General features: G+C 50.9%; 5 protein-coding genes across 17 annotated transcripts; 1 reads left to right on the top strand and 4 right to left on the bottom strand.

The window, feature by feature from the left end:
• Positions 1 to 19,262: 19,262 nt before the first annotated feature.
• Positions 19,263 to 36,927, bottom strand: Osbpl7 (oxysterol binding protein-like 7). 5 transcript variants are annotated; one of them, XM_006247299.5, is made up of 23 exons: positions 36,649 to 36,927; positions 35,266 to 35,417; positions 35,034 to 35,159; positions 34,825 to 34,878; positions 33,785 to 33,898; positions 33,363 to 33,458; positions 33,129 to 33,246; positions 32,385 to 32,488; positions 32,062 to 32,154; positions 31,846 to 31,978; positions 31,660 to 31,754; positions 31,385 to 31,480; positions 30,173 to 30,310; positions 29,645 to 29,738; positions 28,583 to 28,830; positions 28,269 to 28,406; positions 22,476 to 22,539; positions 22,273 to 22,351; positions 21,084 to 21,228; positions 20,811 to 20,955; positions 20,600 to 20,726; positions 20,362 to 20,484; positions 19,263 to 20,210 (listed from the first exon to the last, which is right to left on the bottom strand). In XM_006247299.5, exons 2-23 carry the CDS (start codon positions 35,338 to 35,340, stop codon positions 20,102 to 20,104), a joined length of 2,514 nt encoding a protein of 837 aa, XP_006247361.1. In that variant the 5' UTR covers positions 35,341 to 35,417; positions 36,649 to 36,927; the 3' UTR covers positions 19,263 to 20,101. The 5 variants fall into 5 exon arrangements, 3 of the variants coding, with proteins under 3 accessions (XP_006247361.1, XP_006247362.1, NP_001100514.1); XM_006247300.5 differs by having other exon boundaries at positions 35,266 to 35,357; positions 36,649 to 36,845; NM_001107044.1 differs by lacking the exon at positions 34,825 to 34,878 and having other exon boundaries at positions 19,272 to 20,210; positions 36,649 to 36,785.
• Positions 36,928 to 38,375: 1,448 nt separating this feature from the next.
• Mrpl10 (mitochondrial ribosomal protein L10) lies at positions 38,376 to 46,792 on the bottom strand. Of its 2 annotated transcripts, none has more exons than NM_001109620.1 (5): positions 46,696 to 46,792; positions 43,186 to 43,355; positions 40,591 to 40,755; positions 40,234 to 40,378; positions 38,376 to 39,497 (listed from the first exon to the last, which is right to left on the bottom strand). In NM_001109620.1, the coding sequence occupies exons 1-5, from the start codon at positions 46,745 to 46,747 to the stop codon at positions 39,241 to 39,243; spliced, it is 789 nt and encodes a 262-aa protein (NP_001103090.1). In that variant the 5' UTR covers positions 46,748 to 46,792; the 3' UTR covers positions 38,376 to 39,240. The 2 variants fall into 2 exon arrangements, with proteins under 2 accessions (NP_001103090.1, XP_038942817.1); XM_039086889.2 differs by lacking the exon at positions 46,696 to 46,792 and adding an exon at positions 46,393 to 46,412 and having other exon boundaries at positions 38,377 to 39,497.
• Positions 39,251 to 51,495, top strand: Lrrc46 (leucine rich repeat containing 46). Of its 3 annotated transcripts, XM_006247268.5 has the most exons (9): positions 39,251 to 39,390; positions 47,176 to 47,240; positions 47,329 to 47,434; positions 49,013 to 49,121; positions 49,592 to 49,638; positions 49,885 to 49,994; positions 50,154 to 50,223; positions 50,508 to 50,653; positions 51,067 to 51,495. In XM_006247268.5, the coding sequence occupies exons 2-9, from the start codon at positions 47,219 to 47,221 to the stop codon at positions 51,426 to 51,428; spliced, it is 972 nt and encodes a 323-aa protein (XP_006247330.1). In that variant the 5' UTR covers positions 39,251 to 39,390; positions 47,176 to 47,218; the 3' UTR covers positions 51,429 to 51,495.
• Positions 51,496 to 52,146: 651 nt separating this feature from the next.
• On the bottom strand, positions 52,147 to 56,219 carry Scrn2 (secernin 2). Of its 6 annotated transcripts, none has more exons than XM_017597394.2 (8): positions 56,068 to 56,219; positions 55,515 to 55,688; positions 54,885 to 55,097; positions 53,810 to 54,009; positions 53,128 to 53,343; positions 52,867 to 53,032; positions 52,607 to 52,784; positions 52,147 to 52,423 (listed from the first exon to the last, which is right to left on the bottom strand). In XM_017597394.2, exons 2-8 carry the CDS (start codon positions 55,574 to 55,576, stop codon positions 52,268 to 52,270), a joined length of 1,191 nt encoding a protein of 396 aa, XP_017452883.1. In that variant the 5' UTR covers positions 55,577 to 55,688; positions 56,068 to 56,219; the 3' UTR covers positions 52,147 to 52,267. The 6 variants fall into 6 exon arrangements, with proteins under 6 accessions (XP_017452883.1, XP_038942318.1, XP_006247404.1 ...); XM_039086390.2 differs by having other exon boundaries at positions 54,885 to 55,066; positions 56,011 to 56,200; XM_006247342.5 differs by having other exon boundaries at positions 54,885 to 55,066; positions 55,515 to 55,689; positions 56,067 to 56,200.
• A 6,904-nt stretch (positions 56,220 to 63,123) lies between these two features.
• Sp6 (Sp6 transcription factor) lies at positions 63,124 to 67,305 on the bottom strand. Its single transcript, NM_001108833.1, has 2 exons — positions 67,281 to 67,305; positions 63,124 to 65,093 (listed from the first exon to the last, which is right to left on the bottom strand). The coding sequence occupies exon 2, from the start codon at positions 65,034 to 65,036 to the stop codon at positions 63,906 to 63,908; it is 1,131 nt and encodes a 376-aa protein (NP_001102303.1). The 5' UTR covers positions 65,037 to 65,093; positions 67,281 to 67,305; the 3' UTR covers positions 63,124 to 63,905.
• Between the last annotated feature and the right edge of the window lie 399 nt (positions 67,306 to 67,704).

Here is a 67,704-nt window from a genome sequence, read left to right as displayed (position 1 = left end):
TGTCACCTTTGAAGATGGTCATGTTGAAAAGGGACCGTCGCTGTGGTATTGGTGGAAGATGGAGCCTTCAAGCAGGATTAAGAAGGACAAACGCCCTTCTCACAGGAAGAGTGGGTCCTCGGGAAACACGCCCAGCCCTTCTTGCTCTCTGTTTTATAGATATTCTCTCATAGTCCCACTTTCTGACACGTTATGGTGCCATAACCAGATGACACTGTTATGTCCTTGGACACCCGGCTTCCAGAACCAGAATTTAGGTAAGCTCTTCTCTATAGGTCACCCAGTCATAAATATTGGCACAACAGAAAGTGGTCTGAAAGCTGAGTGTCCATTTACATGAAAGCAAACCGCAGAAGGAAAGGGAGTAAAAACCTGTCCCCAGGTTCTGCCCCCACCATGTTCACCTCTATCTCCCCAAGATTCGTCTTCATTAGATATGGGTGGGTGTGGTGGCGCACACCTTTATCCCAGCATTCAGGAGGCAGAAGCAGGAGGATCTCTGTGAGTTCCAGGTTAGCTTGGTCTGCAGAGCAGACTCCAAGCAAGCCAGAGTTGCCTAGTAAAATCCTATCTCAAAAACAAAACAAAACCCACACAGGCAAAAAAAAAAAAAAAGTAGTTATGGATGGAGGTGGGCTGGAGAGATGGTTCAGCAGTAAATATGAGCACTGCTCTTGAAAAGGACCTGAGTTCGGTTCCCAGCACCCAAGTTAGATGGAAGGCATCTATATTGGACTGAACTCTGGGGGACTTGGAGGCTCCACAGGCATCTGCACTCATGTGCACATACGTAGTACACAGACATGTAATTTAAAACAATAAAAGATAGGGGCTGGAGAGAGAGAGCTCAGGGAATAAGAGCACTTGCTGCTTTTGTAGAGGACCCAGTTTCAGTTCCCAGCGCCCACTGGTGTTTCATCCATTGGTAGCTCCAGTTCTACAGGATGTAGGATCCTCCTTTGGCCTCCTTGAGAACTAAGCATGCATGCAGTACGCTTATTTAAGTGAAGACACAACTCGCTGTTCTCACAGGCCACGAAGACAGTCCCAGATTTCTAGTCAGTTAGATGAATGCCTGGAGGTGGTAGCCCACACCTTTAATCCCAGTACTTGGGAGGCAAAGGCAAGCAGATCTCTGTGAGTTCAAGGCCAGCCTGGTCTACAGATTGCATTCCAGAGGAGTCAGTGTATACAGAGAAACGCTATCTTGACCATTCTCCCTAAAAAGAGCCAATGAAAGGAAGAAGATGCCCAGAGGGACAGTTAGAACTAAATAACTTGACAGAGTATAGCTGCAAGAGAAGCGGGAGAGGTGAGCTGTCTTCCTTGTGGCCATTGCACCTAACTAACGACCAATGCAAGGTTTTCTTGCTAAGGACGAGCCAGAAGATGGACTCTGGGAACCCACGATCTGGATGTACCTTCTACCCTTAGAATGTTTTGTTCTGACTTCTTGCTTTGGGTGTCACAGCTGAGAAGTGTGTTGATCATGGAATCTTCATTCCATGGCAGGAAATCTTCTGGTAGGCTTGGAAGCTTTCACAAGGCAGCACAAGTCCCTGGCACTGTTCTCGCTAAGCTTCCTTCCTCATTCACCTAGGCAGCAAGCAGGGCTCTGCCTCGCCCAAGCCCCAGCTGCTTCTCAGGTCCTCCGCTGCCACTCTCTGGTGTGCATTCAAATCCACCACCATGACTTGTGCTTTTTCCTGAACTTCAAGATCCAACACAGTCTAGTCACTTTCTAGGTGACTCAACCTGACGGACCCACAGTCACCTCCCCAGCCCTCACTTGTCCTCTGCCAAGCTGGACTCTTTAGTTCCCCTCTCCTCGCTCTACTGTGGCCATCTCTTGGACAACTTTCCCAAACCAGAACCCTGTGGCTTCTAAGTGTGATCGCCTCTCTCTCTGAACTTTCTTCTCTTTGGCTAATTCCCCTTCATTTTCAATAGCTCAGTGGATGGACAACAGTCAAGGTTTAGACTGTTGCTACGTATAGTAATGCTAAATTCTGTACCCAAAGGCCCAGTTGCCTATGAGTGAATTCTCAGTTACCAGCGATTATTAACAGGGAAGTAGACGGAATAGCATAGAGGGTTGAGATCTGCCCAGCTCAAGTGCTTTAAGGCTTATTATAAATACAAAAGATTTGTGACTTTTATTTGGAAACTAAATGACCAAAGATGGGGTAGAAACCCCAAATAATATTTACAACAAAAAACAGTTTGGGCAGAGCAGACTCGGGTTTCTCTCGGGATCCTTCTAGATTAGGTGACTTTCTCTTGCTTTCCAATGTGTTTATCCAGCGCCTGTTTCCCACACTCACTCCGACCTTGTCTGGGCTGGACAGCATTTGAGGACAGGGACTGGGCTCCTGACACAGAGAGCGTGTGTCATGTAGAAATGACGCTCCCATTGCTAAGGGCCAGTTCATTGCTGTGCTATCCTATAGCTGTGTCCCCTTTCTGTAAAGACCCCTTTCAATCCACAGGAGGCTTTTGTTTGTTTAGTTTTTTTTTATTCATTTATTATATATAAGTACACTGTAGCTGTCTTCAGACACACCAGAAGAGGCATCAGATCCCATTACAGATAGTTGTGAGCACCATGTGGATGCTGGGACTTGAACTCAGGACCTCTGGAAGAGCAGCCAGAGCTCTAACCACTGAGCCATCTCTCCAGCCCGTTTGTTTAGTTTTTTTCATGACAAAGTCTTGTTCTTCACTCAGCCTCCAGAACACCGTACTCTGCCTCAGCCTTCCGAGTGCTGGGATTACAGGCCTGCATCAGCATACCCAGCTACTCCATGTGGTGTTTTTTTTTTTTTTTTTCTTTTTTTCGGAGCTGGGGACCGAACCCAGGGCCTTGCGCTTCTACCACTGAGCTAAATCCCCAACCCCCTCCATGTGGTTTTAAAGAGCTGTGAATTGTGGGCTGCCTTCTGCTTCTGCTTCCTCTACAAAACTGGACATGTGGGCAGCTAGGTTAATTACAGCCTCTCCCGTGGCCAGCCACAACACTTCGCACACCATCAGTTGGACTCTCGCAGTCTCCTCCAGTTAGGTGAACGAACACATCTCATTTCTGTTTGAGTTGGTCCCACTGGGTCCCGGCCACGTACAGTTCCAAGGGCCCTGACGGAAAGGGAACTCCAGAAAAGCTTAGTGGAGACATTAAGAAACTAGGTGGCCTATCTCCCATGCCGCCTGCCCTCAGAGTGTGGGGGGGCACTTCTGGCTGCTTAGAAGGGATTCCATCGTCTTAACGCACTCGTGGTTCTCCTAGGAACTCTGTATTCCCACAGACATGACCCCGGCGTCTCAGCAAACCTTCCGTCTGCTCCAGGCCGCTGCCATGCACTGTCCCCCGATCCCCTTGTATCCAGACTGCAGGTCTTTGCGTATGCCTCACTTGCTGCACTTCTCTCTGAGGGCTCATCCCGACCCACTCTGACTGATCCCATCTCCTCTAAATTCCCGCCCACCTCAGAGGAACTCAGCCTTCTCTTCTGGCGTTATTACAGTCACGCTGAATCACAGCCATGTTGACTCATCGCCCTTCCTCTACTGACAGGGTCCCGTGAGGCCATGCTCTGCTCGGTAGCCACCTTTGTTGCGGGGGTGCCGTACACCCACAGTGCTCTGTCAGCAGGCACGTGATGAGAAGGAGCTCTCCGGAAGCGGCTTCATTTCCTCCTCCTGGCCCCTCACACTCCCAGGTTTCAGGTTTCAGAAGAGAAGCTAGCCTCCTGACAGGACACTCTTGAAGAACAGAGTGTGGGCAAGAAGGTAGTGAGCGTGGTCGCTGTGTGTGCTGGCTTCTGGTTCCTCAGTGACGTGTCCCTATTCTGACATGAGCTCTGGGTACCTCTGGGAATCTTAAACATTGCAGTGCACATCTCTGGTTTCCCACTGGAAAAGATCTATCTAAAGACTCTATAAGCTGGTTGGGGATTTAGCTCAGTGGTAGAGCACTTGCCTAGCAAGCGCAAGGCCCTGGGTTCGGTCCCCGCTCCGAAAAAAAGAACCGGAGGGGGGGGAAAAAAAAGGACTCTATAAGCCTCTTGACCCCTCACCTGTGTGAGCATAGGCTGAGCATCAGGGCAGCCAGAGGAGAGGCCCGAGGAGACTATGTTGCACGCATGCAAGCATAGCAGGATCCTGGCCACATGAGCTTCCCACACCAGTGACAGGCAGGCCAGGGGAACGCTCAGTAGCAGAACATCTGGAATCTCCAGTAACTGTGTGGCCTTAAGCAACTCAGTTAATTTCTGTCTCTGATCCACTCTACTGGTATCATCGGTAAAATCAAATTGGTAGTAATAAACAGCCCAGGGAATAGGCAGATGACACAGAAAGCACACACCAACTGCTTCATAATTGCTTGTCTACATAACAGTAGGGCTTTGTATGCGGAAGTTCAATATGTAGATTCTTTAACAAAAGGAGCCCTGCTAAAGGCTTGTCAGTGGCGTGGAAGTGGGGGACAAATGTTTATGAAACTACTTGAGGGCACAAAGAAGATGATGAAGTTCCTTGTACTTCCACAAGGGGGCAGTCTAACCTCCCCAAAGCACCCATTTCATGATGGCACCCACTACACCATGTCATTTTGCTCTACGTGTGCATCTTCACCAAGCTGGATCCCGGTGCTTGACCATGTTTGAAAAGGCTGCTGGTTGAACATCAATGACTCCTAAGAAGACACCTCTAAACTCGGGCTGTGTGCATCCCAGAGTTCCGCCATCCCTTCCACCCCCTGAGGTTCGGTTGGCCAGCTTTGCTGATTGTTCCGGGATCTGCTACCTTGAGGGCTGTCAGTGAATGGGAGGGAGAGAAGGGCATCAAGTGCCTCCACATCCAGACCTGCTGGTTCTGGGTCTTCCCCGCTCTAAGTCAGAGTCCCTGCTGCCTTACCTCATAGGCCCTCAGAATTCCAATCCTTAGCATCACAGACTTGGCTCCTGTTCCCCAAATGCCTGACCCTGACTGCGGTCTGGGATGGGTGGTGTGAGTAGCACTTGTCCTCCCTCTGGCTTTCCTGAGAGAAGCTGTAAGACGGTGGTGGGAGGTTCGATGGGGGGGTGGGTGTGGGGGAGGGGGGGTTCGATAGGGGATGGAGCAGTTAGGCTCAGGCCTGGTGGAAGACATTCCTAACAAGGGACCTTGCTGTTGCCTGCTCCCTGCCCAGTGGGAGAGATAGTTCGAGATAAGGAAAGGAAATCACACAAATTCACCCCTTCCCACAGAACAAGTCCAGGGTCACTTCTCCGGGCTGCAGCCTGTGAGGGAGAAGAGGCAGAACTTCCCCTGCTCTCCTGTTCCCTCCACAGATCTGCAAACATAGAGGAATGAAGGGCAGAGGGAAGAGCCCAGGTCCCGTCACTGCTGTCAATGCCTCCCTGAGACTAGGTGTCCTTGGGGTCCCCATGCTAGGTTAGGAAGGGTAGCATAGGGTGAATCAACAGAATCAAGGCTTGGAAGGAGAGAGCACTGAGGGTCCTGCCAACTGTAGGTGAGAGCTACATTCAGTTACAAAAATGACCGACAGTTTAGCTGGGGCGAGACCAGAGGAGACAGATGGTGAGAGCTAAGGTCCATCAGCTCCCTCAGCAAAAATGGAACCCAGAGGGGTGGAGGTTAAAGAGCCTAGGGCTATGGAGAGTCTCGCTTCATCCGCCTCAGTAGTGATGTTCTGGAAAACCAGGAAGACCCCGCTGACAAAGATAAAGGTCCAGGGGCAGAAATGAACATTTGCTTCTAGACGTCACCTTAGTGCGTGCTCCGGAACACACATGGAGTGTTGCTGTGTGACCAAACGTTTTGGAGGAGATCAACACACCTGTCTGTTCTCCCCCAGAGAGGGAGCCCACAACAGATCAAAGTACAGTGTTAGGGTTTTACTGCTGTGACCAGACACCGTGACCGAGACAAGTCTTATAAAGGACAACATTATTTTTTTTTGTCTTTGAGATAGTAGTGTCTTTTGCAATTTCTTTTTTTTTCTTTATAAATTTATTTTATTTTTTCCATCACTATTAAGTTGGGTATTTCTTATTTACATTTCAAACCCAGTTTCCAGGCCAACATCCCCCTTACCCTTCCCCCTCCCCTTCTTTTTGGGTGTTCCCCTCCCCATCCTCCCCCCATTACCACCCTCCTCCCAAGAATCCCATTCACTGGGGATTCCCCTTCCACTGGTGCCCTTACTAGGCTATAAAGGACAACATTTAATTGGGGGTGGCTTATAGGTTCAGAGACTCAGTCCATTATCTTCAAGGCAGGTACATGGTACCATCTAGGCAGACACGGTCAGGCAGAGCTGAGAGTTCTACATCTTCATCTGAAGGCTGCTAGCAGAATACTGGCTTCTAGGCAGCTAGGATGAGGGTCTTAAAGCCCATGCCCACAGTGACACACCTACTCCAACAGGGCCACACCTTCTAATAGTGCCCCTCCCTGGACTGAATATATATAAACCATCCCATACAGATATCACTAAAGTTCAATTTGGTAAACCATGAATGTTATTGGGGTCACTTACAAGAATGTGGGTGAGGGTTACTCAAAGACAGCTGTACCACCAAGGCCCACCCCAGCATGGATGACAGCTCACAAACTGGGAACCGGAATACACTGGAGTACACTGGAGTGCAGGCAGCTCAAACAATGTCCTTTCCAACTGCTTCAGTTGGTCTGAACTTCTTCCAGGAAGCCTGACTGGTTTCTGCTTCTTTTGGACAGTGGGCTGGTCTGAGAGCCTTTTTTTTTTTTTTTTTTTTTTTTTTTGCAGCTCCATGGTCTGAAAGGGAATCTCACTTTGATTGCTTATTCTGGCCAGGAGGAGCCTAGTGAATCTTGTCAGTTTTAGGAACTTCCTGGACTTATTTTATGTTCTTTACCTTTCTGTTTAAGGAGATTTCTGTAGGATGGAATGTTTCAGTGTGACCAGGCATGACCTAAGAAGGCTGCAGCAGCCAGATGAGGATGCTGTCTCCAACAATAGCTGGGCTAGTGTGCCCCCCCGCCCCCCATGTATTTGGGTTCCAGAGGCCTGGAATCAGTGAGAGGGACTGAAGGACTATAGCCACCTGTGCTCAGCTGTCTCATTTATTTATTCCTTAAGCAGCCCCTGGGTATCATGGCCACAGGGGTCTCTCTGGGCCGCCAGGCTCTGACTGACTCTTATGCTGGCAGGGTCACGTCACTGGGACCTGGGAAAGAATTAGCCACCAGCCAGGACCCAGAAAAGGACAAGGGGCAGAAGTGTCTAGGGTCACACAGGTAGGGGTCCCACTCTTAACACCAGTAGAGAGCACTCCAGGACTTGGGGCTGTGAGCCAGGCCTGCATTTCTCCTACAGCCAGTCGATGCCTTCAGCACACTAGAACAGCTTCACTTAGGGTCTTTCAGTATTTTCTTGGCAGCTTCCAGAGGGAGGACTGGAGATGCTGGACTGAGAAAGACCACTGTGTGGTGGTAAGGAGGCTACTGAGGAGAAAGGGGCTCGTGGAAGTGGTCAGGGATCTCTAGATCTCCAACCAGCTCCTGTCGGTCCATAGTCATGGACTGGACAGCAGTGGCGCTAACTGCACCGGAGTGAGAACTGACCCCCTTCCAAAGGCAGCTTTGGCAGACAGAAAGACAACCTTTCAGGGGGCCTGTCCACCCTAGGCTTGTATTCTGGTGAGGAGGCTAAGTGGGTTGCAACACAGAAAGATAAAGGAATTCTGGGCTGGGACCAGCATTGGCTTAAGCATCAGGGGTGTTAGTTTCTATTTTTTTCGTAAAAAGAGATGACAGCGTGCGTTGGGGATTGGTTCCAATGCTTTGTCTTAACTCCCCAAAAGCCACACTTCCGGACCTGAGGGCCGCTGCCCCCAGTTTGATTGATACTAAAAAAGTGCCATGCAGCCAATGGCTGGAGAGAAAGATGGAGGCAGGATTTTTAGATTGGGTGAAGAGAGAGAGGGAGAGAGAGAGAGAGAGAGAGAGAGAGAGAGAGAGAGAGAGAGAGAGAGAACACACAGAGAGAACAGAGAGAGAGACAGAGACACAGAGAGAGAGAGGGAGGGAGAGAGAGAGAGAGAGAGGGAGAGAGAGGGAGAGAGAGGGGGAGAGAGAGAGAGAGAGAGAGAGAGAGAGAGAGAGAGAGAGAGAGAAGACAGAGAATCACCATGACTCAGAGGGAGAAGGATCGGATGTTAGAGCTGCAGGTAAGAAAGCGACCGACTGTGTAAGAATTCGGGATAATGTCCCAAGGGGACACGCCCCCGTTTGGGTCTAGGTAGCAGAGATGAAATGTTGACTCAGGAAAATTTAGCAAGTTGACTCAGGAAAGTTGGAGGGAGAATATGTGCTAACCATGGAGGGGAGGGTTAGAAATGCCCAACCATTGAACTAGTCAAGACATATCAAAATTAGTTGGCATATGTGTATTTTTCATTTGAGAATCCAGAGAGCCCTTGGCCGGGTGTGGGTGTGCGACCCACTGGGAGCCAAAGTGGTTTAAGTAATTCACCGCTACAAGCGTGTTCCAAGTGGTGGAAGGTTAGAAGAAACCTGCTCCAGGAGCTGAGGGCAGGGCCGAGCTCCTCAATGAACCCCAGCACTGGGGACTCCCTTCGTCAAGACAAGTGGTCTCACACATGTGTGTAAGTCCAGTTCTTGAATCAGCAGTCAGTTATCTCACCTTCGGTCCCTGGAGTTAGTGTGTAATTGGAGCTCAAGGGATCAAGCCTAGTCTCAGAAGCTATGACCTATATGCTCCTCAGTCCTTTCTTTTTCTTTTTTTTTTTTTAAAGATTTATTTATTTATCATATACAAGTACACTGTAGCTGTCTTCAGATACACCAGAAGAGGGCATCGGATCCCATTACAGATGGTTGTGAGCCACCATGTGGTTGCTGGGAATTGAACTCATGACCTCTGGAAGAGCAGTCGGTGCTCTTAACCGCTGAGCCATCTCTCCAGCCCCCAGTCCTTTCTTCCTGACCAGTATGATCTGACCTGTATGATCTTGTTACAGAAGAGAAATTAGTGCCAATAAATAAATATTAATAAGTTAGCAGATTGTGTGCTTAGAATATTTTTTGCTCAAATGTTTGTTTCATTTATGTGTGTGTGTGTCGGGCGCGGGGGGCTATGTGCAACTGAGTGCAGGAGCCATCAGAGGCCAGAGGGAATCAGTCTCCTGGGGCTGGAGTTACAGACGGTTTTGAGCCACCTGAAATGGGTGCTGGGGACAGAATTCAGGGCCTCTGGAAAAGCAGCAAGTGCTCTTAACCACTGAGCTATTTCATTTGTTTGTTTGCTTGCTTGTTCATTTGTTTTGAGAGAGGGTGCCATGTAGCCCAGGCTGGCCTCAAACTTACTAAGTAGCTGGGGATGGCCTTGAGCTTCTGATTCCACACAAATGAAAACAATAGATAAATTTCCATTCAGGATTGGTGCTCACCTATAAACCCAAAGCTTGAGACTGAGGCAGGAGGATTGCCACAAATCCAAGGCCAGCTGGGACTATGTCGAGAGTTTCAGCCACCTTGTTTAACATTAAAACAAACAGATCATATATATAGATATAAAGGTATATATATATATGTATATATATATCCACTATTCTAATTCTAGCATCTAGACGTGGAGCAGGAGGATTCAGGCGTGGAGGCAGGAGGATTCAGGCGTGTTAAGATCCAGCCTCAAAAATTAAAGAAATAAGGGCTGGGCATGGTGGTGCAGCTTTAATCCCCGTGCAAGGCTCTAGATTCAAGCCCCTGTCCTACCACAGCACACCAAACCTAATCCAGCATATCTTTTCAAAGCTCCTCATAGCACACACTCCACTCGCCCTTGGGAAAGTTGAGCGCGGTGGACAGACCATGTGATCTGACTGTCCAGGAACAGCAGTGCCCAGCAGAGAGAGACTTCTGCTATTTCTGCTGTTTCCAGAAGGCCAGAGAGCTAGAGCATCAAACCCCCCCCCCCCTTTAACACTAACACTGTCCACTTCCCATGTGCTCTGCAGGGTTCTGGGTCCAAGAACCTTTTAGGGAAAGAAGAAAGATGAAGGACACTAGGAAAAGACCACCAAGAAAAGTGATGGTCAGGTCATAATCAATGACTTTACTCCGACCATCCCTGGGAAGTCCCAAGTCACTAGCAAAGACTAGCAGGAACACTGTAAACACACAGGAAATGCCGAGCTGACCCGGGACCCCAGCGGCGCGTCTGCTGTCCATGGTACTGGCTCACCAAGCGTTAGGGCTCTAGTTATGACCAAAGCCCAAAAGCCCAAGAACCCAGAGGAGGCCTCTCATCTTGACTTCTCTTAGCCCTCCAGATGTATCTTCCACTAAGATAGCATCCTGAGAGTCATACACTGGGCTGAGCTGGATGGTAGGTGAGTCCATTACACAGTAGACCAAAGAAGAAAGCACCAGAGACTTCAAAGGACAGAAATCCGATTCATCTCACTCTCGACCACAATCCAATTATGTTAAAATTTTAATAATGAAGACAAACACCAGTCACCATATATTTGAAAATGAGAACACCTCTGAATAATTCATAGGTCAGAGAAGAAAGCTGAGTGGAAATTTTGAAATACTTATGATTGAACCAAATGATAAAATGGAAAAGAATCCTTCTTCCTTATAAGAGACCAACAGAGCAAAGCCATGATTGACTCCAGAGAGGTAGAAGAATTGTTGGCTTTGGTTTTTTTCAAATCCTACTTTTTAAAAAAATTATTTATTTATTTATTTTATGTATATGCGTACACTGTCACTGTCTTCAGACAAACCAGAAGAGGGAAGGCATCAGATCCCATTACACATGGTTGTGAGCCACTATATGGTTGCTGGGAATTGAACTCAGGACCTCTGGAAGAGCAGTTGGTGCTCTTAACCACTGAGCCATCTCTCCAGCCCCTAAATCCTACTTTTAATAAGAGTTTTTAAATACTTCAATCTCCCTTCTAGCCCACTACCCAACAGAGGTAGTGGGAAAGAAAGGTTATTAAGATACTTAGGATACGGGGGAATTGGGCCGGTTTAGAAATAGTCTTTGGACCAAATTCAATCTGCATTGTCAGGATATATACCAGCAGTCTAGTGTCGGGACAGCAAACAGGAATCAGCACAGTGGCAGGACCCAGCAGAAACAGCCAGGCCTCTGCCAAGTCGGCACAAGTCAGCAGGAGTGACCAGGTCCAGCAGGGACACCAGGAGAAGTCCTCTGCTGTGTATCCCTCGATAAAGTGAAGATCCAGGCCCACAAAGTGTCTTAAAGCTATCTATGCAAACCCCACCCCCATGTCACTGTCCCTAGAGTCCTATTTATACTCCCTCCAAATGTCACGTGTCTTTCCATGGTGTACTGGCTGGTTTTGTGTGTCAACTTGACACAAGCTGGAGTTATCACAGAGAAAGGAGCCTCCCTTGAGGAAATGCCTCCATGAGATCCAGCTGTAAGGCATTTTCTCAATTAGTGATCAAGGGGGGAGGGCCCAGCCCATTGTGGGTGGTGCCGTCCCTGGGCTGGTGGTCTTGGGTTCTATAAGAGAGCAAGCTGAGCACGCCAGGGGAAGCAAGCCGTTAAGAAACATCCCTTCATGGCCTCTGCATCAGCTCCTGCTTCCTGACCTGCTTCAGTTCCAGTCCTGACTTCCTTTGGTTATGAACAGCAATGTGGAGGTGTAAGCTGAATAAACTCTTTCCTCCCCAACTCACTTCTTGGTCATGATGTTTGTGCAGGAATAGAAACCCTGACTAAGTCACATGGGTCTCTTCTCACCACGTGTTTTTCCTTTACTGCATCAGTCTGTCTTAGAAAAACTCCAATAGGTCTGTATCAACTGACATCAGCCTGCCAATCAGTGAGAAGCCGCCAGAACAGCACCAGAAGTTCTTTGGTGCATTTGTCTCTATGAAGTCCCGACAAGCAAACGATGACCATTAAGGACTGGCAAGGCATACCAAGAACATCCAGAATCGTCCACCGTCTGTTGGGTCCTTCTTCATCACGTGTCGCTTCACGAGTTCACTTTAGCAAGAATCCTTTCACCTGTGTCTGCTCAGGACAGCCTTGTTTTGACATAACTGACTTTTCAAAGAAACCAGGCATTTCCACTTCAAAGGGTATTTTTCAACTCAGTGTTCATTTGTATTTTAAGAAACACCTTAGCGTGGGGTTGGGGATTTAGCTCAGTGGTAGAGCGCTTGCCTAGGAAGCGCAAGGCCCTGGGTTCAGTCCCCAGCTCAAAAAAAAAAAGAACCAAAAAAAAAAAAAAAAGAAAAAAGAAACACCTTAGCAGGGCGGTGGTGGCCTTTAATCCCAGCACTCAGGAGGCAGAGGCAGGTGGATCCCTGAGTTTGAGGACAGCCTGGTCTACAGAGTGAGTTCCAGGACAGTCAGGACTGCACAGAGAAACCCTGTCTTAGAAAAAAAAAAGACAGAAAGGAAAGAAAAAGAAAGAAACACCATCTTGGCTCAGCAGCTCGCCTAACACGCATAAGGCCAAGGTTGAGCTCTGGCACTATTAAATGAGGGGGAAAGACAGCTGTGAAGGAAATGCCTTAGCGGGTTATTTTATTTATGGGCATGTGTGTGTGCATTTATGCACGTGCACGTGTGTGCCCGTGGAAGCTAGAAGAGGGTGTTGGATCCCCTGAAGTGGGGGTGCAAGCGGTCGGGAACTGCCTGATGCGGCTGCTGGGGACGGAACTCTAACTGCTCTCGGCTTCTAAGCAGCCTCCCACCCCAAGGATGTTCTTACCCTGGGAGAATATGTCTAGAGGAATGGCATCTGCAATAGGCGTCATTTTACACGGGGGAAATGCTGACATCGTCACAGCCCAAGGAATTGGTGGGTTGGCGGAAGCTGCGAGCCAGTGTATTCAGTTCGTTTGGCAGCTTCTGTTGTTGCTACCAGTATTTTATTTGCTCAAGACAGGGTCTCATGTAGCCCAGGATGCTCTCAGGATGTAGCTGAAGATGACCTTGAAACCCTTTTCTTCTGGTGCCCTAATGCTGATATTATAAGCCTAGACCATTCCTGGTTTATTCAGTGCTGGGAATCGAACCCAGGGCTTTTCGTGTACTAGGTAAACTCAATACTCACTAAGCTCCAGCCCCTAACTCGATGTCTTTGCAAAAAGCAGAAGCCTGTCAATCTATAGAATGCAATTCCCTATTTGCCTATTTCAGAACAAACAGTACATCAAGATGCCCCCGGGAAATGAAGGCGTTAGCAAGCATCTCTTGCTTGTTTTGGCTAAAATGCTTTTATGTTCTTGACTCACGCTACTGCCAGCCAGTGACAGATCTAAGAGGTAGTTTCTATTTCAAATACTGTAAAAACTGGCCTGTAACCTCAGCATGGGAGGCAGAGGAAGAGAATGAGCTCAAGGTTAGTGGGAGCTACGCAGCAAGACCCTGTCTCAAAAAAAATCATAAAAAGTGTATTGTGTTTTACAGTCGAGATCATAAGTTGGAAGCTCTAGTCAGTGCCAAGCAGTACAAAGAAAAAGAAAGGGCTGGGGGTGTAACTCAGTGGCAGTCTGCTTTCCCAACACACACTAGGCCCTGGGTTTGGGTTCCGGCACTAAGAGAGAACAATGAGAATTCTGGAAAAGGCAGAGATGGGGAAAGGGAGCAAAGGGGAACATGGCTCTCATCCTAGCCTTGGGAGGTGATCAAGACAAGAGGAGCAGGAGTTCAAGCCCACCTTCACACAGCAAGTGGTGGAGCCAGCCTTGTTTCAAAAGAAGGAGGAGGCTGGGCACGGTGGTCCCCACCCTAAGTCCCAACACTTGGGAGGCAGAGAGAGACAGGTGGGCTCTGGTGAGTTCACAGTCAGCCAAGGCTACATAGTGAGATCCTGTCTCCAACAAAAAGGAAAAAAAAAAAAACGAAAGAATGGAAGAAGAAAGGAAGGAGGGAAGGAAGAAAGGAAGGGCCACATGTGTGATTTTACATCGTGGTGGATGAGAAGTCTGTTATCACCAGCTCTGGAGTGGGAACTGAGAAAGGCCATCTGGCCGCTGACGCCATAGTTCAGCTAAGTGAGTAGCGGAGAGAGATCGATATCCAGTCACCTGCAGAGCCTGGCTTGGGGGTCCACAGTGTCCAGCTACATTGACGTTTGAAGATGGTAGGATGGTGGTTCAGGGGTCAACTTATGCTGGGCCTCACCTACCTTTTTTGTCAGCTGAGATCTTCCTGCCTTTCCGAAGCTTTCTGTCTTCTTGTACACGAAGTACTTAGGTGTTCAAGAATCACTTTTAGAAAAAAAAAAGTTCTCTCTCTTCGTTCTCGTCCCCCAGGTAAATGGGAGCAGGAGGAAAAGCCTGGATTCTCCTTGTGACCTTTAATTTGGGTCACCTGATGACCTCTGCCATAGGCTCCTTTATCTCTTAGGGATGTCACCTAGAAACTGATAACACTTAACCTCGTTCTTCCTGAAGGCTGAAGGCACAAAGATAAGAACAGCTGAGGCATCTTATGATGTCTTGCTCCAGACCCAGGAAGGTGCCTGAAGGTCTCCAGCGACCATCGGCCAGCAGTACAGCTCAGAACCTGAAAAGCCCTGACTGACCAGGAAGGCTTAGCTGAACTCACCTCCTGCTCACTCCCCAACCCTCAGCCTTTCTTTTTAGAACTATTTATTCTTGTGTATATAAGTGATCTGTCTTCAGACACACCCAGAAGAGGGTACCAGATCTCATGACAGATGGCTGTGAGCCACCATGTGCTTGCTGGGAATTGAACTCAGGACCTCGGGAAGAGCAGCCTCCTCTCTTCAGCCTCCCGATTTTTTTTTTTTTTTTTTTTGCTTTAATTCAAAGCTTCACGTCAGTGCATGAAGAGAAACTTGGGGATAGTTGGGCTACTTTGTTCCCTTTCTCGGCTTGTGCTGATTGCCCCGCCCCATCGGTCATCCCTTTGATTGATGTATTGGGAGGAGTGGCCAAGCACAGTCTGTTCCGGTTGCTGAGGCAACAGCTTGTGACCTAAAGGTCTGGTTAACCTGGAGCACCCTTTGTACATCCTGCTTTATCTGCCTTACCAAAAGGAAGTCCAAAATTAAGGTTATATTTAGGGTCTCGATTCCAGGATATGTGGGTTATGGGGCTCAGACCAGTTGTTCATAGGGAAATGTCCTCTTCTGGCAGCTCCAGAGGTGGGGGTGTGGGGGCTTGCCTGACTGTCCTAGAGTCCTGTTACCTGGTAGTGAGAGACTCAGCTATTCTCCAGATGCTTCTGAGTGGTTGGGGTCCATATGAAGAAGAGGTTTCCTAACTTGTGAGTGCTCTGAGTTATGATGGCGCAGAAGTGGTCTGAATGGGCATTCATAGGTCGTGCACTGTATGTAATTTCATCTACTCTCATTTAACAGTGCCCAGGGTCACAGGCTTGAGATAACTTAAAAGTCTCTGAGTGTGGCAAAATTGTTTATTTCTAGAGTGCCTGGCGCCCTCTTGAGGATTCTTGGAGAATTGCACTTCTGGGGTGTGTGTGTGTGTGTGTGTTCTCTCCTTCCAGCTGTGTTCCGACCCTTGCAGTCCATTCTCCCACCCATACCCTTCCCGTAGCTCAGCCCATCCACTTCCTTCCCGGATACTTCATTTTGAGGTACCTTTCATTTTAAGGATCTAGTATGTGCTTGGTGCCTCCTGTTTGGAATTGCCTGTGTGAAACAACTCTTCTACTTAGGATATGAGGGCTGTGACCTCACCACCTGGCCTCTCTTCCTCCTGCTACCCCCTGCTTTGCCCCATACACTCCCCTCTTGGTCAGGCCCTATTTTTCTTTCCCCATTCATCATGGAAGGGGCCTGGAGTAACACACAGCTGTGCTTCGAGTCCACTCCAGATTTTAGAACATTAAGTCCATGCCCTCCCCTTTGCCCCAGCTGTCCGTGCTTTCCAGCCAAAAAGCCAGATGTTCAGGCTTGCCCCAAGGCCCAGCAGTTCATTGTCAGGACTGACAGGCCTGAGAATGGAGACCACCATTCCTTTCTATTGAGCAGTAAAGATGATCACTGTCCGTCCATTTGAATGGCTGCCCTAGGCCCTGAACAGGCTCCACAGATCCAGTCCAGAGCCAGACCACCAACTCTCCTCAGCCACAGCCCACCAGACCCTGTCAGGGATGGGGCAGTGGAATTTCATACACCTATTACCCTGGAATTTGAGGTGCTGAGACAGTGAGATTGCCTTGAGTACAAGGTCAACCTGGGCTAACAAAACCCTGTCTGAAAGAAGTGGGGAAGCCCCAGTATAGCTAAACCATGTGGTGTCTGTGCATGTCCCTATTTGGCAAGCCAGAGGATTTCAAGCTGAAGTTCAGCTGAGGTACACAGCAGCACTGTCTCCAAAGGCGATTGAGAAAGAGAAAAGGGCCTTTCTGAAGGGGACAGACTTACGGAACCAGTAAGGATGACCACAATCTCATCTTTGCGCCTGTCCAGCTGGCTCCTGCATTCAGCTGAGAGAGGACACACAGTTGAGATGGCACAAGCTACAGAAGGCCCGGTCCCTGCCTCTCAGGGACTTAAATGTTGGAATTGGGTCTGTTTCAAACTCCAGTGAGGAGGGTGAACACAGGCTGGTCTCATTGGTGTTCTGCAGCTCTGAGGGAAAGGTGGGGGATGGAGGCAGTGTGTGCTCAGTGTTATAAAAAGGGCCTGATATATGTAGGCTTCAGCTGGCTTGGGGGATGGGTTGCAGTTATTTCTGGCATATGGTGTTAGGTCAAGTGTGTTCATGTTAACAGTCTCCATAAATAAACTGGAGATGTGAAGCAGGAAGATCACAAGTTCAAGGCCAGGCCACATAGCAAGACTGTCTGGGCTGGAGAGATGGCTCAGTGGTTAAGAGCACTGACTGCTCTTCCAGAGGTCCTGAATTCAATTCCCAGCAACCACATGGTGGCTCACAGCCATCTGTAAAGAGATCCAACGCCCTCTTCTGATGTATCTGAAGACCGCTGCAGTGTACTTATATACGTCAAATAAATAATTCTAAAACCAACCAACCAAACAAACAAGAAGGACTGTTTAATTTTACAACGAGATGGAACCAAGCTAATAACTGCTGGTGCTGCCCGCTATAATGCTGCCCGACATAATGGCTCAGGCTTGTGGCTGAGGTAAGAGGGGTACTGTGAGTTCGAGACTAGCCTGGGCTATATAGTGAGTTACAGGTCAGCCTTGGTAACAGTAGAACTATCTTAAAATAGAACAAAACAAAATCCTCTGTCACCAACAAAAGCCCCTGCAAAGGCAGAGTCCGCTCTTCCTTGAGATGGGGAGAGAGGAGAAAAAGCCCGTGACTGGAAGTTGTTAGTCTTTTGCTTCAGCCCAGCTCATGTTTCTGGGCACTGGGAGGTGGAGGTGATGGGGGCATTTTAAGCAAGAAAGGTGCTAATTTAAATATCACCCAGGAGCTGGGATTGGTGGCTTAGGCAATGTCCATGTTCAGGAGGCTGAGACAAAAGGATTGCTGAACATTGAACAGTCAGGGCCAGCCTGGACTACACAGGGCTTCAGGGAGTCTGGGTACAGCATAGACACTGTTTCAAAAAAGACAACTGGAGGGCTGGAGAGATGGCTCAGCCATTAGGAGCACTGGCTGCTCTTCCAGAGGTTCTGAGTCCAATTTCCAGCAACCACATGGTGGCTCACAACCATCTGTAATGGGATCTGATGCCCTCTTCTGGTGTGTCTGAAGACAGCAACAGTGTACTTACATACATATATAATAAATAAATCTTAAATAAAAAAGACAACTGGAGACACACACACACACACAGAAAGAGAGAGAGAGAGAGAGAGAGAGAGAGAGAGAGAGAGAGAGAGCGCTCAGTAAGTAAAGTGCTTGCCTTCAAAGTACCAAGGACTCGTGTTTGCATTCCCAGAACAATTTCATGCTGTCATCCCACTGGGGATGAGATGGGAGATGCCTTAGTTAGGGCTTCATTGCTGTGAGCAGACACCATAAGGCAACTCTTCCAGAAACAACATTTAATTGGGGCTGTCTTACAGTTTCCGAGGTTCAGTCCATCATCATCATAGCAGAAAGGATGGCAGTGTCCAGGCAGACATGGCACTGGAGGAGTTGAGACTTCTACATCTTGTTCTGAAGGCAAATGGGAGAAGACTGGCTTCCAGGCAGCTAAGACAAGGGTCTTGAAGCCCAAGCCCAGTGACACACTTACTTCAACAAGGCCACACCTTCTAATAGTGCCACACCCTGAGCCAAGCATATGTAAAGCACCACAGAGATAGATACAGGCCAGCGGGCCTACAGATGTTCCAGGCCAATGAGACCTTATCTCAAACAAACAAGATAGAAGGTTCTAGAGGAAAGACCTGATGCCACATGAACACATTCACATGGGCATGCCCACGCCTATACACACACCCATATACATGAACAGTCACAAACCACGCAAAGGAAATCCTACAGCGAGGCCAGAGGTCTGAAAGCTGGCATGTGCGCAGGGCCAGCTCCTTCTCAGGACTCAGAGATGCTGTCTACTGCTGCTGGTTCACTGCATGCTGGACATTCCTGGCTGTGGAGCTCTCCCTCCCGTCAGCTTGCCCACCACCTATCGTGCCTTGGCCCATTTCCCACAGTGCTCTTCCCTGTGGCCAACTTTCTTGTTCACACAAGAAACCAGTTTATCTGCCCATTCCCTGCTTCCCTGCTTCCAAATAAGGCCACAGTTCCAGGAAGTAAAAACATCGTGTGTGTGTGTGTGTGTGTGTGTGTGTGTGTGTGTGTGTGTGTGTTCCATGGTTTACATGGGTTCCAGGGATCAGACTCAGACCAGTATACTTGCATGAAAAACTCTATTTACCCCCCTGAGACATCCTTTGTCTTGTTTTGTTTTTGAGACAGGGTTTCTCTGTGTAACGGCCCTGGCTGTCTTGGAACTCACTCTATAGACCAGGCTGGCCTCGAACTCACAGACCTGCCTATCTCTGCTTCTCAAATGCTAGGATCAAAGGTGTGGGCCACCACATGTAGCTACCCTGAGCCGTCTTGCTGGCCCAAACGAGTTACCTTTTGTCAAGCGCTTCCCCCAGTCCTTGGTCAGTGCTGAGTACTGAACCCAGGATTGACTTCCTGCGTGCTAGACAGTCACTCTACTCCTTTGGAGATGGACCTTTTGGAGCGGCATGAGTCCATATACTGCAGTGGCTGTGAACTTTCCCCAGAGCTTGAGAACCTGTATTTTTCAATGAGCGGTCACAGGCCAAAGTCTAGGACAGTCTTTATTGGAGCTTGGAATGTCATAGCAATTCACCTGACTCAGGCAAACTGGGAAATTGAGCAGCAACTGTAACAGACACCAGCAACAGCGGAGGTGTCCTGGCTACATGAGGAAGCCTGCTCGCCGGCGAGCAGGACACACACACACTCCTACACAAACGTACGCTCACACTGGCTCACTCCCTCCTGGGTGGATCTGAGACCAGGCACCCCAGACTGCTCTCCACCTCTTGGGACTTTTGCTAAGCTGAGCCTGAGGGGACCACTGGTGGAGCAGGGATGGAGGAGCCGGAAGCCAAAGGTGCTTTGCAGTTTGGGAGAAGGGGATGCAGGACAAGGGATGGGTCAGGGCACAGGGAAGATGCTGAAGGGAGGACAGATGGGAAAGGAGGCATCTCCTGTCCTTCACTCACTCCAACACAGCCAACACAGGCAACACCCTGGGCACGGGAAGTCTGGGTAGCATCAAGGGGCCCTCTGTGTCCAAGGAAGGCACTGAAATGGGGGACGGATCTGGGGAAACTGGCATCCCTCCCAAACGCTCCCAGAGGAGGAGGGTGGCTGAGCGAGAAGGGTCTGACACGCCAGACTTGGGGTAACAAGACGGGGGGTGGGGGGAACACAGACTCCACTTCCATCCCAGCGGTGGAACGGGACTGTGCTGAGATACAACCCCTCTGGCCAGCAGAGGGGGAAAGGGCTGGAGCCTAGGCTGCCCCTTGGCACTCAAGGGCAGCGAGAGGGAGCCCGACCTCACCCACATGTCCATAGCAGGAGCTGGGGCAGGAGTGATGAGCTAGAGTCTCCTGCCCCGAGGCCAGGGTTACCAGAGCACAGCCCCATCCAGGTTCCCATAGCCTGGCTCAGCGCGTAGCCTCCAGTATGTATGGTTGGTCACCCACCACTCCTTGCCGCTGCTGTCTGTCTGTCGCCTGGGGAAAAAGCATCATTAGGTGTGGGTAGGGGACAGTCCAGTGCAGGTTAGGTCCCTGGTACTGCCTCCCACCGTCACCCTACTCAAAGAATAAGGGGCAATGAGGAGCCGGGCTGCGGAGGGATGCAGGGCAGGTAGGGCTGAAGCACCTGAAGAAGCGCGCCTGGTGGACTATGTTGTTTTCCTCCATTACTCTTCTCCGATCGCGCTGTAGCTGCTCTATCCTTCTCTTCTGGGCCTCAGCGGCCTGTATGTTCCCCTCCTCCAGGTATCTGACGATCCAGACCTCGGTCAGTGCACAGGCTAGTCTCGGGGGTCCCCAAACCCGAAGTCTCTTCCCCTTCCCCATTTTAAGGAGTTCCTTGAGGGACCCAGCCAGGCACTGACCTCTGGTCAGGCCGTAGCCGTGTGTCAGTGGAAGGCAGCGTCCTCTTCAGCTCTGCCGTCAGCTCATTCAACTCCAGGGCAAACTGCGTGAACCCGAAGTTTCGCTCATGGTCTGGGGGCATCGAGTCTGGGGGAGGCAAGGAGCTGGGACAGGTGAACTATGTTAGAGCCATCCTCATCCTTCCCAGCCCGCCCAGGACACCCCACTTACTGGGTTTCCAAATGCACTGCCCACCCGGTGGGGGGCCTCGGTACAGTCCCTCATGCCACTTCCCGAAGAGGCGGTGGAGGACGCGGCCACTCCTGCTAAGCACCGCACCTTGTACCTCATGGATGTTAGAACTCCAGTACTTGGCCTAGGGTGGAGAAGGCGGCCCGAGTGAGGAGCTCTCTCTACGTCCCAAAGATGTCCGGATTAGAGGCCTCTCTCACGGTGGAGGGGCGGGGTCAGGGTGGAGGGGCGGGGTCAGGGCAGCAAGCCTACCTTGCAAAAGGTGATTTTGCAGTGGCAAGAGCTATCTTGTGTATTTCGGATAAGCACTTCTCCGTAATGCTCGATCCAGCGCTGGCCACTCAGGATGTTGTGAATACAGGACGTTACCTTGTTCCACTCAAAGTGATCCCCAAACCTGAGAGAGACAGACACATAGGTAAACAGTCAGTCAGCCCTGGGAGGAAAAGGTGGGCTTTGAAGGAACTGTTCCCAGCTTGCGGTATCAAGTCACATGGGCCCGAAAGAAGGAGTCCCAGGGTCCTAGTGCCGGCCCTGTGAGGTATGACCCTGTTCATACAGCAGAGTCGTGAGTGAATGTGCCTGTATCCATTAGAAAGTCCCTGAGTGCCCCAGAATACGAGAATCCCAACCACTCTCTGGTTCTGGGTTTTCTTGAGTCAGAGTTCCCTGGGTAGCCCTGGCTGGCCTTGGGATTTGCTGTATAGCCCAGGCTGCCTTGAACCCACAGATAGCCACTTGCTTCAGCTGTCCAAATGCTGGGATTAAAGACAATGTGCTCCACCACACCAGGCCCATCTGTATGACCGACTTAGAGTAGGACTTTCTATTTCAAGACAGGGTTTCTCTGTGTAGCCTTGGCTGTCCTGGAATGCACTCTGTAACCAGGCTGGCCTTGAACTCCAAGATGTGCTTGCCTCTGTCTCCCAAGTGCTTGGACTAAAGGTGTGTGCCACCACAGCCGGCTGAAATGAGGATTTTTGGACTTGGTTTGTGATTCATTTGTCCCAAGATTCATTTAGATGTCTGTGTATGTGTAGTGTATCCCAAGATTTATTTAGATTTCTCTCTGTCTCTCTGTCTCTGTCTCTCTCTCTCTTTCTGTGTGTGTGTGTGTGTGTGTGTGTGTGTGTGGTGTGCCTCGCATGCATGCTGGTTTGAAGTCTCAAGTGCATTTCTTAATGTGAATCACGATCAAAAAGTTGTGAAAGACACTTAGTCAGATGACCTCATTAGGCCCCGCCCCCACCCTGTTCTTAGACATCGCACCTTTTTTTTTTTTTACAGTAACTGTTGCAAATGCAAGTGTAACATGTACAGAGGCTGCCTGCTATAAGCTCCTGAAGCTTAGGGCTAGACCAGACCCCTCTAATCTGCCACAGCACTGGCCCCATGGGCAGCCAGCAGGCGCACGGGCAGGCCCGGCCACTACAGTACTCACCTGGGCAGGCTGACATTGACTGTCCCCACGGGCACGATCTCCAGGGATTTGCCCCAGAACTTGTTCTTCCATTTCATGTCTGGAATTCAGTTGGGGGAGGGACAGGGAGCAGCAGAGATGAGGCCAGAGTGATCCAGAATGTTCCAGCCACCCCCACCCCGCTATCCCTGACCTTCATGGTCATCCAGCCCCACATCCCTCACCTTGCCAGAAGATGAAGTTCTCAGATTCTGCATGACACGCGGAGATCGGGGGATGATGGGAGACCTTAATGAGCAAAGACGTCCTTAACACTGTCCTTGAGGAGCTTGGGATCTTCTAATATGCCTCCCTCTTACCCCAGGTTCTCTGACGTGACTTAGTTACACAAGAATCAGTTAATTGTAAGTCTTTTTTCCCCATTACCTCCAGTGGCCATCCAAGTCCTTATTCTCTCCTTCCGGTGGGGGCCCTGTGTTCTCCCTGCTCATCTGCCTTGCTGGCTAACCTTGGCCAGTCCTTAGATAGAGCCCTTAACCAGCCTGCTTTGGGCAGACATTCCCTGTAGTGTACCAAACAGGGCCTCCAGTCTGTGCCCTGAAACCTGGCCCTCCCTGAGGACCTGCTTCCGTCTCCATTTGCCTCCTCCCCATCTGATCACGGTTGGCTCTACTCTACAGTCTGGAAACTTTTGGCCTTATCCTCACTTGGAAATGGCTTCACATCTGCAACCTTCAAAGTGGACATTTCTACAGTCTCACCTCCCTGTTTCCTGGCCTTTCCCAGACTCTGGCTGCAGCCAAGACTTTCTCCTTACCACCCTGCTTTCTCGTGGCCTGTAGGCGGCACCTTGGCTTCCCTTCCTTCTACCCAGCATTCCTACCCTTGCTCCCCCCACTCTCCAGAAATGCCAGGGCATGGCTTGGTGAGTAAACATGCATGTCACTGGGGACTCAGCGGTTAAAGAGCACTGACTGCTCTTCCAGAGGTCCTGAGTTCAAATCCCAGCAACCACATGGTGGCTCACAACCATCTGTAATGGGATCCAGTGCCCTCTTCTGGTGTGTGTGAAGACAGCGATAGTGTCCTCAGATAAAAAATAAATCTTTTTTTGGGGGGTTGGGGATTTAGCTCAGTGGTAGGCGCTTGCCTAGCAAGCGCAAGGCCCTGGGTTCGATCCCCAGCTCCGGAAAAAAAAAATCTTTTTTTTTTTTTTGGAGCTGGGGACCGAACAAAAAATAAATCTTTTTTTTAAAAAGATTTATTTATTTATTATATTTAAGTACACTGTAGCTGTCTTCAGATACACCAGAAGAGGGCATCGGAACTCTTTACAGATGGTTGTGAGCCACCATGTGGTTGCTGGGAATTGAACTCATGACCTCTGGAAGAGCAGTCGGGTGCTCTTAACTGCTGAGCCATCTCTCCAGCCCAAAATAAATCTTAAAAACAAAAACAAAACAGCAACAACCAAAACCATGCTTGTCACCAACCCCGATAACTTGAGTTTGATCTCTAGAACCTACATGGTGGAAAGAGAGGACAGACTCCGCAAGCTGCTCTCTGACTTCCACACGTGTGCTGCATGTGGAACATATGCTCATAGACACATACATACATAAATAAATGCAGTAAGCAACTGAGGACCTTAGTTCAATTCCCACTTGGACAAATCCCGACTGCCTGTAACTCTAGTTCCAAGGGATTCGGCGACCTCTTCTGGCCTTTGTGGCTACCTGCACACACGTGGCATAGCCACATACATCATAAATAAAAATAATGCATCTTGGAGACCAGAGAGTCGTCTCAAGAGTTAAGAACACTGGCTGCCCTTTTGGAGAACTTCGTTTTGGTTCCCAGCACCCACATGGAGGCCCACGACAGCCTGGGACTCCAAGTTCCAGGAGCTCCCTCTGGCCTCCATGAACGTGGCACATGGGCGTACATGTAGGCAAAACACTGATACAGACATAATTAAAATACAGAAACAAGCTTGGCTGGACAGCCACTCTTTGTATCCATCCCTGGCCGAGACCTTATCTGGACACACACAATCTACAGGGGAAAGATCCAGCTTCATATAGCTCTACATCTAGGCCCTGGGCGCTTAGCCATCTTCTAAGGCCCTAAGCCTGAGCCACCCCTAAGGCCCTCTGCTCCTGCAGTGAGAGGGAGAACAGAGAACAGGAACAGTTAACTCCTTCCACTCTGGCCTCACTCCTGCTCCTGCTCCCCTCCTCAGCTCCCCTCCCCTGCACCACAGCTCTTCCTCCACTGCTCTTCACCCCTGCTCCTGCTCCCCTCCTCAGCTCCCCACCCCCATGCCGCAGCTCTCCTCAGCTCTCCCACACCTTCTCCCTTCAGTCCTTCTCTCTGCGTGGCCTCTTCTCTCTGAACGAAAGGATTTCCTGTTTCTCCCATCCTAAGCTGCAAGCCTCCCCTTTCTTTTCCCACACAAGCACGCATAGCCCTTTTATTCATAATCTCCCCAAACAGGAAACAATTCAAATGTCAATCAAAAAGAAAACAAGCAAATTGCGGTGTGTCCGCACAAAGGCGTATTCAGTAATGAAGGAACAAAACTACGGGCACACTCGGCCTTATGAACAAGGCTTTATACTGCGTGATGGGAACCATCAGCAAGAGTGCAGGGGCTATGACTGCATCCTCAGCCTTCCCTCTCTAGAGATGGACGTCCTGCTGGCATCTGTGGTCACCATTCCTGCTAGCACACCTAGTAGCAAAGGTCCTCCCCGGGGGTCAGAATGGGAGGCTGCCTCCCGATGTACGCTCTATTCTGCTTTGTAAAATTTTCTTTCTCTTCCCTGGCACACACCTTTCATCTCTGTTCTCAGGAAGTGGAGGCAGGTTCAAGGCCAGCCAGGGTTACGTCGCCGTAAGACTTTGCCTCAAAAAACAAAGCAAAACGCCACCGACAAAAACTGGACCAATTCGTCTCTCTGCCTTGTGGTAACCTTTCTTGAAAACAGTTGCATTTTTTCCTAGTTTTGAATTACATTTTTTTTCTTAAAAAAGTTATGTGAATGAGTGAGTGCCCACGCGGATGCATATGTGTTATATGTCTGCAAAGACCAGAAGAGGGCATCGGACCTCCTGGAACTGGAATTACGGTCAGTTGTGAGCCACATTGTGGTGCTGGGCACTGAACCTGGGTCCTCTAGGTATTCTCCATCCCTGAGCCATCTCTCTAAACCCTAGTGTGTGTGTGTGTGTGTGTGTGTGTGTGTGTGTGTGTGTGTGTGTGTGTGTGTGTGTGTGTGTGTGTGTAAATATGCACCCATACACATAAATACACTTATGTTTAGGGAATGGAAAGGTGGATCAGCAGTTAAGAGAATATACTGGGAACCTCCTCAAAACATCCTACAGCTACTGCTCCAAAGAAATCTAACGCCCTCTTCTGCCCTCCTTGGGGACTGCATTCATATGATGCCTGTCTCTGTCTCTCTCTCTCTCTGTCCCTCTCTCTCATATATTATTTATTCAAGAGTCCATACCAGGGGTTGGGGATTTAGCTCAGTGGTAGAGCGCTTGCCTAGCAAGCGCAAGGCCCTGGGTTCGGTCCCCAGCTCCAAGAAAAAAGAAAAAGAGTCCATACCAACCCTTTGGGAGCGGTTAGAATCTATTTTATAGTGTGTTGGTCACTGACCTGATAAGTCATAATCGTTCAGAAAGCATGAGTTTTATCAGGTAAGGGCAGCTACTGGGCAGGCACTGGAAATCCGGACTGCATTCATATGATGCCTCTCTCTGTGTCTCTCTGTCTCTGTCTCTCTCTCTCACTCTCCCTCTGTCTCCGTCTCTCTCTTTGTCTCTGTCTCTCTCCCTCTGTCTCTCTCTGATTCTGTTTCTGTCTCTCTTTGTGTCTCTCTCTCTCTCTCTCACACCACACACACACACACACACACACACGCAGCTTCTCAGTGTAAACAAATGAATCCAAGTTCAATTTCCAGCACCCACATGGCAGCTTACAAATATCTATTACTCCAGTTCCAGGGGATCTGATGCACTCTTTTGTCCTCTGCAGAACCAGGTAGGCAAGTACTGTACAGTAGGGGAGGACCTACTGTACAGGTAGGCAAAACACACACATAAAGTTTAATATATCTACATACGTACCTATAAATGCCTGTTCGTCTTACCTGTGTCTGTACACAGGAGCATGTGTGGAGGTCAGAGGACAATTTGTCGGAGCTCGTTTGTTCTTTCTACCATGTAGGTCATGGAGATTGGACTCAGGTCGTCAGACTTAGCGGCAAGCACCCTTACGTGCTGAGCTATCACACTGGTTCTTTTTCTAGATTTTATTCTTATTTTGTAACTTTCACTCTTCTTGGGGAAAGGGGAAGTGGGGGAGGGACTAGGAGAGGAGGAAGGGAAACTGCAGTTGGGATGTAATGTATGAGAGAAGAATAAAGTTTAAAACAAAACAGGGCACTGGAGAGATGGCTCAGTGGTTAAGAGCACTAACTGTTCCTCCAGAGGTCCTGAGTTCAATTCCCAGCAACCACATGGTGGCTCACAACCATCTGTAATGGGATCTGATGCCCTTTTCTGGTGTATCTGAGGACAGCTACTGTTGTGCTCCTATACATAAAATAAATAAATCTAAAAAAGATAAAATCTTTCCCTCTTGTCAGGGTTGTCCAACCTTTTTTGAGGGGGAGGGTTGAGGCAGGGTCTCTCTCACTTTATATAGTCCTGACTCTCCTAGAACTCGCTGTGTGGACCACTGGCCTCAAACTCACAGAGACCTTTACCTCCCTAGGAATGGCATTAAAGGCACATGCCACCACACCTAGCCTTGTCCGACATTTGACACAGCAATATGATGTTATCTACAAAAGTGTTGGGCTGACGTCACACTTGTCCATGGATGCACTCGGCCAGTGTGGGCTGCAAGCTGAGTACACCTGCTACACTCTATAACTCCATTTCTGCCCTGTCCTTTCTGCCCCTGGTCCCACGGACCACTGACCCTCCAGGTGACACCTGATTTGTCACCTCATGCCAGCCCCAGGTCTGCAGGCCTCAAAGTCAACAGGACATTCCTCTGAGGAAGTGCCACCCAGTGGGCAACATGGTTCGGCTCCTTTCTTACCTTTCACCACTCTCTTGCTAGGTGGCACCTGCACCCATGCACAAAGTCTCTTCAACTAGAAAGACAGGACCGTCCAGCTTTCTCCCTCAGCTCACCAACCTCACTTCCCGGTACTGTAAGAGGCCCCTCCACACTTGTTCCAATCTGCTGCCCACACAAGGTTGGCAGCTCCTTGGAGCTGGGCCCTTCACTGCGCCATGGGTGGGTACCCTGGTACAGGGTCGGCCACTTCCCAGGTCTCTCTCCATCTACCTGGCTGCTGAGTTCTGTCAGTGGTGATGCAAATAAGAGCTCCTGAATCCAGTGTGCCACGGGCTAAGTGCAGGATGTCCTTGGCTCTCAGGCAGATGACTTTAATGGCCCGATAATGGCCTCTGCCAACTGTTGCACACCACTGCCCGAGTGTTCTTTAGAGATTGCCACTGCAAACGTGCCCGAGTCCCCCACGCCTCCCACAGCCTTCAGATTTAGAAGCAAATAAAATCCCAGAATCCACCTCACCTTCACCTACAAAGCACAGGGTTTAGCCTGCCCTCAGCCCTGTCTCTAGCTTTGCTGAAGTTGATCCACCCTGTTCTACACACATGTGAAACAAACCATTCTTCCAGCTCCTTACCCAGGCTTTCTCCAATCCACCCTTCGAGACCTAGCTAGCAGTGCCACTCCCCACAGCACACCGTGGGATGTGCCTTTGGATACCCCATAAGTTCTGCTTCCCTCTGCCTCCCATAAGAAGAGCAGGGCCCTTCCCCATTAGCACGTCCCTGGCCCGGGGCCACTGCTTCCTGCTCTTCTCTGTGCACTAGCTCCGCTGGCCCACTTTCTGGTCCCCACAGCCCAGGCCCTCCCTGGCCCAACCCTGGAAATAGTCCTCCCACCTCGGGGCCCACACCTGCTCGCTGATAAAACGGAAACCCCGGTCAGGCCGCTCACACTCGTAGGTCTCTCCCAGGACCGGGTTGAAGGGCTTGCATCCCGCCCGGTGGTACGTGGAGGAGTAGGCAGAGACAGCAAAGGCTGCGATGTATACCTGTGGGCAGGCCAAGCGGAGTGCCGTAGGTAAAGAAGCCCCGGAATGGGGACAGTAGCCCGCCGCAAGCAAAGTCCGGGACTTGGATGTAGTGCTCCAACATCTGGGACCCACCCGGCAGGGGCCTGGGATGACAGACAGAACCCGAGGAGAAACAGGTGGCCCTGAGTGGGTACCATGCGCTCGCAGGGGTCAGCCATGCGGCTGGCCTGGTCCAGGAGGCTGCTGTACTCCAGCTCCTCGCAGAGCCTCTGCAGCGTGTTGAGCGGCTCGTTGAGCTGCACGGGCATCGACACCTTGGACAGGTCTTTGCCGATATTGTTGCGGAGGATATTCCACAGGCTCACGTCTGTCCCGGGCCCACTGGCAGCTGGCAAGCAGCGGCGTCGAGGGGGCCCTACGGCAATCCCTGGAACACAGGCCCCTGGGCCAATGCAAACGCTTTAGTCTCCCTCTGGACACTGGCATTCCAGACATGCCAAGACCACGGCACAATTGCCTCCTAACCACCTGAGGCATTCCAGCGGTGCCCACTATGGTAGGTGACCGGCATCTGACTGTTTGTGATAGCCTGGGGATGTGCGTGGGCAGCAGGGCTAAAAACCACCCAGACAGGATGGGTCCACTGCTGTACACAGTGCACAGAAGCTGGACCGATGAACGAAACAGACGCCAGGGTCCAGATTCTCCACTGTCCTCCCGCTATTCTGGAGGGACAGGGTCCCCTTGAGTTCCAACTGCCTGTGGAGCTGAGAATAACCTTAATCTCACTCTTCTGCCGCCACCTCCTGAGTGCTTGCTGGAATTATAGGCGTCTGCCGCCATTCTCAGTTCATGCTGCACTGGCATCTGAACCCAGGGCTTTGTACGTAGGAGGCAACAGTCTACAAACCATGCTATACTCCCTGTCTCTGGCCATTTTGAGTAAAATGCCAAGCCCAAAGCTACTCTGCTAATGTGCTCAAGTGGAACCACGTGTCCCCCTGCCATACCCTATTACAGCCAATGGGATGAGGGCCAGCACCGTTCCCAAGTCTGGTGCACCCAACCCCAGGAAGTGATGCCCCCATATATATCTCAACTCGTGGTTCCAAGGTTAATTCTAGAATCAGTACCCAAAGCCAATCTCCCACCAGACACAAAGGACTGCCCCCTCATGACCTAGGCCACCAGCAAACAGCTGCTCTACACATAAACCCAGGTTCCCCCTCGTCTCGCGGCCCTCATCTAGTTGGTACCTTTTGGATAGCGGTCAGCTCCCCTGATGTCCAGGACCTCTTCAGACAGGCTGGTGGTGATCTCACTAGCACATGACTCTTCCTCCTCAGAACCCTGGGTGGGAAAAATTGGTAGGTAGGGGTAAAGAGACGGGCAATGCCCAGGACCTGGTAAGAATGTGATGAGTTAGCCCTTTGCTGGAAACCCTAAGATATTGTCCTGTCACGGCTGGTACCAACTTGTAGAAAAGAGCTGAGAACTTGGTAAGCTAGAGAGGAAAGAGGAGTTGATGGTACTGAGATGCTGAGTCTGGGTCAAAGGAGAATGAAAGCTGAAATGGGCTCATGGGAAGGATAACTTCTGAGAGCCGACAGGTAAGGCATGGCCAACAAGGAGAAGAGGTTTCTGGATCCGCACAAATCTTAACAGCTGGGTGTGCTCTCAGAAATGGCTGCTGAGGTGGTGAAAAAGAGCACAGGGATCTCCGGGCCCCACACCCATCCTGCCCAAGTCCCTTCTCTCCTGCTGCCAGCTCCCTCCTCCCTCACCTCATTCTCAGAAGAACTGGCAGAGAGGAGCACCTCACAGGCATCAAAGAACTCGGTGTGGGAGTCAGCGAGGGACAGCACGCTGCTCTGGGACAGCTGGGGGGTCAGCTCCCGGCCTTTCCTGTACAGAGCTTCTTGCTGTGGGAACCAGATGGAGGCGAGACCTCAGAGGCCACTGGAGTGACAGTTCCTAGAGAGGGAACTGTCCACCCCCCACCAGACTCAACCCCTGCTAAGCGGAAATAGCAGAGGGAGGAGAGAGCTTAAGGGAGAGGGATAAACTTGGACTTGGAAGAAGTGCTGGACACAACAGAGCCTGCCTCCACCCTTCTCCCTTGCTGGCCCACTCAGTCTGGACCCATACCCCATGGACGGGTGCAGCTGTGTCTCCATCTTGCAGATTAGAAGACTGAGGCTCAGAATACAAAGCTGGCATGCAATGACCACATTCGGACTCTAATCCAGCCTGACTACTACTGAGGGACCATGAGTCCACTGATTAGATTCTTTAGGTTTTAGTTTTGTCATGCAGATATGTCCAACCTGTGGCCCAAGAGCCATACACAATTGAAGGCAAACTAATGCAAAATCATAAACGTATTTAAAGCACTGTAAAAATTGTTTGTAACTTTTTGTTGTTATTAACTTGTTTATACACTTTTGTTTGTTTGCTTATTCAAGACAGGGAGGGTCTCTCTGTGTAGCCCTGACTGTCCTAGAACTTACTCTGTAGACCAGGCTGGCCTTGAATTCATAGTGCTCCACCTGCCTCTGCCTCCCAAGTGCTGTGACTACAGGGGTGGATTATGCTGCTCTTGGGTGTGAATTGGGATGTGAAAAGGCTGGGCAGGCCTGCTAAAGGGTAAGAACCAGCTCTGAAGTAAAAACAGAAGTCTCAGAAGCCAGACGTGCGGCTCAGACATAGACCTCTTGCCTAGCATGGGCAAGGCCCTGGGCTCACGCCTCAGTACTACAACCAAACCAAACCAAACCAAACCAAAATATGATGCACAAGCCATCTCCAAGATCAGTCAAGAGAACTGTGGTGTTATGTGAGAGAAAGGGAACCTGGATTCCCTCCAACCCCTCCCCGTATTTCTAGACTAAAAAAAAAAAAAAGTAATAATAATAAAAATAAATAAAATAAAATCAACCCTGGCCCCTGTTAGGAAAAGCACAGGGAGGACTCCATTGTCTACCCTCGAGCCTCACCTCCTCCGGGTTCAGGGAACTGAAGGAGTCTGCTGTGGTGTCTGAGGATATGGAGAGTGAGTGGAGACGTCTCTGACCATCCGGAGCCTCAGAAACCTGAGGCAGAGGGTGAGGGACTGGGTGTGGGAAGGGGAAATCCTCCCCATCTACCACCCGCACCAACTCAGGGGCAGCCCCTGTCAACCCCCAGCCCTGGCACAGATTTTGCCAATGGGACCTGCAGTCCTCAGTCTTGGGCCCTCCCTCTGATCAGCTATCATGTCCCCGAGGCTCACCGCCATCCTTGACAACTCTGAGCCCTGGTGCAGGTCTCTCAGTCGGTCCCGTTCTGTGGTGAGGGCAACCAGGACACTGCTGAGGGAGTTGTGCACTGTCGGGGACAGACCACACAGTCAGACTCCGTTTCCTCTCCCGACGGACCTCTCGACCCCGCTCCTAGCCCCTACCTAGCCCGTACTCACCCTTCTGGGCCAGAGCCCAGAAACTGCGCTGTAAATGGGCATAGTCCGGAGGTGGCAGGCCACGTGGGCCAGAAGTGTCCCGAGATTCCAGGTAACGAGACAGGTTGGGAACAGAGCCATGCAGACGGCCAACCTGACAGTGAACACGAAGGGTGAAGGGGCGCCTCCTTCAGAGCATTGTGTCCCTGCAACTTGGGGCTCAGCACCCCATCTCACCCGTCCAATGGTGTCATCCTTGGCAAAGCCCTGTGTGCACCACATGCGGCTGGTCCGTTTCCCCTTCTTGGGTCTCTCGGTCGTCACTGAGGCCTGGCACGTTGAAGAGTAATTTCAGTCACAGAGTTGGGAGAGACCATGGAGGAGCGCACAGATTGCCCGGGCGGGCATAAGGGTGCAGCATGCTGGCAGTAATCCAGGCAAATGGAGCAGAGAAACCGTCCGGAGACTGCTGGGCAGGTATGAAGTAGGCAGGCCTGACCCCATGAAGTGATGGGGATAAGGGGCCCTGAGCATTCCCTGCCCATTCCTCTGGCCCTTACCTGGTGTGTGGGGATCACAGGGGCGGAGGGGATTCTGTGTAGGGACTCCAGGCTCTGAAGGAGTCTGTGTAGTTCCTGCAGCTTACCCTGGCATTCTGACAGCGCTGGGGGAGAAGGAAGAAGAGGGCACTGCTCTCGTAGAGGTACTAGGGTTCCCTGTGTGTCCCCACCCCACCCCTGACCAACGACCTCCCTCAGGTTCTTTCCACCCAAAAAGGTCACTGGCGCCAGGGAGAGTTTGACACTTTTCTGTGTGTCTGTCTCAGGAGTGCAAGCACTTCCAGTTCTCTGGTGTAGCTGCTTCTGATTTTCTGGGAGGCCAATGGTCTATCCTCACCCTGTCTGCAGACCACCTCTCACCTCTTTTGCCTGTGCACGGGCTCCGTTCCCTTACTATACCTCCTTATTTATACACACTACCCTCTCTGGGTCACTCTCTTGGTTTCTTACTGCAGGAATACATTTCTAGGGCACAGCCTTCCCCTGTTGCTATTCAGAAATTTTACTGCGTTGCATCAAGCAGAAGTCCCAGTGCCTGCTGTGTGCCCAGGGCACGAGCCCACTATCTTTCCTAAGTTGGAGCTCCTCAGGGCCAAGAAGATTTGACAGAGAGGACTTGATCATTTTGGAGGCAGAGGGGGGTTCCCTCTGAGGAAGTGGTGCACATTCTCCCTTCTTGTTGATACTTCCCAGATCTGAGAACATGGGCCCTACCCACAGAGGCCCTGGGCCAGGCACCCTCACCATGAGAACATCGGTCTAGCCCATCACTGTCCCTCAGCCAGGATGACACTTTCTCTCGAGGTCCAACCCCAGGTAAGGCTGAGGCACTGCCTGCTGTTAGCGTCTGGGTGCCAGGAGCCTATGGGGAGTAAGTCAAGGGTCAGGAAAGATGGTGTCCAACCCTCTAGATCTCAGTTCCCAACAACCTCCACCAGATCGTCCTATAACCTGCTCTCACTCCAGGCCCCATCTTACCTTCCGGTGAGTGGCATTGGGCAGGTCCGAGCGCTGGGCCAAACGGTGGGCTCGAAGCTGAGACACCCAGCTTTGGAACAGGTCCTGAGATTTGATCTGAAGAAGTGTTGGAGAGAGGTGAGAAGGGAGGGGTTGCTCCCCAGGAGCAAAATATCAGGTCTCCAGGCATGCAGGGAATTTCCCTAGAGCACCCAGTCTGCACAAAACCCTATCACAGTCGGAGGATGACATTCCAAGCATCAGAGTTCTTAGTCCTAAATCTGTGAACAGCCAGCCACCAGAGTGGGCTGGCTCCTGGCTGTTTTGCACAATAGAAACTTTCTTCTCCTCAAACTCTAAGAAGAGCCCTCGGCAACTATGCTTCTGCCTTGACCACCTCTGCCAGGCTGGTACCCACAACACTCTGTCCTCAGGAATGTCACCTTTAGGTGGTAAATGTTGTCTTCTGTGTCGAGGTCAATGCGCTGGGCCTTTTTGTTGATGGACATGACGGATAGCCGGACATCGATGGAGCCATGAACCTTCCCCTTGGTGATCTGGAGTGGAGGGTTGGTGGGGACAGGGGAATGGCTTGAGGATCTCTGGAGCACAGTGTCATCATCTCCTGGAGGCCACTCCAGATTCAAGGGTCAAGCACCTCGAGCCGTATACAGAGGGGCTTTTTCGTCACCTCATGGGTACAGAACATTATGCTATGTCCAGCTTCACCCAGGTCTGAGAGGTCATAAAAATACTAACACCCCTGGGAGTCTATGTGGAGGAGGAAGGACCACGCCCTGGAAGGAGCCTGAGAGTCCAGCCTTGCTTCTTGTTCCCAGCACAAGAGGAGGACAAGGTCTAAGGTGACAAAGCCCCCATTTCTTGGGCACTCAATTTGCATCATTTGATAGCTCTACAGGTGGCCGAGTGTGCCCCACACCCCGTGTCAGCAGGAAGGAGGCTGAGTCCCAGGGAAGCAGTTGTCTCATGGTGTTTTGGGTTCTAGGGGGCCACAGAGGAAACCAAAATGCAAACCTGCTCATTTCTAATAGCAAAAGGTACAGCTTCTACACATAACTTATATATACGGTCTCCGTGTGTCCTTTAAGCACTTCTAGACGACTTCTAATCCCTAATGGCAAGCAATGGGCATGCTATGGGCTCACGGTTCTAGTGTTTAAGGGAATCATAACAAGGAGAAAACCTATGTGTTTAGTACAGACGGATTTTGAAAGTTTGCATGGGTGGTGTGTGTGTGTGTGTGTGTGTGTGTGTGTGTGTGTGTGTGTGTGTTTAAATTGTTGAATCTGCAGATGTGGAGCCTAAGGATGCAGAAAGCCAACTGTATCTGGACAGAGGTTGCTGAGAGGTGGAACTGAGTGAGATCCATACCCTGCTCTGGCTAACTCAAGACACCCCCCAACCTGCTCAGAGCATCCTGGGTCAGGCTCCCCCCACATCCCAAGCCCGGAACCTGACTCACATCTTGTCGAGTCGTGGCGTAGTGAAGGACCCCATCCTCGAGCACAAAGTACCTCTGTCCCAGAGGGGCAGGACCAGGCAGGCAGCCAGGAACACAGCGGGTGGAGAGAAAGCAAACACACACCGTTTTTCTTCTCCTTTCCACACAGGAACACCAGGGCTGTCCAGCAGCCTCCCTCTTGTAGCTCCTCCCTTGCCCTGCCACCCTACCTTGTGCCAGCCCTTAAGAGGCCACTTCCTCTTCTTGAGCAGGTGTCCTTCCTGTCTCTCAGGCATGATGTCTTCTGCTCCCAGCCTGCCCCGAGGCTCCTCCACCACCTCCCACAGCTCGGAGGCCTGAGGTCCAGGGTAGAGGGAGAGCAGCAGTTGGTGAGCTCACTACCGCAGTCCACGACCCAGGGACCCGAGCTCCGTCCACCCTCTGCCACTCTTCTACTCAGACCTGCTGGGTACTGCTGGGCTTTGAAGACTGAGTACTCTCAGCCAGGGAGGGAGTGTCTCTTTCCTGGAAGTCCATGAGGAAGAAGTTATTCCCTGGTGAGGACAGCAGAGCAGAGTGGGATGGGGAGAATGTCACCTTGTCCTGGGGGGACCCTTGAAGCAAGAGAGACCCATGAGTACCACCATACTGTCATGTGTCCCACCTCTGGTCCCTCCCGCACCGAGATACACATCCTCCACTCACATGCAGTCCTCACACCCCCAGGATGCCCTGACCGCCCCTGGGCCTGAGCAGCAACACCCAACCCGACCCCCACTGTGGCCGCTGCACCCAGTGGTTGGCTCTGCCTTGGATAACACCCAGGAATCCAGGAAACACTCTGTGTGTGTGAGGCTGGGGAGCAAAGTAAGAAAGGGGTCCAAGAAAAGAGACTAGGTGGGCAAGCTCAGTTGCTTCCTCCTCCAGAATCTCTTTGCCATCCCTCTGCCACAACTGCTCTGCAAACCAGCCTCAAACTTCTACTAATTGGCCCCTACAGCTGCCAGTTCTCAGGCTTCCATTTTCTGCATGGGGAAACCGAGGCCCGAGACAGTCCTAATTTCCCACGCCCCCTCTCACCATACGTGTCCAAGGATACCCACCTTGGACTCTCTTCCCTGCAAAGCCTCACCAGCCCCTTGCTACCATGTTAGTCCTCTGTGCTCCTGAGAAGCACCTCCCACTCAGAAGGAGCAGGACACTGGCCGGCTGAGACACTGTGGGTGGGAGAAGAGGTGGCCAAGAACATGTCGAGGTCCACCCAGGTCCCGCGGCAGTGCCCACAGGCGCCCTTGGCACCAGCTCTGGCCATCCTGGCTCCGCCAGGAGATCAATAATGCATGAGGGTGTGTGTGTGTGTGTGTGTGTGTGTGTGTGTGTGTGTGTGTGTGTGTGAAGGGGGAAGGGACAGGAGGGGTGATGTTGCCCTGTCTGGGGAAGCAGCTCAGTGCAGCTAGCAAGCACCTGAGGAGTTGAGGCCCAGAAGGGGCAGGGAAGTGACAGTGTAAGTGTGGCCAGGAGGTCACAGCATAAGGGCCCAGGCTACGAGAGGCTGGCCCAAGGGGAAACTCCTGCATTCAGCCATTTAAAGTTTCAAAACTCTTCCGGTGCTGGGGTATTTCTATGCCCTTTTCCTAGCCGCTAGAACCCTGGCCATTTGCGGCTGGCCCCCGGCAGAGGTGGGAGGTGTCTACCAGTAGGAAGGAGAGGTCGAGTGAGTCGGGTGAGTGCCATCCCCAAACCACCTCCATTCTTAGCGCCTTCACCAGAGGAGTGGACCAACCAGCTCCAGAAGAGAGGAAACCTTCCCAGGAATGTCAGGTAGTGTCAGCAAGGCCCCCTTACCCCAGGCTCCATGAACGTCAGTGCTTCTTGGTCCGTATGCTGATGTGCCTCTGAGACAGTCTCCGAGTCACCAGCTACCTCTTCACAGAGCTGAGCAGCAGCAGCAGCAGCAGCAGCAGCAGCAGCAGCAGCAGCCGCTGCAGAACCAGGAAGGAAGGAGACGTTGGAGCCTCCCCTCCAGCCGGATCTCCCCACCTGCCCCTCCCCCGTTGCCTCCTCCCGCCAAGCTCCGGGCTGCCGCTCAGCTCTGCCCCCCTGCTCTCGGGAGGACTAAGGACGGAGTGGTACCAAGTGACTTGGAAATGAGGGGCATAGTCCCCACTGGGCAGGCATAGTTCCACATGCTTGAGAGTACTGGATAAATGCTGGCTTCAAGCCACTGGAGGTAAAGGATTTATTCAAGCTAACGTGGCCTTGACCCCAGTGAACACTCAAGGCCATTTCCTTATTCACCCTGCCTCTCGATTTACACCTGAAATAGATGGCACATTTCGGACCAGCAAGGATATCAGGTTGACTGGGGACAGAGACACCCTCCCACCCCACCCCCACACACTCTGGGACATGACAATCTGTGCCAGGAGCACAGTCAGCAGACAAGAGGGACAGCAGAAGCCCCACAGAGGCTCTTCATTGAGAGCAATGCCCTACCGGGTCAGCCCATGGCAATTAGGAAGTGTGGGTGCAGCAAATCTCTGAGGTGGGAACAGCTAGCAGTCACAGGTTGGCAGTTATAAAAGAAAGCCAATTTGGGTGTTCCTCCCCTGACTCTCAAACACTTTTATCCCACTATGTTCAGTTGCTGAAGTAATTAAGAATTGTCTCTTGACACAGACCTACAATTCATCCAAATGGATGAGCATAGTAACAGGTTTGGTGCCCTAGAAATGGTAGCACTGGTAAGATCTGGGTATGACAGGAAGCTGGTATGTGGCCTTAGAGATGGTGTGGGCCAATGGTCTGCTCCCCCTTTCCAGTCTTACCACACAGATAGCTGCTGTCTGGGCTCCCTTCAAAACCTCAGCTTGGATCTGCCTCCCAGGAGGGAGGGGTGCCCTGGGCAGCACCAGGCAGGCCTCTGGAGGCAGAGCCATGAAGTGGCACCAGGAGGAGCTACTCTGACATCCAGAGCCTTAAGGGCCTTTTAAATGATTGAGTATCCCTGGGCATCTGCAGAGGTGGGGATTGTGGGAAGTTGGTCCTGGCTCAGGCCAGAGGATGGCTGCTGCAGATCTTCAACTGTCCAGGATTAAAGACGCTGGGGCACTGCTCCAAGTCTGGGAAGGAATACTAAGAAGTGCTCCACATTCAACCCTGATCCATTCAGGATCAAGGACAATGGCAGGCCACAGGTTAGAAGACTCAGGAGGGCCTCTTGCCACAGCCCCCAGAGCCCATGTTAAATAAAAATTCTAGTTCCCCCAGTCTTCATAAGGAAAAGCATGTTAGGTGTTGTATCTGTAAGGACAGGTAACTAGGGAAAATGGTTTTAAGAAAGGAAAGTGAGGATTTAGAGAGGACTTTAAATAACCCAGACAATAACTTTGTAAGATCAAGAGTTCAGACCTGGAGACTCGGCTGTAACACTTGTTCTTCCAGAGGACTCAGGTTCAACCTCCCACCCACATGGTGGCTCACCACCACCAGGAACTCTAGGTCCAGATCAATGCCTTCTGACCTCTGTGGGCGCCAGGCACACACATGGTACACAGATATAAACGTAGGCAGTTTGGTTTTTTTAGACTTATTTATTTATGTCTGTGAGTACACAGTATCTGTCTTCAGACACACCAGAAGAGGGCATCAGACCTCACTACTGATGGTTGTGAGCCACCATGTGGCTGCTGGGAATTGAACCTAGGTCTTTTAGAAGAGCAGTCAGTGCTCTTAACTACTGAGCCATCTATCCACCCCCTTAGGCACAGTTTTACACATAAATCTTTAAAAAGAAGTCAATAAAAGGTATTTTATTTTTATTATGAAGCCCAGCACACCCGAAGGGTGGAACACCAAAGTCTGAGCCAACCAGGACCCACTCGTGAGTAACTTTATGAAGAAGTTCTACTTTGAGAATTTGAGGCCTCAGAGAACCGAATTCAAGACCTTTTCCAGAACTCAAACTCCTCTGTGGTTTCCTGAATGTAGGGACTAAAGGAGCTGGCATCTGTGCTTGGCACAAGATTCAGCAGGTGCCATTCACAAGTCTTCCTAACTGGTGCACCATGGCATGAGCAACCAAGAAGGTGGGCTGGGAAAACAGAGCAAGGGATAGTGGGCGAGGAGCTGGGCAAGACGGTCTCCATCCTCTCTGCCTTGTGCCAGGAGAACTGAAGGAGACTGCTCCTATCGGGTCCCTAGTTGGAACAACTAAAGACAGTGATCAGTGAAACCGAGGACATTGGGCAGCCTCACTATGGAATGGAATTTCTCTGTATCATCAAGAGGCCTGTCCCCAAGGAGGTCATTGTGAATGAGAGCCAAGTCACACAAGGCCACTCCCACACTCCAAATTCTTTTAGATCTCTGCCAGACAACAAGACAGACAACAGGGACAAAGTGTGTTTATGGGCAGAGCAGGGTAAAGCAGGTCAGCTAGGAATCTGGAGCAGGGTCCGGAGGATGTGGCTTCCCCTCGGTTGACGTAGCACAATCTCCCTCGTGCTGCTGTCTGACGTACTGATCCAACAGGGAGGTCAGCTGGACAGGTTGGTGCTGAAGCAGGTAGCGGGTCTGGGCCGTGAGGTGAGTAAGCCCCCCCACCAGCTCCCCCTGTAGCCGGTCCAGGCTGGGCAGCTTGGCATACTCTACGAACCCCTGCCTGCTGAGAATGGTGTCATCAATGCAGCCACCTGCAAGAGCAGAGGGTCAGCAGGCTCCCTGCAAACGTCCTTCTTGAGAAACATCATCCGAACCCAAGAGTCTGCTCCCCATGCCTTCCCCCCTCCCACTTGGTCTTAAAATCAGAGCCACACTTGCGCCTCAGCCCACAGTTGGGAATCCACCCTTCTCCTCTCTCCTTGAAAACATGCATAAGCCTCCACCAAGTCTCAAACCCCCTAACGTCAGTGGCTCGTAAACGTCTCTGAAGACGCACAGTGCTGACGACGGTTGGAGGAGCGGCCCGCACAGCACCGCCAATGGTCTGACACTTACAAACCAGGAGGATGGGGCACTGCATACTCTGTGTGGTTAGCAATAAAACAGTGCGAAAGAAAATCATGGGGGTTGAGGATTTAGCTCAGTGGTAGAGCGCTTGCCTAGGAAGCGCAAGGCCCTGGGTTTGGTCCCCAGCTCCGAAAAAAAGAAAAGAAAAAAAAAAAGAAAAAAGAAAATCATGGAGTGTGTGCTGGGGTATTAAATACAGGTTCCCAGGAAATCTGAATTTTCTGGGGTCACAGGCACAATGAACCCCAACACACATTGGTCACAGCTCTGTACCTCAGCTGAGATACTTTTTTCTTATCTCAGATAAGGGGGGGGGGGGGCACATCTCTTCCAGCACCACAGCGCAGGTGCTGAGTGCCACCCTCAGTCCCCACCCAACCTACTGTGGCCCAGCTCTACCAGGCAGGGCAGCCCACTCACCCAGCAGTGGCAGGAAAGGAACGCTCTTTAAGATCCGCACCATTTCCTTCACCTTGGGCTCTTCACTGACCAGCAGCAGATTGTGTCCAACAAAAAGGGGTAGCAGGTTTTGGTATTTGGAATCTTCTAGAAAAGGCTTTAGGACCTGGGTTCACAGAAAGAATGATTAATGGAGGACAACAGGATTCTTAGTCACAGGCTGTGCCAAGCTGACTGCAACCAAGGGTCTCCTCAGCCCCCACCCACAGTTTAGGCTCTAGGGCAGCTGGCCCAGGCTGCCTAGACAGAAGTTGGAAGTGCCCTGTGTGGGCAGCCAGCAGGCATGAGAGAAGACAGGCCTGAGCCAGGCCACCCTACCTGGCTGGGGAAGACTTTGATGAAGATCTTGTGTTTCCGAAGCTGGTGCCTCAGGAGAAGCTTGTCCTCTGCACTCAAGGCCACGTTCTGACAGACAGCTATCATTCGGTTGTCCCGAAAAACTGCTGCTATATCTCGACGCAGGAGCCGGATGAGGCCTGACTCCTGTAGCAGGAAGGAATGAATGGCTGAGGAGACACGAAGGTGGTCTGGCACCCTCCCTTTCCCCACACAGGCAACCGAGTGCTCAGTGATGCCAGAATGTGTAACAAACTGGAGAACGGGTAGGGGAGCTGGACCTGATGCCTACAGCATGGAGCACCCCCACCATAACCCTTCTACTTCCCCTAGAGGACTGCAGGTCTCAGAGCAGTGTCTGCAAACTTCAGAGCACTGACTGTTCTCCAGATACCTTGTCAGGAAACCTGTGCTATCATATTTAACAAAAGTTGCTTCATTATAGACTGTAGTAATACAAGCCTGTAAAGCTAATTCTAGCTACTCAGGAGGCTGAGGCAAGAAAATCAGAAGTTCAAGGCCTGCTTGAGCTACAGAATAAAAGAAAAGGCCGAAATTTGAAATTGAATTAAAGGCTCTCTCAAGAGAAAAGTTAAAATAAAGGCTCAGGAAAATTTGTCTGCAGGCCCCTTGTCCAGTATGTGGTTCAATGCCTAGTATGACAGGGGTACTGAAAGATGGCTCAGTGGGCAAAGACACTTGTCATCAAGTTGTCATCAAGTCTGGAGGAAATGAGTCTGGTCCCTAGAACCCAGGCTTAGCAGAAAGTGCCTTTACCTCTCTAGCCGAGGACTCCATTTTCTTTTTTTAAAAAAAATTATGGGGCTGGGGATTTAGCTCAGTGGTAGAGCGCTTACCTAGGAAGCGCAAGGCCCTGGGTTCGGTCCCCAGCTCCGAAAAAAAGAACCAAAAAAAAAAAAAAAAATTATGTGGGGCTGGAGAGATGGCTCAGCGGTTAAGAGCATTAACTGCTCTTCCAGAGGTCCTGAGTCCAAATCCCAGCAACCACATGGTGGCTCACAACCATCTGTAATGGGATCCAATGCCCTCTTCTGCTGTGTCTGAAGACAGATACAGTGTACTCACATACATAAAATAAATAAAATAAATCTATATGCATGTGTGCACCCTATGTATGCAGTACCCTAGAAGGACATTACGGACAGTTATGAGCTGGCTTGTGTGTGTTTAGGATCCACCCTAGGTCCTCTGGAAGAACCAGTAACTGCTGAGCTGTTTCTTCATGCCGCGCTCCCCCCCCCTCCCTAGCTGAGGACCGAACCCAGGGCCTTGGGGCCTTGAGCTTGCTAGGCAAGCACTCTACCACTGAGTTAAATCCCCAACCCCGCCTTTTTTTTTTTTTTTTAATTGAAGACAGGGCCTCCTTATAGTCTGAGATGGTCTGAAGCTAATTAAGTAGACAAGGCTAGCCTAGAACTCATAAGCAATCTTCTTGCTTCGGCCTTCTGAGTGCTAGAATTAAAGGTATGTGCTGCCCCACCCAGTTTGTTTGCTTGCTCAAAACAGCTTGTCATCTAGTGCCAACCGGCCTTGAACTCCCTATATGGCCAAGGGGGACCCTGGACAACTGATCCTCCAGCTTCCACCTCCTAACTGCTAACATTGGAGGCTTGTGACACCATCCCTAGCAGCTTCTATCACCGCTCAGGGAAAACATGGAAGCTTTGGCTCCTTTAAAGCAAGAAAGAGTGGGGTGTGGTAGCTCACACCTGTAATCTCCACATCCCCGAGGCTAAGGTGAGAACACATGAATTCAGCAACTGAGGAGCAGGGTCCTATGACTCCATGCCTCAAAAAAAAAAAAAAAAAAAAAAAAAAAAAAATTGCGCCCACAGACTTGTAAAGCTTCCAGATGCTTTTTTGGGAGACAAGTAAAAACTACAGAAAATGCAGACGGCCCAGGCAATGCAGAGTATGGCACCAATGCAGAACCAAGTTATATTTTACTATAAAGGATCTGGGGGCTGGGGATTTAGCTCAGTGGTAGAGCGCTTGCCTAGGAAGCGCAAGGCCCTGGGTTCGGTCCCCAGCTCCGAAAAAAAGAACCAAAAAAAAAAAAAAAAAAAAAAAAAAAAAGGATCTGGAATGGGTGAGAGACTCAGAGAGTAAAAGTGCCTGCCGTGAGAGCCTGACAATCTGATTTCAACCCCCAGAACTCACGTAAAAAAGCCTGAGGTGGCCCCACACATCTGCAATCACAGCGCTCTTGCGGTGAGACAGGAGAACTGACCAGAAACTTGTGGGCCAGTTAGGATCATGAAACATGGCAGAAACAAGAGACTACAAGCTGTTAAGAGAGAACTGAAAGTTGCCCTCTGTCCTCCACCCATGAGCAGAGGCAAGTGTACACACACACACACACACACACACACACACACACGCACACACGCACACACACGCACACACACGCACACACACGCACACACACGCACACACACACACTATTTGAACCTTGGGCTCGAGGTGGGAAGGTGAATTGTTGACGTGAGTAACCACGGGGCTTCGAGTCCAGCGTCACCAGCCCACTACCAAGTAACATGCACTGAGCTGCCTTACCTCCTTGGGGGGCTTGGGAGGAGGAGGCAGGCATCTCGGGCTGACGGCAGGTCTGGGAGGAATATACTCAGTTATAGCCATTAGCTTCTGACGCTGAAAGTGCATGACTCGACGGTGGCGGGTCACGGCCTTGGAGCCATGGCGCACAGGCTGGAGGGTAGGCAGCCAACCTGAGGGGAGATGGCAACATAAGATACAGCTCCTTGGAGGACCTAGCTTGTCTTCAACCAACAAAAAGAACACCTCCACTTCCACAGAGAAAGGCATGGTTCACAGAGCTAGACATGGCACACACACAAAAAAGCTCTTCTCCTTTTAGTGGGTGACCCTAGCAGGCTCAATGCCTTAAGACACTCCTTTCTCCAGGTTTCTGATGCTGTTACTTCTTGTTTGTTTGTTTGTTTTTAGACAGGATCTCATATTGCCCAGGCTGTCTTGAACTCACCGCCCACTCCCCGTGTGCTGTCTTTAGGACTGTGGGTGTATGTCACTATGCCCGCTTTAAGCGTGTTGGGGATTAAATACAGGGCTCCACGCACGCTGGCCAGCACTCTACCAAGTAGACTCCAGACCCAGCCCTCTACAAGCCCTCTTTACATATAGCCCTAGAATTTTAAAAGATTTTCTTTTTCACAAGATAAAGTCTTTTAAAAGTACAAAGGAGGGGTTGGGGATTTAGCTCAGTGGTAGAGCGCTTGCCTAGGAAGCGCAAGGCCCTGGGTTTGGTTCCCAGCTCCGAAAAAAAGAACCAAAAAAAAAAAAAAAAAAAAAAAAAAAAGTACAAAGGAAATGGAGAGCCAGGAAGCGCGTGCACACTGTAATTCAAACACTTAGGAGGCAAAGGCAGAATTGCCATTAGTAAGACGCATTACAAGACCACCTCAGAAAGAAAAAAAATGTTTAAATTAACAAATAAAGCATATGGGGAGAGGATTAAGAAAAACCTTTCCTTAAATGGCCAAAGAATAAATATTTTAAGTTTGGGGGTTTAAATAGTCTGTCACTCAACTCTGCTAAGAGAAGCCATAAAAGCCTAGGCATGGTTGGGGCTGGAGAGATGGCTCTGGTTAAGAGCACTTTTTTGCTCCTATAAGAGAACCTGAGCTCACTTCTCAGCACCTATATGATGACTCCCAAGCCCCTGTCATTCCAGTTCCAGAGGAGCTAAAGCCCTCTTCTGACACCTGCAAGCACCAGGCAGAAATGTGGGGTGTGCCTGTGTGTATATGTAATCAAAACACAAAATAAATTATTAATAATGATAACCTAGGTTATCATTAATAATGGTGGAACACGCATATAACTTAGCACTCAGAAAACAGAGGCAGGACTGCCCCAAGGTTAAGGCCAGATTAGTCGACAAATGTATGCCTTTGAGCTCTATGCCAGCCAGTGCTGCACTGTGGGCCAGTGAAGATGACGAGGCAAGCTGGGCATGGTGTGCACGTCTTCACTCTTAGGGCTCTGGAGTTAGAGGCAGCTGTATCTGAGTGCCAGGCTGGCTGGGAACGCACAGGGAGACCGGCTGTCAAGACACATAAGTAAGATGTACAAAAACCAACCAACTAACTGAAAACCAGTGCCCACAAACAACTTGTAACAACGAGTCTGTGCTCCAGTAAAACTTTAATCATAAAACAGTCATCTGGGCTGGGACTGCAACTAAGAGGGACAGAACTAGTCTACCTGCCCAGCCCAAGGTTCCATCGCTAGTAGCAAGAAAAATGGAGCAAGTGAAGGAAAGCTAATCCTCGCTTTAAGCGGCAGTTCTTGAAGCACAAACCTCTCCATCAAGCCACCAACGTCAGCTTTGCCTGGGAACCTACATACTTTCCTGCCTGTTCTAGGCCTGTGAAATCCAAACCTTGGTAGTGGGATCCAGCAAGTTGTATTTTAATAAACCCTCCCCATAATGATGTCTCTATCCCATGGCTCTGAGGCTCTTAACTTGAAGCAAGAAGGGGGTAATAAAAACATATTACAACATCCTCACAACTCTCCCAAAAAAGTCTTCAGGTCGGATGTGGTGGTGAACGCCTATGATCCGAGTTCCCCATTAAACTCAGTAATGTGAGACCTTGACTCAAAATGCAAAATTAAGGGCCTGAGAGATGACTCATCCAGTACAATTAATGCACTCACCACCAAGCCGGACAGTCTGAACTCGACCCTTGGAAACCCCTATGGTAGGCAAGAGGCATGTAAGCTGCCCTCTGACTTTTTTGTGCCCAATGGCACAATCTTGCTGACAGGAAAAACTTGAAAGGCCCCTCAGGGGCTGGAGAGAAACCTCTGAGCACCGGCTGCTCTTCCACAGGTCCTGAGTTCAATTCCCAGCAACCACATGGTGGCTCACAACCATACATGCAGGCAGAACACTATATACATAATAAATAAATAAATCTTTAAAAAAAGAAAGAAAGAAAGGAAGGAAGGAAGGAAGGAAAAGGCCCCTCAGCAACTAAGGAAATACGCCAAAGCTCTGAGCCAAAGTGACTCTCCCTGACATAAAGACCAACAGTGTAGGTTCTCAGGGAAAGGAGCATCTAGAAGACTCAAGGGAATATGGAAGATTGCCAAGGTGAGAGGTTTTTATTGTTAAGGAGCACAAGGTCTATTAAGAGTGCCTTTGGAATGAGACGGAACTGGATTTTAGGCTCCACTCTAAAATAGTGTTATTAGCTGGTCCAAACTTCCGTGTGCTTTTCTGTAAAGAGGGGTTAATAATGCCTCCCTCGGTGGTTAAGAGCACTGACTGCTCTACCAGAGGCCACGAGTTCAATTCCTAGCAACCACACGGTGGCTCCCAACCATCTGTAATGGGATCTGATGCCTCTTCTGGTGTGTCTGAAGACTGCTACCATGCACTCCTATACATAAATAATTCTTAAGAGAGTAAAAATGCCTTCCTCTCAAGGGGCCTTTGCTTTGAAGCAATGAGCGTAAAACATTCATTACAATCCTACAGTTTGGTGTCAAGTTTGCTCCCTAAGTGCCTAATGCATGCCACTTGCTAGCTCTCCGTGAAGTTTAACATCGCAGACGAGACAAGTGCATCGGCAAAACTAGACTGAATTGACTGAGCGGGAATGTCAATAATCAAGATACAAGCAAAAGATTTTACCGAGGAACCTGCTTTATGGAGAGGGTAGTTGGGAGAAGACCCGAGTCTGTGTTTGGGCTAAGACCTTAAGAAAAACTACATACAATTTCTGGCAAGGACTCTCCGGGGTCAGGAGTAAGAACTGAGCGAAGGGTTAGAAAAATCCAAAGCGGAGTCCTGGGGTGTAAGAATAAACAGTTTTGGTGACAGCGTTGCTATGATTCCCAGTTTGGGGGGCGGAGTTGTGGAAGGGATGTCACAGGCTGGTAACTGGACCCAGTCAAAGTGGCAGGGTCTCCGAGAGCTGTCGACGGCCAGGGATTACGGGAAAGGTCAGAAGGAAAGGAGGGAGGCGAGGGCTAGAGAGCGCCAGCCTGTGTGCAGTGGGGCCCTGGGCCACTCCTTACCCGCCCGGGGCGGGAGACCTCCTCGGAGTATGCAAGCCACCGCCGCAGCCATCCTTACAGGAAGTTCCCATGAGGGTTGTCCGGAGGCGGAAGTAGCTAAGGATTGTGGGGCATCAGTGAAAACCCAGGGCCGGAAACAGCGGGCGTGCCGCCGGATGAAGCAGCTATCCGCATGCGTAGAGCTGGGTCTGTGGTGCCCGCCCTCACTCCTCCCCACCCCCCGCCCTGGGTCCGTCAGACCTGGCGTCCTGTCTCCTAGCAACGACGCGAGCCTTCAAGGAACGGTTCTTTTTCATCGTTCTGGTCCTTTCAGTTTAAGGCCAGTAAAGCCACGCCACACACCTGTAACTCCAGATCCTTCGCTCCTATTTACTCCTATCTTCCACCGCACCCCCAACAACCCTCAGAACCCCCTGTCCTTATCTCCTTAGTCTTCCCTCTAACCTGGGTTCAACCCTCCCAACCGTCTAACCTTCACAGCTTTTCTTCGTCGATCTGCCTCAAGCAGCCGCTGTTTTAGATCATGCCAGGAGACAAGCAGGAAGGTGAGTTGACGGACAGAACAGTTGGTCAACAGGAAGGTCGGGTCTCCAAAAAATGAACACAGGTGACAAAAGGCTCGTCTTTCCCCAGCTAAGAATGCTACCCAGAAAACCGAGGAAGGTGTCCACATTACTGAAGCCCTTATCACCAAGCGGAACTTGACCTTCCCTGAAGATGAAGACCTGTCAGAAAAGATGTGAGTGGACGGGAAGGAAAGGGTAATAGAAAACGGAAACACTGATGTTCAGGTTGCTGAGCTATACAGACTTCGCAACTCATGATTGTCTCTTAAGTTATTCCATGCACCGATCAGTATTACTTTCCAATTGGTTTTTACTCCTTAAAGACGATTTTTCGTACATCCTCAGCTGCCTTGGAGGCCACTACTACTTAGCAAACCCCAAAATTCTCCGCCCAGTTCCCAGTCTGGCCTCCCCACACTGTTGTTGCCCCAGTGATTGTTATAAATGATAAATCTAGTTACTCCCTGGTAGAAACTTCCTCAGCAACCTATTACAGCTAGAATAAAATCCAAAAACATAAACCAACCTTACAGCCACGCTCCACAAGTGTGCAATTTCTCATACTGTGTTCTTTTTTTTTAAATATTTTTATTATGTATGCAATGCATATCTGCCTGCAGCCAGAAGAGGGCACCAGATCCCATTACACATGGTTATGAGCCACCATATGGTTGCTGGGAATTGAACTCAGGACCTCTGGAAGAACAGCCAGTGCTCTTAACCTCTGAGCCACCTCTCCAGCCCTCACACTATGTTCTTGCCCCTTGTTAGTCAGAGCAGTTTGACATCACCTGAGAGCTTGGCTTGCTAGAAATGAAGAATTTCCACAGGGTATATAGCTCACTTGACACATTGCTAAGAACCACAACTGGCTGTGGTGTAATCCTGACACTCGAGAGGTCGTGGCAGGAAGATCTGAAGTTCAAGACCATCCTCCTCAGCAACATAGAAAGCCTGAGGCCACCCAGGGCTACACGAAGCTCTCTGCCTTTAAGAGAGAGAAAAGAGGATACCCGTCTCAAACCTACTGAATTAGAATCTGAATCTTCCGGTACCCAAAGGATTCACAGGCACAAGACCAAGACAGGCTGGATTAGCGCATGCATGCACTGTTTGCTCTGCTTGAAATGCTTCCTTGTCCCCTTTCCCTTGCCCCTCTCATTGCCTCTGCATTGGTCACCTTCTCTAGGAAGCTCCTGATCCCCCCCAGTCTGGAGTTGGTATACAGCTCAACTCTTAGTTTCTTGTACCCACCTCTGGCATCCACTTGTCATAGACATCTCCCTGGTTTCCTTAATAATGATGGGCAAGGACCTATGTCATTTGTCTGGAGGCTGCTCAGTAAATTTGGAAATAATGAGAGTAAGAATAGAAGTGATTTTCCTTCCATGATCATTCAAAAGGGAGAAAGGTCTGGCCAGGAGACATGAGAGTATTTCTGCATCTATCCTTATCAGCCTTGCTTCCACCAAGGAAAGCTTCTCTTGTTCTGAATCTCTAGGAAGCATGAAGAGCCACCAACCAGTTATCCAGAGGGCTTGTGCTTGGCTTTTTCAGTGCCACCACTGGAGAGCCATGTGTCTGAAACCAGCCAGTCTCATGACTTAGACTAGTGTCTCAAAGCTGTCCTTGACATCTCAAAGCCACTCAGCCTTCCTCCTTTCCTTGAAACATGTCCTCTTCTCTCCCTCCTATCTACTGAAGGCCACAGGTATGAACCCTAGCATAGCACCCTGCTTACTGTCCTCCAGGTTTCACACTCTCGACGATCTGGAGACTGTCCGCCTGGATGGGGAAGGGATTACCTGTATCGGGAATTTAGAGCGTCTCCGGAATATTCACAGCCTTTACCTGCAATCGGTAAAGCCCTCCCCAACCCCCTACCCCACACTTCCGTCCCCTCCCTGCTGTGCACTTAGTCTGTCTAATCTGAAAACAGCTGAACAGCTTTGTTTGCATTTCTGGTGTTTTGGTCAGGAGAACATTCCCAAATGAATCAGGAATTCTCCTGAATTGAAGCACTGATTTCTGGCTGGGTGGTGGTGGCACACACTGTTAATTCCAGCACTGGGGGGGTGGGGTGGGGTGGGGCGCAGAGTCAGGCAGATCTCTGTGAGTTTGAGGCCAGTATGGTTTACACAGTGAGTTCCAGGACAGTCAGGGCTACACAAAGAAACCTCATTTCAAAAACACAAAGCAAAAAGACTGATTCCTACCCCATCTTTCCTGAGCTCCTGAGAGTAGACATGCTCTTAGACCTTCATCCCCTTCAAAAGACTTTCCACCCAGCTGCCTTACTTTGGTTTCCCCACCCTGGTTTCTTCCTGCAGAATAAGATCCAGCGCATTGAGAACTTGGCGTGCATCACCTCCCTGCGGTATGTGGGACCAACGCAGGGAAGGAGTAAGGGGTGGGTGGCAGATGGCAAGAAACTGGCTACACCCCTAGAACTGGCTTGGGCTCTCTGAGTCTGGCCCTGCTTCCCTCACCCCACGAGACTTTGAGTCCCCACTTGTCAGCCGGCAGGGAGCCTAGGTACCTGGTGCCTCCTCCCACTTCCGTCCTCCTCCTCCAGCAGTCCTGTAGCTCAGCCCTGTCTCTGTCCCTCCCTTCTCCCTTGCAGCTTCCTGTCTCTGGCAGGAAACCAAATCAGGCACGTGGAAAACCTCCTTGACCTGCAGTACCTCCAGTTTCTGGACCTTTCTGAGAACCTGATAGAAACACTGAAGCTAGGTAGGAACACCTTGCCCGGGTACACGCAATGTGTCCTACGTGGGGTCCTCCTCCCTCTCAGCTCCAAGCTCCTTGTGATTTTTGCTGTAGTCCCCATGCCTGTCTCTCTTGGCGGGTGGTACAGAGCAGGCATGAGACCCCATTCTTTCTGCCATACAGATGAGCTCCCCCAGAGCCTTCTCATTCTCAACCTGTGTGGAAATCCCTGCACCAACCAGGATGGCTACAGGTGAGGAGGGACAGAAGGTGAGCTGAGTGTCGCCTGTGCTCTAGGCAGCCACTGTCAGCCTGCAAGTCCTCATACCCTCTGCCCCTAGACTTGAGTCTGTCACCTTCCAGTCCCATATCCAGCACCTCATGGGAGTCAGCCCGTTGCTCTTTGAGGCTGACCCCAGGCCCATCTCCTAAAGTTATTCCCGTCCAGGTATGGGCACTACAGCATGTCACGGTCCCCTCCCAGGTCCCACAGCAGGGATGCCCTCGTGGGTAGCCTCTGCTCCCCCTGCCTTACAGGAAGATGGTGATAGGAGCCCTGCCGTTGCTCCTGGACCTGGACAAGCAGCCTATACTGGAGCGGTGGACCTCGGATGAGGAGGACAAATCCTCGGACGAGGAGGAGGAGTTTCCAGAGCTCAATGGCCCCTTCTGCGCAGAGCGAGGTGACTGTCTCCACACCTTGCAGTCTCCCCAGGCTCGCACCGCCCCAGGAGACTGGGGAGCACACCACACTGTCCTAGGCAGCTAGTTCTGTGGAGGGATCTCTCTGCAGCTCTGCGGTCTCCTCCACCCCAGGCCCTTCTTGTTTCCAGAGTGCCACTCAGGATGGTGGGATGTGTCACCCTCCCAGCATGGCACAGTCCCTGGGGGTTACATGCTCACTTTCCATCAGTCTCAGGGCCACCTGCTCTCCACAACAGTGAGGGAGTGCCAATGATCCACCTCTGGCTGGATCAGGACAGGATCTAACTAGGGGATGGATACTCCTTTTACTGGGGATGGCAAGTGGTTTACCAGGGACATCCCTGAGCCCAAGGCCCTCAGGCTGAACCCAGGACTACACCTCTCCCCCCAGGATTCTTCAAGGACTTGGAGCAGGAACTGCATCAGCATCAGGAACGCAGGCAGCAGGCTGCCCTGACGGAGCACTTGTCAAGGATGGAGACACAGCCTGTCCTCACAGACCTGCCCCTGCTGCCTGCTGTGCCCATGGCTGGGGACTGCAGCCCTGCTGTCACTGAAGAGCCCGGGAAGGAGGCAGCCCCTAAAGCTACCTCTTCAACCCAGATGGCCTCTTCTACCAAGAAACAGGTTCCCAGGAACCAGAAAGGCTCTGTCCAGGCAAGGAAGGGGGCTCTAGCAGCCACAGCATCCAAGACCTCTCTGGCTGCAGCTCCCAGCATGACAAAAAGTACAAACAAAAGAGGCACAAAGTAACGCACAGCCTCTACTCACAGGCCTCCTTCCCAGGTCCTGCCCCAATAAAGCGTCTCTGGGCTTGGAATGCGTTTCATGTTACATGGGGTCAAATCAAGGAATCAAAACCAGAAAACACAGTCCCTCAAAGCAGCTTAACCTCTTAGGGATGACCGAAAGGGCTGGCATTTCTCTGATGTCTTGCTGGTCCTCAGGAGGTTGCTATCTCATAGTGAGATAGCTTTGTGGTTTTGTTTTTGTTTTTGTTTTTAAGATAGTGCCTCACTGGGTTGGGGATTTGGCTCAGTGGTAGAGCGCTTGCCTAGCAAGTGCAAGGCCCTGGGTTCGGCCCCCAGCTCTGAAAAAAGAAAAAAAAAAAAAAAGATTGTGCCTCACTGTGTAGCCTTGGCTGTCCTGGAACTCGCTCTGTAGACCAGGCTGGCCTGGAACCCAGAGATCTGCCTGCCTCTGCTTCCTGAGCAATTGTTTTAAAGATGCCACCATGCAGTCCACGCTAGGGGCTAAATCTTGGAATCCTGATTGTACCCAGATAGCAGCCAATAGCTACATAATGAGGGTCTTCATGAAAACACCACCACCACCACACACAGTTGGGTCCCACCACACCCATCATTGGGGTTCATGGCTTGGCACCACAGGTTTAGCAACCAGCCTGCTGGGACACCCCGCCACCCCCCGCTCCGCTCTTCTCAATAGACTTGAGATCCAGTTCACTGAGTAAGGAAATAAAACACATTTATTAATCCACTCAGAACCTAGATGAGCAGGGGGAAGGGATGGCTGATTCACCCCCAGCGCGCCCACCACAGAGGGCAGCTGGCCCCAGAGCTGCAGAATGCTTAAGCATAGACCTGGTGCTCCCTCTCCACAAAGGCCTGGAAGAGGCTGCCCAGCTCCTGGGGGGCTGGGGTCTGTTCACCAGTAAGCAGTCCTCTGAGAGCCTCCAGGCCCTCCTGCTCCAGACTCTGCTGCTCTTGCCGCAGTTGTGCCTGCTCCTGTTGGGAAAGTCAGAGGTGAGAAATGTGGACCCTCTCCCCCAGGCAAGAGAAACCCAAGACTAGCTGAAGGTCCCACCTCCCCCAGATCTACCACCGCCTCTAGGCCCAGGCCTTTCTGGTTCCAGAATATCCGAAAGGTATTTATTTCCTCTCTGCCCTCAGCACAGTCCCCGGGGTTACCTGCTCGTCCATCAGCCCCAGGGCTGCCTGGTGTCCACGATACAGTGAATGTCGACGGTCCACCTGAGTCTGGAATCTGGGGAGGATCCGAACAGGGTCCTGGGCTCCAAAAGTGGGGGACAACACCTGGGGGGGCTGGGACACCCCCACTTCAAAGATGAAAGGTTTGAATACCGACCTATTAAGACACAGGTTGAAGGACTGAAGTATCAGAAAATGTCCTGTCATGTCCCTGACAGTATGTCCTCTTCACCCCTCACCTGGATGGGTCTGGTGTGGCAGTGAGGAAGTGAACACAAGGCTTTGTGGGATCCTGGGGCAGGACTGACACCATACTGGCTGTGGTACGGAAGCCTCCAGAGTCCATGCAGATGCCGCTCTCCTTGTTCCTGAGGATGTCCATCATCACCTCTGCTGTGATGCTCCCTACCAAGGGTGGAGAGGGCAGAGAGGGTTTAGCAACCAGGGCTGTGAGAGACTCCAGCTGGGGTACCGTGGCCTCGTGCCCACCACTCACAGACCTTGTTGTCGCTGCAGCATCTCACACCCTGCCCGGAAGCGGGCCTTGGCAGCCTCCATGCGCACAGGCTGCTGGGTCAGGGAGAAGACCTCCGCAAAGTCAAAGACGCCCTGCCCAGACCACCAACCCTGAGCCTTGGCATGGCTGCGGAGCTCTGGGTGTTCTGCTGAGATGTCTGTTCCAATGCTCAGTTGGTTGGAAATATTTCGGGCACCTCCTGTGTAAGAAGAGGAACTTGTTTGTCACTATGGGGCATCCATGATGTGCTAGGCCCTGGGTGAGCTACTTAGATGACAGTTTGAACAAGTACAACCTGCCTTCAAGGGGCCTATGGTGATGAGGAGACTGACAAATCAATCAGAACGAAATCATAGGGACAGATGTGACACAGCAAAGTGGTAGCTGCGTGCAAATGCCCTAACTACACAGGGAGATCCAGGAAGGCTACCCAGAGGAAGGGGCAGGCTAAAGCATGGGAGTATTTGTCCATGTGAAGGAGAAAGGAGTTCCTAAGTGCGTTCATTTCTAGTCCCCAGGGTATCCCTCCCTGGCCGCCCCCTGGCCCACCAGCTCTCCCACTGCCCAAGGCTCTCAGAACAAAATGGTAGCGTCCAGAAGTGGAGGGCAGTACCTGGGGAGGTCTAGGTTCCCTCTTGGAGGCAGGCTCTATGCTAGACTCCTACCCTGGATCCGCTGAGCAGCCCACAGCCTCCCAGCTGTCTCCAGCACCCACGCCTCTGTCCGATCAGCCAGTAAAAAGGTGTTGTGATAGCAGAAAGGCTCCGGATCCTCCCGGCAGCTGCCTCCCTGCCCATAGCGGTCCAGCAAGCCCGCAATCACGTGCACAGCCGCCTGGGCAGTACTGCTCCGTTCCAAAGCCAGCCTGACAGAAAAGTCAGAGCACAGAAGTGAGCCACACAGGTGTGATGAGAAGCCCGTGTGACACAGCCAACCCAGCTGCAATGATGCCATTAAACAGTCACACAGGCCAGGCCTGTGACTCCACCAAAGGGGTGGAGGCAAGAAGAGCAGAAGTTCGTCTCTAGACTCAGCTACATACTACGTGATTTCTTATATTAAAACAAGCAGACAAAAATACCAAAGCAAAGTGAAAAATCAGAGTAGTGGTACACACTTTTAACCCCAGCACTCAGGAGGCAGGCAGATCTCTGTGAGTTTGAGGCCAGCCTGGTCTAGATAGTAAATTCTAAGTCAGTCAGAGTTATGCTGTGAGACCCTGTCTCAAAACATAAAACAAAAACAAACACGAAAACAATAATAAAGCCATATGTTTGCCCAGCTTTGAACTGAGAGTTCTATGGAAAGATCTGGAACACTCTCCAAGGAAGAAGTGCCTGAACCTCTCCTCAGGCAGAGCTGCCCGGTGTTTATCAGTTCTTATAAACCAGAACTATAGAATATTTCAGTCAACAAAAATAGTACTGAGTCCCAAGTGTTGGCACACAGGCAGGAGGATCTCTGTGAGTTCAAGGCCAGCCTAATCTACAGAGCAAGTTCCTGGACAGCCAAGGCTACCCAGAGAAACCTTGTCTCAAAACAAAACAAACAAAAAAGTACTTAAAAAAAAGAAAGAAAGAAAGAAAGAAAGAAAGCACTGTAGGCCAAGGGAGGTTCTGTGAAGATATGACTGTAGTCTCCTTAGGAAGACCAGGAAGGCAAGGCCAAGGGAGACAAGCCCAATAGACTCAGGGGTTAGGTGGGAGGGAGTGGAGCACTGAAGAGCAAGCAGGTCCTTACCTGAGTAGATCCATACCCAGCAGGGCTTCCCCCTCCCCTACGGGTTCTTTGGTCCACACCGCTTCGTTGCCTATGCAGACACCAAGCTCATTGGCACCCATCTCAGCCCCCCACAGCCAAGAAGGGCGGCTCAGAATGACAGCATGCGTCTTCCACACCTGTTCCACCTCGATGTAGGTGCACTGGAGGTAAAGAAGGGAGAGGAAGAATTCGCTGAAAAAAAAAAAAAAAAAAAAGACCCAGAACTTACGTTGCCAGGACACTTTAATGGCCCTGAGAAAGGTCCTATTTTCAGGTCACACATGAGTAAACTGAATTAGCAGAGACTAACTTCGACTCAAGGGTCCAAGTTGGTGGACTCGAAGTCCATACTCGGGGCTGGAGAGATGGCTCAGAGGTTCAGAGCACTGTCTTAATGACACCCAGAGGTCATGAGTTCAATTCCCAGCAACCACATGGTGGCTCACAACCATCTGTAATGAGATCTGGTGCCCTCTTCAGGTGCAACGCTGTATACATAATAAATAAATCTTAAAAAAAAAAAAAAAAAAAAAAGTCCATACTCTTTCCACTACAAAACGACTAATGTCAAAACCCTCCAACTCCTTCTAAGTCCTAACCCTAACCCACCTGAAGTCGGCTCCCAGGGGTGTGAGTGCCTGCTGGTATAAACACCACCTCCTGGACTTCATCTCGGGGCCGGTCTGAGTTCTTTGCAAAGATTACAGCTGGGATGGCTGAAGCCGGGGGCACAGAGACAAAGCAGTCGCAGGAACAAGGGGCGTCGGGGCTCGATGATGCCATCTGCGAAAAAGTGGGGATGCTCACTTCCCTCCAGTGCCACCTCTCCACAATCTCTCCACAATCTTGGCCACAGGTGGGGCCTAGGACACTCTCCCTCCCTCCCCGCCAATACACCCTGAGAAGATAGGGTCAAAAGCCTGACGCTTTGGGACAACAGCACTGTGCAGTGTGTGCACTAACAGGCTTGGAGTCGGGAGACAGAGCAAACTCTGCAAGTTAAGAGCGTCAGCTTTGGAGTCCTAACCCTCCCAGGCTGGCTGTAAGAATAGTTCCTAGGCACTAATGCTGGCTCCAAAAATCCCACGCTCCTGCGCATGCCCACATTCGCGATTCTCTTCCGTCCAACCCTTTCTAAGTTCTCAGTGCTTCCGTCTCTCACTCTCTGCCTCCAAGACCCTCAGACTCGGTTCCGAACGCCACTTCCCCCTCTTCAGGTCAAATCTGTTCCTCTGGACCCGGGTTCTCTGGTAGGCGACCTGGAAGGCCTTTGTCCCCGGGGGCGGGGCCAGCACAGAACACCTGCGATGCCAACATCTTCCACGAGGGTGCGCGCTAGCTAGCACCACTTCACAGAGCGGAGTGGCCTTTCAAATCCGCTTTAAGTTCTGGGCTTTCCCTTCAGGCTTATCAGATAGTCATTAATAGGAGGTGGAGCTGAAGAAGAAAAGAAGCCCGAGTGAAAAGGAAGAATTCATAGAATAGCCAACATTGCTGGGGGTTCTGGAGATTAAGGAAAAACTTTCGCTACCCACTTCCTTCCTGACTTGAATTTCAAAGACAATGCCAGGAAAACTTGGCAGACACAAGAAGTTCTGGTTAAGTTTTACTGTTTTTGTTTGTTTGTTTTGTTCTCTTTTTTAAAATTAATTTATTTATTTCATGTATATGAGTACACTGCAGCTGTCTTCAGACACACCAGAAGAGAGCATCGGATCCCATCACAGATGGTTGTGAGCCACCGTGTGTTTGTTGGGAATTGAACTCAGGACCTCTGGAAGAGCAGGCAGTACCCTTAACCACTGAGCCATCTCTCCAGCCCCCCTTTTGTTTTCGAGACAGGGTTTCTCTGTGTAGCTCTGGCTGTCCTAAAACTTGCTCTGTAGACTAGGCTAGCCTCAACCTCACAGAAATCCGTCTGACTTTGTCTTCCAACTGCTGGGATTAAAGGCAGGTGCTGCCACCACCCGGTTTTATTTTACTAATTTTTTTAAAAATTATTTTTAGAGGCTAAAGAGAAAGTTGGATGCTTAAAAGCACCTAGCATCTCTTGAGAACATGGGTTCCATTCCCAGCATTTGCACAGTGACTCACAGCCGTCTGTAATCCCAGTTTCAGGGAATCCGATGCTCTCTCTGGTCTCCATGGACACCAGGCACATATGTGGTCCTCAGGCACACATACAGGCAAAACATCAATACACATAAAATACATTTTTAAATTTTGTAACTATGTTTGTGTGGGTTATGTGTAGGGAGGCGCATGTTCCCATGGGAACCAGGAAAGGGTGCTCTACCCCCCAAAGCTGGAGCCACGGGTGGTTGTGAGCCACCTGACAGGGATGGTGGGAACCAAACTCAGGTCTTCTGTGAGATCAATATTCACTCTCAAGTGCTGAACCTTCCTTCTCGTCACTTTTTTATTTTCTTTTTTTTTCGGAGCTGAGGACCGAACCCAGGGCCTTGCGCTTGCTCGGCAAGCGCTCTACCACTGAGCTAAATCCCCAACCCGCCCCCTTTTTTATTTTCAACCCTAGATGCCGTATCTTATGAGCTTCCACCTCATGGTTGCTGCTGTGTACCATTTTCCAGCTTTGGCTTTGGGAGATTATCTGTGTGTATGTATACCTGTGTGCAGGTGCACAGGACCATGTAGGTGCATGTTTGTGCAGACTAGAGGTCACTGGACGTCTTCCTCAGTTACTCTCCATCTCGTTCTGTGAGAACAGGGCCTCTGACTAAGGCTGACTCTTGATTCTGCTTCACCGGCTGGCTGGCAAGCTCAGAGATCCTCCTGTCTCCACCTCCACAGGGCTGGGACTACAAATGCATGTGCTAGATGCAGAGCTCAGGCCTTCATGCCCTACTGGCTGAGCCATCTCCCTGGCCCCCCGTGTACCCCCATGTCACAAGGCGATGCACACAAAACCTGACTGTCTCCAAAAACCCAAGTTCTGCCCACTAGGAGCTTAATAGAAAGAGAACGTTGAGAGGAGATCTAGACATTTCTAATTGCAAAAATGTCATTCTGCGTACAGTGAGAAGGAGATGGGAAAGGAGAAATTTGAGCTCAGAGGGGCATACAGTGGTGTGGAACTGGATCCGGACTTCATGGTTTTGGCTTCCAGTTCATTTTTCCTCTATGAATCATCTCTGTAGTCAACACTGAAGAATATACATCTCACACACTTACGCTCCCATGTCCTCAAGGATTTACTCCTAGGGATTTTGTGGAGTCTGTGATACATCTACCAATTAATTGTTGCAATATGTAAACACAGAAGCGTGTGTGTCCATGTGTGTGCATGTGTGTGTCTGTGTGTGCATGTATGTGTCTATGTGTGCATGTGAATGTGTGTCCATGTGTGTGCATGTGTGTGTCCATGTGTGTCCATGTGTGAGCACGAGTATGTGTACGTGTGTGCTCATCTATGTCCATGTGTGCTCATATGTGTGTATGTGCATGTATCTGTGTGTGCATGAGTATGTATAAGTGTGTGTGCATGTGCACTTGTGCACATGAGTGCACATTCTTCCATTTCTTGGCTTTTAGTATCTTGGCTGAGGATGTAGCTCAGTTGGTAGGGTGCTTGCCTAACACGCATGAGCGCTGGATTGCTGGATTCAAGCCTAGGCATCGCATAAACTGGGTAATTCCAGGAGGCAGAAAGATCAGAAGTTCTTGAGCATCCTTGGTTACTTAGGGAGTTCAATGCCAATCTGGGTAAGCATCTCTGAGTCAAAATAAATTTGACTTTTTTTAAAAATAAAGGTCATTGTGTTGTACATCTTTTTTTAAAGATATATTTATTTATTTTATATATATTAGTACACTGTAAATTCAGACACACCAGAAGAGGGCATCAGATTCCATTACAGATGGTTGTGAGCCACCATGTGGTTGCTGGGGATTGAACTCAGGACCTCTGGAAGAGCAGTCGTGCTCTTAACCACTGAGCCATCTCTCCAGCCCCCAAATTTGACTTTTCATGTACAGATTTTCCCTCTTTTTGATTCCATAGAACTTTTTTTTTTTTTGGTGTGGGTATTGTAAAAGATGTTGCTTCCTTATTTCCCTTTTTGAATATTTTGATGGTAGTTTATAGAAATATCTCTCCCTCTCCCTTCCCCCCCACTTCCTCTCTCTCTGTTCTTCAAGACAGGGTTTCTCTGTGAAGCCTTGGATGACCTGAACTTGCTCTGTAGACCAGACTGGCTTCGAACTCAGAATCTGCATGTCTCTGCCTGTCTCTCAAGTGCTAGAACTAAAGGCATTTGCCCCACTGCCTGGCTGGAAATATTTTTCAAGAGCTGGAGAGGCAGCTCATTAGTTAAGAGAGCTTGCTCTCGGGCTGCAGAGATGGCTCAGTGGTTAAGAGCACCGACTGCCCTTCCAGAGGTCCTGAGTTCAATGCCCTCTTCTGGTATGTCTGAAAACAACTACAATGTACATATATAATAAATAAATCGAGAGAGAGAGAGAGAGAGAGAGAGAGAGAGAGAGAGAGAGAGAGAGAGCGCATTGGGTTCCCAGCTCCTAGACCAGGTACTTCCGATCATCCTTCAACTCCAGCTGCAGGGGATCCAACACCCTCTTCTGGCCTCAGTGGGAACTTGAGTACACATATTCCTTGTACACATATTACTAAATAAAAAGATATCTTTAGAAAAATAAAATAAACAAGTAATTTAAATTATCTGCATGGCTCCTGGCTTGTGGCTGCCCATTCTACCTCACTGGGATTGCATCTTTGGAATTCAAATCAGGATGAAGCTGACATTTTTCCTAATCTTCGAAGGCCATAGTCGCCGTAGCTCCAGTTCCAGGGTGTTGATGCCCTCTTCTAGTCTCTAAGGGCACTGCACACACACGGTGTACATACATACAGATAGGAGAAATATAGTACAGATTAAATATTTTAAAGAAGGGGTTGGGGATTTAGCTCAGTGGTAGAGCGCTTGCCTAGCAAGAGCAAGGCCCTGGGTTCGGTCCCCAGCTCCGAAAAAAAGAAAGAAAAAAAATATTTTAAAGAAATATTCTTGTTGACTGTGTTCTGTGACTTATTATTTGATTAGTTCTAACAGTTCTTTGGTGGATTTTGTTTTTAAGATTCTTTTAAAACCTACGTTGCTAGTATGCTAATCTATAAGGCAGAATAGGATGAATGGACATGTAAGAGCTGCTTCGGTGCGTTTTGGAGGAGGGGTGCGAGGTGCCATTGAATGTCATTCCACCTCAAACCTCAACTGAAGGTGTACCTACCCACAGACATTCGAGGCACCCTGCAGGGAAAGTAGGTTCCTCTTCTGCACTTCCCCAGATGTCCGCTGGGGGGCAGGACAGGCTGAGGGAGGAGGAGGCCAAGGGAGGAGGAAGCCGGAAGAGCAGGCGGAGCAGAAGGAGGCGGTGGCTGCAACCCCAGGCTGCCATTCGTCAAGTTTCCACTTTTGACTTCGTTCACCCGCCCTAGAGGTATTCTACTTTACTTCTCTGGTTAGGAGAAAACTGAAGAGAAGTCGTCCAGAGGGTCAATGCAAACATGATGCGTTCCCTCCCTCCCAGCCTCTCCGGTACAATGCGATCCTGCTGGGGTTCCACTTCCGAGGGGTCAGAGGTGACCCTGGGTTCTTTCAGGGGCCCAGGCAAGCCAGGCAGCATTGCAGAGGATCAGGCATACATCAGAGCCCCACCAAAGGCCCCTGCTAAGAATGCAGGTCAGCTGGAGGAGTTGCAATGGGAGGAGGGAGGGCCCTGGCCCTGCCCAGACAAGCCCAGCCGGCCGCACAACTGCCCTCCTGTCCCTGGGGGCAGATATGGGGAAAAGGAGGGAACTCACCAGGTTTCTGGGGTCTAATTCCCCCAGAACCAGGAAGACAAAAGAGGCGCCCTGCAGGAGAGCCTCAGGCAGGAGGTCACAGGTAAACAAGACTGAACTATTAAATCCAGCAACAGATGGAAACAGGCGCCGCGTGCTGTCCCCTCTTCCCCCCACCAGTCTAGGTTTTCTCCACAGTCCCTAAATCATCCTGATGCCCCCTTTCAAGTTTCCCTTAAAACTCTAAGGCCCCAAAATTTCTCAGCCGGATGATGGGATGGGCCAATCTGAGAGCCAGATTTGGCTAGAGAAATTGGGTTAGGGGCCGTAGGGATAAGAATCCCAAAAGGAGAAAACAATATATTCGAAGAAAAACAAGTTAAAAGTACGTCGGGCAGGCAGAAGAACGCAGTGACCAACCTTGTCCTACAGAGACGGGAAAACAAAACAAATCCCCTGTTACCTTCCATGCACCGGTCGTCTGGAGTCATGAGACTTTCTCTCGCTGACATGAATTAGTTGCCAAAAGTAGATGGGTATTGCCAGTCTCTCTGAAGATAGTGAATCCCGTGAGGGTGCGCCTGTGCACACTGCGGTTGGGTAACCCTGGCAGGTTTCTAGCTTTGAGTATTAGTAGCAACCTTTCCCTCACGCTTTCCAGCTGGGCAGCCGCCCATCAGATATCCTGGCTGCCTTTCATCGCCTTGTCTCTGATAGGGATCATCCTGGGTGAAGAAATCTCTCCAGTCACCCCCACCTCGCTCACAGCCAGAGGGACCGGCTGACATGCATGCTCCCATGGGGGGGTGGGGATAGGGAGCTGAGAGGCCAGCTACGACTTGGAAGGGAGGGGATCTTAAGGGAGCTAGGACTTAGAGTAGAGTAAGGAAACATTGTGAAACTCCTCATTTCCACGGATGAACACCATCGACTATCGGATAGGATCAGATCCGAGCTCTGACCCAGCCAACTGAATAGAGGTGATGCTCGCCTAAAGATTCCCCCCTACCTAGTCCTCACTCCAAGGGACAGAGTCAAAACTCCGTGGCTGAGCTGGAAGACAAATAAAGCAAGAGTGTGGTTGGTTGATGACTTTATTGTTGCATAAAAAACACAGGCCGGTTCTGCCTCCTCCTTGCCCCCAAGTGGGTTCACAGCAGTTAAAGGAAAAAAAAATCCTACATTTTCCTCTAGAGGGGCTGCCTGGAAGGACAGGCAGCTGAGAAACCTAGATTGATAAAAAGCAGGGCCGACAAAAACCTACCCAAGCCCCACCTGCAGACCTCTATACGGGAGGAGCATCTACGTGCCCCCCAATACCCCATGTAGGAGTTCCCCTAAGAATGGTCATTGGAAAAGGTTGTCTTGGTAGCACAGGGAGAGAGAGGCTGGTTTCGATGGGTGGAGGAGAAAGCATTCCACACCCACGGTGCCCTCCTTTCTCCCCCTCTACACCTAGCCAGGCAACCTGCAGGCATGACCAACTTCGCTCTTGCCTTCGGCCCTCTTTGTAAGAAAGGGGACCTCTGGCTAAGTTAACAGGATGTGGGGGAACGAGGGAAAATACAGAAAAAAAAACCTTATTCTTAAACTACCTCAGGCCCCTAAGTTCCACAGGGAGTCACCCTGTCCCTTTTAAGGAGGAGGCCTTTCTACACAAACACATATTCCTACCCAGATCCCAGCCCCTACTTCCCACACAGTTCCCAGTCCTTGGACTGGGCTCCAGCATTCCCCCATGGAGGAAGAGATACTGTGGGTCTAGGCCCCAGGCCTTGGACGGGGTGAACAAGATGGGGTCTCAGGAGACCCCAGGCTCAGTAGAGAAACACATACATGCACACATACAGGTACAGACAACACACACATACACACACTCAAACCCTAATTATTAAATAAAATACCCTTTGCTTATAACTTAAAAATCAACACACAGCTATTCCCTGCAGAGGGTTCTGGGTGGAGAGAAGAGAGCAAGAGAGAGAGAGGTCTGAGGGACTCAAGGCCTCTACCTCAAACCTGAGAGTGCCCCCAGCCCCAGGGTCCTGTGGTCTGCCAGGCAAAAAGTCTACCCTCTCACCCTATGATCAAAACCCAAATGTATGTCTAGAATCTAAGGGGACAAAGAGACAGTTTCCCAGAATCCCTTCCATGGGGAACAACTCTTCTTCAGGTGGAAGGAGATTTTCTACTGGGGAGGGCTCCATAGCAAGGGAGGGAAGCACAGAAGGGTCAAGCTAAGAAAGAGAGGGACTGGGAGCCCAGGCAGGGTCTTCCACTGTAATGTCTGCTACAACCCCTTTCTCTTCCATCCCCAAAGGGAAAGCGAGGGAGGGGGGGCCTGGGGGTAGGGTGGGGGTGTCTATGTCAGCTTTAGAGCTGGTGCTGGTGGCTGACTTCAGAAAACTACCTAGATGGATGGGGAACGTGGACTACTGAGTTCGATTTTTTTTTTAAGGGTCTAAGAGTTAAGGATTGAATTCGAAAGAAAGAATCTTGACAGAAGAAGGGGTTAGTCCTTCCACTTCGCAAGAGGATTTCCCTGCCGGATCCCTCGACTCCATCCAGCTCGGACCTCTAGCTCACAGCTCTGGCTGCAGAGCTGAGCTGCTCTTCCTGGCTTTATCAAACGGAATCTGGAAGGGTTTAGAAGAAATTCACTGAAGGGGATTCTTCATAAAGTAATAACCCTCCAAGCTAGATAGACGGTCCCTATGGGGAACTACCCCAAGCTCCTCCACCACCACCACCACCTCATCTCTGCTTTCTCTCCGGAAATTTTAGAGGGAGCAGCACTAGAAGAGGGGATGAAAGAGACCTAGGCCGATGGGCGGTTCCGAGGTGCTTTTATGTCCGGATTCCCAGGAGTTAAAAACATGTCCAGACAGCTACCCCAACGCCCCGACCCAATCTCCATTTCCCTCAACTCCTAGGTCATGCCATCTCTACAGTCCGAACCTCTTCAGAAACTCAGGGGAGGGTGAAATAGAAAGGGAAGAAGCGAGGGGCGTGTTCAGCTCCTGGCAGCCTAAATAATATTCAAGCAGCCTCCCGTGCAGCCCCAGAGACTAAAAAACCCCTAGTGCCCCTTTCCCTGTCCCCTCACCACCAATAAATAACCGTCTTCCCCTCTTACTCAGGCCGCCCCCCTATAAAGAAAGGCAGGAATGTGACATCCATGGGGCTCAGTTGGAGGACGCCGAGCTGCCTTCGGCTTCGCGTTTGCCTTTGCCCCCGGGTGACTCCACCACGCCACCGGCCTTGCCCTCGCCCTGGGCCGCAGCCGCAGCCTCTTCTTTGGCGCCTTCGTGGGTTTTCATGTGCTTGGCCAGGTGGTCGCTGCGCATGAAGACACGGCTGCAGACCGCACAGGGGAACTTCTTGGTCCCGGTGTGGGTCTGAAGATGGCGCTGCAGCTCGTCGGAGCGCGTGAAGCGCTTGCCGCAGAAAAGCCAATTGCACACGAAGGGTCGGTCGCCGCTGTGCCACCGCAGGTGCGCCTTCAGATGCGACGTCTTAGCGTATGCCTTGCCGCAGCCTGGGATGTGGCAGTTATGCAAATGCTTCTTCTTGCCCCCATCGGGCCCGCACGGAGCCCCGAGTCGCTCCGCCTCCAGGCAGTTGGGACAGCGACACACGGTCTGCCCTGAGCTGCGGGGCACAGATCGCCGGGAGCCTTTGGGTCGGGCAGCGGCATCCAGACTGGAATCCAGCCCTTGGGACTCTGGTGCTGCTGCTTCCAAGACCTTAGCCCCGTCGGGTGGCCCCAAGAGGTGCTGCCCACCAGCGGCTGGGAGGAGGTGGTGCGGGTGCGGGTGGGGTGGCGGAGCACAGAGCTGGTGGTCTCCGACGTATCCTCCCAAAGCAGGCTGAAGCGCCCCCGGGTGGCCAGGTGAGGTCAGCGCTCCCTGAGTATGGGGGAGGTCCATCCAGCTGGTGCCGGGATGAAGGTCCCACCAAGAGCCATCCTCCGTGCCTGGGTGCGTCGGCCGGAACCACGATTCGTAGTGGTGTGACATGTCCGGCTGCAGGAGCTTGGAAAAGGGTCCCGGAGCCAAGGGACTGTCACTTTCCAGGTCCTCGCAGGTTACCCGCGAGGAGGCCCCTGGCAACTCATAGCCCTGTGAGAAGTCTACCTCCGGGCCCAGCGGGAGGCTCTGCAGCTCTCCAGGCTGCAGCGGGGAGGGGTAGTCCCCGGCCTCCGGGCTCGTGTGACCCTGATATGTCTGAAGAGGCTGCAGGTCGAGGCGCGGCGGTGATGAGTGAGGCGCGTCGGTGTGCTGGCTGCCCAGAGAGCCACAGACAGCGGTTAGCATTGCCGGGTTCCGGGGTGGAATGAGGGCAGGGACGGTCAAGGGTACCTCAGGTGGGACCTAGAAGATGAGATGTGAGGAAGGTTACCTGCTTCCTTTTCTTTCTAACCCAGATCCCTTCCCAGCGAAGAGGAAAAGGGGCGTGCCTCTGGGCGAAGACTTCAAATCATTAAAATGTGAAAGTCCAGTTCAGGGCACAGGATGGCCTTTCCTCTAAGTGACCCCGCCCTTAAGAATCAGCTTATCCTGGGTGGGCTGGTCCCAATGCCACCGGAGCCATCTCCACACAGACGTCTGGGCTTTTCCCCCCACAGACTTGCTGCCCACCTACATGGACGATCTAGATTTGTCTTAGTCTCAGTCTAACTCAGCACACAGATGGTGTAGGGTAGAATATGTCTGCTTCTGGCTGTTTGAGGTGATTTGATTTTCACAAAGCCCAGGAACAAGCCCTGAGCTTTCTTGCTGAAGCCAATCCCAGACCCGCAGTAATAATGTGGAAAAGCAGCGTTTAACTCGCTCCACACTCCCCTGCTCCCCGACTAGCTGGCTTGACTTACTCCCTCACCTAACCTCCATGTGAAGCTGGGAGGTGTGGGATTACCACAGAAAGAGCTCACCCAGAGATGCTTGTTAGACACTCAAGAAAATCTAACCGCAGCTCCCTAAGGGAGATGGCACCAAAGTTTGAAGGAGCCGGGTATCCCTTATCCTAGAACTCAAGGGCAAGCACTGAATTTAAAAAAAAAAAAAGGGTTGGGGATTTAGCTCAGCGGTAGAGCGCTTGCCTAGCGAGCTCGAGGCCCTGGGTTCGGTCCCCAGCTCCGAAAAAAAGAAAAAGAAAAAAAAATGTATAGAATCCTCTGATGTCCAGGCAAGTGTTGAGAGTTACTGTCCTGGGCCTGCTCTCATTTAAGGAAAGCCGAATTTGGATCAGTGTTCATATAATCACTCAATCATTCAATCAACAAACACAAACTCTGTGCTGTCCCTCTGTGAATCAGTTCTCTTTCTTAAAACATTAGAAACCTAAGGCCCAGCAGAAACCTATAGATCTGGATTGGGTGTGGTGGTGCAAGCCTTTAATCTAGGCACTCAGGAAGTTGAGGCAGAAGAATGCAGAGTCCCAGGCCAGCCTAGGCTACATAGCAAAAGAAGGAAGGGAAAGAAGGAAGGAGGAAGAGGGAAAGAAAAGAAAAAGACAGAAGAGACGCTGTTAATCGTGGTGGAAACCATGTAATAAATAATTCCAGTCCTCAATTCAGGAGCCTGAGACAGGAGACTTCGCAGCGTGGGCTACGCAATGAGACCCTGTTTCGAAAGGAAAAAAGAAAAAGAAAAAAGAAAAGGAAAGAAGAAAACCTTACAACCTCCACCCTTTTCTCTCCTACAAATCTGTGACCCGAAGGTCCCAGTCTTCTCTCCATCTCTCCCTAGAGCCTTGGATCCTTGCCTGTGTGTGGGCTGGAGTGGAGAAGGCCAATGATTTAGGGCCTTCCCCAAGCCGGGCTCGGCTGACCCTACCACCTTCCGACTCTAGGACCAGGGAGATAGAATTGATAGTCTGGGAGAGTCAAGGAAGAAGAGGACCCGGGTGCCTACTCAGGATCTGGCTGCCTTACCACAAGAAAGGGACAGGGTGAAGCAGCGGGAACGGAGCCTCAGGCCGGGGCGGGGCAGCCCAGAAGGGATAGGGGCGGGAGCAGTGAAGCCAGGGACCCTAATAGCTTTTGGCGCCTGGGAACTGCCTCAGGGCCTGGGGGATGGGAAGGCTAAAGTGACCCAAGCTGCAGAAGGGCCTCTCTGGACAGAAAGCCTGAGCCCAGGCCTAGCGTGTAATGGCCTGCCATCGGGCTTGCACGAAAAGAAAGAGGAGCGAGCATATCGACTCTCCAATTGGAGAAAGACGGTAGAGACGCCCTTAAGTCCCATTGGATCCGCTGCCTCTCCCGTTTCCCCGTGCCCAGGCGGTGGTGACTTCCGTTCAAACAAGGTTTTCAATGTTTCAATCCTCCGGTTGTCCCTGTTGCTCCAGTTTCCCCAGTTCCCAAACTCCTTTGGTCCCTCCAGTCCCTCCCGTCCTCCCGGTTTTTCCTCCGTCGGGGCTCCCAGCCCCTCGGATCCTTTAGGACGGCCCTCTCCGTAAGAAGCCAGCGCAGGCTGCAGTGTGTTCCAAGCGCTTTTCCCCCTCCCCGACCACAGATCTCCATAGTGCGCGCCCGTGGCCGCGCGGACCCGGGCTCCTACCTGGCGGCTGCGCTCGGGCTTGAGGCACCGGAGGCTGGCGCGCTACAGACCGGCGCTCATGGGCCCTGCGCGCTGGTCCGCTCTCAGAGGAGTGGGACGAGAGCCGAGGGCTGCGAGCAGCCTGGGAGATCCGCGACGGTGGAGGCAGTGAGAGCCGGCGGGCGGGCGGAGGGCGGGCGGGCGCCGGTGAGCGAGTAAGCGAGCGAGCGAGCGAGGCCAGCTCCGCCCGTGACTCACCGCGCTCTCTGCCTTCATCCTCTCCCCAGCGCTCCTTTTTCCCCCGAACCCGCAGCCCCGCCCACCTCACCTGCGGCCGCCTTTAACCCTTGCTGGCTCGGCTGAAGGCGAAGCCCAGCCCCACGCGAGGAGGGGGCAGACAAGAGAGATGGCTAACCAGGCCACCTCCCTCCCTCTACCTCACTCC

This window comes from Rattus norvegicus, chromosome 10 (assembly GCF_036323735.1).
Source record: "Rattus norvegicus strain BN/NHsdMcwi chromosome 10, GRCr8, whole genome shotgun sequence".
Taxonomy (NCBI): domain Eukaryota; kingdom Metazoa; phylum Chordata; class Mammalia; order Rodentia; family Muridae; genus Rattus; species Rattus norvegicus.
Note: the sequence above shows the minus strand (reverse complement) of the source record. Positions and strands in the feature narration are given on the sequence as shown.

Coding starts and splice junctions, on each gene's coding strand:
- Osbpl7 (XM_006247299.5), bottom strand. CDS start 35,340: ATGGACTTCCAGGAAAGAGACACTCCCTCCCTGGCTGAGAGTACTCAG. Junction 33,247..33,362: donor CCAATGCCACTCACCGGAAG/GTAAGATGGGGC, acceptor TACTCCCCATAG/GCTCCTGGCACCCAGACGCT. Junction 31,481..31,659: donor CAGAGTTGTCAAGGATGGCG/GTGAGCCTCGGG, acceptor CCTCTGCCTCAG/GTTTCTGAGGCTCCGGATGG.
- Mrpl10 (NM_001109620.1), bottom strand. CDS start 46,747: ATGGCTGCGGCGGTGGCTTGCATACTCCGAGGAGGTCTCCCGCCCCGG. Junction 43,356..46,695: donor AGGTCTCCCGCCCCGGGCGG/GTAAGGAGTGGC, acceptor ATCTCCCCTCAG/GTTGGCTGCCTACCCTCCAG. Junction 40,379..40,590: donor TCAAAGTCTTCCCCAGCCAG/GTAGGGTGGCCT, acceptor CTGTGAACCCAG/GTCCTAAAGCCTTTTCTAGA.
- Lrrc46 (XM_006247268.5), top strand. CDS start 47,219: ATGCCAGGAGACAAGCAGGAAG. Junction 47,241..47,328: donor GCCAGGAGACAAGCAGGAAG/GTGAGTTGACGG, acceptor GTCTTTCCCCAG/CTAAGAATGCTACCCAGAAA. Junction 47,435..49,012: donor GAAGACCTGTCAGAAAAGAT/GTGAGTGGACGG, acceptor ACTGTCCTCCAG/GTTTCACACTCTCGACGATC.
- Scrn2 (XM_039086390.2), bottom strand. CDS start 55,688: ATGGCATCATCGAGCCCCGACGCCCCTTGTTCCTGCGACTGCTTTGTC. Junction 54,010..54,884: donor CTGGGTATGGATCTACTCAG/GTAAGGACCTGC, acceptor CTTTTCTGTCAG/GCTGGCTTTGGAACGGAGCA. Junction 52,785..52,866: donor GCCACACCAGACCCATCCAG/GTGAGGGGTGAA, acceptor GTGTCTTAATAG/GTCGGTATTCAAACCTTTCA.
- Sp6 (NM_001108833.1), bottom strand. CDS start 65,036: ATGCTAACCGCTGTCTGTGGCTCTCTGGGCAGCCAGCACACCGACGCG.